Source organism: Lichenostomus cassidix, chromosome 3 (genome assembly GCF_008360975.1).
Source record: "Lichenostomus cassidix isolate B80296 chromosome 3, HeHo_3.0, whole genome shotgun sequence".
Taxonomy (NCBI): Eukaryota; Metazoa; Chordata; class Aves; order Passeriformes; family Meliphagidae; genus Lichenostomus; species Lichenostomus cassidix.
The window spans coordinates 112,378,070-112,439,806 of record NC_139483.1 but is presented as its reverse complement, the minus strand read 5'-3'; the positions used below and the strand labels follow the sequence as shown (position 1 = coordinate 112,439,806).

At 53.8% G+C, this 61,737-nt stretch overlaps 2 protein-coding genes across 4 annotated transcripts; both read right to left on the bottom strand.

The window, feature by feature from the left end:
* Positions 1-1,326: 1,326 nt before the first annotated feature.
* On the bottom strand, positions 1,327-28,364 carry SELENOI (selenoprotein I). Of its 2 annotated transcripts, XM_085057256.1 has the most exons (10): positions 28,153-28,364; positions 13,273-13,341; positions 12,867-12,975; positions 10,836-10,910; positions 9,807-10,069; positions 7,822-7,930; positions 6,370-6,418; positions 5,815-5,995; positions 4,801-4,983; positions 1,327-3,056 (listed from the first exon to the last, which is right to left on the bottom strand). In XM_085057256.1, the coding sequence occupies exons 1-10, from the start codon at positions 28,198-28,200 to the stop codon at positions 2,940-2,942; spliced, it is 1,203 nt and encodes a 400-aa protein (XP_084913382.1). In that variant the 5' UTR covers positions 28,201-28,364; the 3' UTR covers positions 1,327-2,939. The 2 variants fall into 2 exon arrangements, with proteins under 2 accessions (XP_084913382.1, XP_084913383.1); XM_085057257.1 differs by lacking the exons at positions 12,867-12,975; positions 28,153-28,364 and adding an exon at positions 14,115-14,174.
* Positions 28,365-31,679: 3,315 nt separating this feature from the next.
* On the bottom strand, positions 31,680-40,851 carry LOC146440543 (interferon-induced very large GTPase 1-like). Of its 2 annotated transcripts, none has more exons than XM_085057254.1 (2): positions 40,687-40,851; positions 31,680-39,186 (listed from the first exon to the last, which is right to left on the bottom strand). In XM_085057254.1, the coding sequence occupies exon 2, from the start codon at positions 39,182-39,184 to the stop codon at positions 31,907-31,909; it is 7,278 nt and encodes a 2,425-aa protein (XP_084913380.1). In that variant the 5' UTR covers positions 39,185-39,186; positions 40,687-40,851; the 3' UTR covers positions 31,680-31,906. The 2 variants fall into 2 exon arrangements, with proteins under 2 accessions (XP_084913380.1, XP_084913379.1); XM_085057253.1 differs by having other exon boundaries at positions 40,548-40,850.
* Positions 40,852-61,737: the final 20,886 nt, after the last annotated feature.

Below are 61,737 nucleotides of genomic sequence, written 5' to 3'. Positions count from 1 at the left end.
GTCCTCAATGAGCCAGGTGGTGACACCAGGCCAGCTTTTTCAAAAGAGCTTAAAGATGTTCCCAGAGCCTTGGGAACTCCCACTTCCAGCATGCTGCTCCTGGCTCTGGCAAAGCCTTGGGAAAGGTGGATGATGGTTATGAGGAGAGGCAGCTGCCAAACCCCATTGTGACCAACCAGGGGCTCTAGGAGAGCTGGAGAAGGTCTGGAGGGACAGGACACAGGGAATGGTTTCCCATTGCCAGAGGGCAGGAATAGATGGGATATTGGGAAGGAACTGATCCCTGGGAGGGTGAGGAGGCCCTGTCACAGGGATGCCCAGAGAAGCTGTGGCTGTCACTGGATCCCTGGAAGTATCCCAGGCTTGGAGTAACCTAACACTATCCCTGGAAGAAGAGACAACACAGATCAGCTCTCAGGCACCAGGCAGGAGCTGAGGAGCCAGGACCTGCCCTCTCCATCCCCCAGAGCACATCCCATAGGAGGGACAGAGCCCAGGCAGTGACCACCAGCACAGAACATCCCCCTCAGGGGCTGTTACCCAATAACACTTTAATTTTTAAAACCTAAACCCATGGTGGGTAATAGAGGGGTTGGTTCTCAGCCATCACACAGGGTTTGGTCTGGTTTTTTCCATTCCCCTCTCAGAATCCAGGAGCAGAAATCACTGGATTTGTAAAAGCCTAAGGAGAACTCCCCATCCCCAGCAGTCACCTGGCCACTGGGATGGGCTCTGCTCCCTCCCTGTCCCCACCAGGGACAAGCCAGCCCAAATCCCAGCACTGATTTAAGGTTTTATCTACTTTCAAGGTGCAATAAATTAAGGCACCAAAGAGCCAGAACTCCCCCAAGATAAAGCCTGTGCAGAGAAAGCAATTCCAGTTTTGGAGAGGGACGTTTTTCCTACACACCAAGACTTAAGCTCAGACAACTCCTCCCAGGCTTCGAAGCATCCCAGTCCTCAGGGGCCAGTGATCCCCATGGGAAGAGACAGGACAAAGCAAGTGCCAGGTTTGGGAACCCAGAGTTCAGCTGGAAGCCTGAGGGACAGCTCAGTTCTTCCCTGGTTGGGTAAACACAGAAGTAGACAGAAAATCATCCAACATCCACATTTTTCAGTGTTGCCAGCCCAGCTCTGCTACCTGAACATGTCCCATGGAAAGCTGTGTCCCAGTTGAAGACTCCCTCTAATTCCTGTGTGAGCGGAGCTTAAAATTATCTCCATAATTCTATTTCATGATATAGCAGGAGTCAAAAATTCAAGTGCAGCCCAAGTTATTTGTCCATGGAGGGGTTTTTCTCTGCTGTACAACATCAGCAAAATGGATTGGAGGAAGCTACTTTATTAAATAAACTCCAAAAACCATCCGCCCCCTCTCCCAGCCCTGCTGCAGCCATACGGACACGTGAGCACATGGAGATCCGGAGCTTCCCACGATGGATGGCAGCCCTGGGAAGGGCCCAGTTTGTCTTTACAGGCCAGGGACTGCATGATCAGGGACTTGCCATGACCAGGGACTGACCAGGGACTGACCAAGCAACCCACGAACTCAGGAGCTCAACCTCAGGGTTTCCAGTCTCATCGTTGGCATGACAGTGATTCCAATTTCCAGAAAGAAAAGCATTAAATAGCAGTTACACATTGAAGGTTTCCAGAGCAGAAGGCTTCCTCTGCAGTAGGAAATTGCTCTGACCAAGCTGTGATGCTCCACGTTGCACAACAATCAGCATCTGAAGGACTTTGTTCCCATGGTAGTTCCACCTGCATGATCAGCTGTGCTTGTTCGCTTCCGGATGCAGCCTTTCCAGAGCCTGGCTTTAAGCTACACTCTTCATTCAAGCACAAGTCTTCATTGAATCAAGCCAACAGGAAAGAAAATCAGCATTCAGTCTTCACCACCCCATTCAAACTCAATTATAAAAACAAATTAAAAAATAAAATCAATGCAAACATGTCTTTGATAAATGGACAGTAAACAAAGAGATGCCTGGATGAGACACGCAGCCGCTGGGGACAAAGAGAGGGAGATCTGGAAAGGTTCCCACCACACACCCTCTGGGAGGTTCCTGAAGGTGCACACACGACCAACATGGGGCTTCAGGTGTTTCTCCCAGCGGTGGAATCGCAGTTGGGAAGGGCCAGGCTGGTTCCTGGCTGTGGAAAAGGGGCTCAGGCAGCAGGAAAGAACCCACAGAGCAAATCCACACTGGTAGGAATGGGGAGAGCTTGGCTCTGTGGTCTCAGCCACCTTCCATAGCCCAGACCCCACTCCCAGACTGGGAACACACATGGACACACAGAAACGTGTTGAGATGTGGTCTCAGGTACCACACAATGTGCAGAAGCCACATTCCCACTCCTACAGGAAACTCAGCCCTGATTTTCCAAGCCCCCCAATTACAAGTTTTGAGTGTCTTGTCCTCCTTCCCCCCTGAAAAAAAACAAAGGTGCAAGTATTTGCCCAAATGCAGAAAGGCAGGACAGGATGTGGGAGAACTGTCACCATCTGCTCCCGAAGTACCAGCCCAGCACAGGGACTGTCCAGCAGGACTGGGGACAGCCAGGAACTCCCCCGACCACCAGGATGTCCCCCTGCCCTCGGAGGAATCAGCTGTGTTGGTTTTGGTGGCAGGCCAAGGTGCTTTGCTCAGGTAAAGCATTTGCATCCCCAAGCAGCTTTCCCTGAGCAAGGGCTGGAGTCGGAGGCTTCTCTGGGAACATTCAGCTGGTCTAAGGTACAATAAGAGCGACCTGAAAGGCTCCTCCTCCTCCAGGTCCACCCAAAACCCGAAGCTTGCAGGGACGGAAGAGCAGCGGGAGCCGCCCCGGCCCAGCCCCGCCCTGGCTGCAGCGGATCCCGCGTGTCCTTGGCTCTGTCCAGAGGATAGTTTGGATCTGTGGTGATGGCTGAAGTATTTACAGGTATTTGCAGCAGGTATTTACAGTCCTTCTGCAGCCCGCAGGCCGATTTTCTCCTCCTCTGCTCCCAGTCAGTCCGGAGTGGGCTTCCGTAGGGAGAAGGGCCGGATGTTGAAGTGCCTGCTCAGCTGGCTCACCTGGGGACAGACATGGGATTGGGTTATCCCGGCTCCTGGGGGTTATCCCAACTCCCAGGCATGAGCAGGGAAGTAGGCAGAGCCCAGACCTGCCCCCTGTTCCCACCAAGCCCTTGCCATCCACTTCGCCTACCCTATCCCTCCCACCCCTGCCCCAGAGCCCATGTCCTGCCCAGCCCTGTCCCTGTCCCCAGGCACTGGCTCCACAGGCAGCAGCCCTGCTCCCTTCCCACACCTTTCCAAGTGACAGCCTGGTCTCCCTGGGAGCAGGCTCACCTCTGTTCCTGCCCACCTCAGGGGCAGGAGTTGGGAATGCTGAGCCCAGGCCTGCAGGATTTTACCCTGCTTCTTAATTATTTTGTTTAAATCAATTTGATCATCTCACATATCTATATAAAATAGTCCTGAATCCATTCAAAGTGGGAGCTGGATCATTTACTTCCTGCAAAAGGAGGCTGAGCTGGGCACAGTCAGGGCAGAGGCTTTATTCCTAATGATTCTTCCTAAATTCAGAGCAGTTGGGGATTATGCCCCAATCCCAAAGCCTTTAAAGGCTCTTCAGCTCTAAGTGACTATTCTGGAAGAGGAGCCAGCACAGATGGGCCCTTGGAAAGCCAGAGGGAGGGAAGGAGGGAACAGAGAGGAGCAGAGCACCGGGAATCTCCTGGGAGGGGATGGGAAGGAGGATTACACCATCCGCTCAGCCCCATCTCCAGCTGTGATTCCAAGACCAAATTTATTTAAGCTTCTTAGTAATTCAAATCCTTCTTGCACAGAAGCCTCATTACACTAATTGGAAAGACAAGGCAACCTGGCTATTACTCCTTGGCTGTAATTACAGCTGGGACTCGACTCTGGAGGCTCCAGGGCAGAGCTGGGGCTCCCAGGGGAAGTGGCTTCCCAAGGAGGGTGTCCCCAGCTCAGCTGGGACATGTGGCCCCTTGTCCTCCTTCCTCAGCAGCTTCCTGGTGCATTTCCAATGGGATTCTGGGCTTCTCCAAGTTTATTCTCTCTTAATCAAAGCTCAGGAAGCCAGGCAGAGCAAGAGGAAGAAACCAACCCCTGGATCTGTGCACAGACCTCGCAGCAGGGGAGGCCCTGGAGCTGCTGTGTTCCCACTCTCCCTAGCAGGACATCCCCACTCCATCCTGGCTCTCCCAGCACCTTGGAGACCTCACTGGGAGACTTCAGAGCCCCTTTCAGTGCCTAAAGGGGCTCCAGGAGAGCTGGAGAGGGACTTGGAACAGGGGATGGAGGGACAGGACGCAAGGATAAATGGGATATTGGGGAGAGATTGTTCCCTGTGAGGGAGGGGAGGCCCTGGCACAGGTTACCCAGAGAAGCTGTGGCTGCCCCTGCATCCCTGGAAGTATCCAAGGCCAGGCTGGATGTGGCTTGGAGCAACCTGGGACAGTGAAAAGTGTTCCTACCCATGGCAGGGGGTGGCACTAGATGAGCTTTCAGGTCCCTCCCAACCCAAACCATCCCAGGATTTTGTGCTTGGTTTCCAACTCGGCTGACACACCTCAGGGGAAGGACAGCCCCTGTCACATCCTGTGCAGCTCCTTGCAAACCCATTCAGCCTTCCCAAGCCTCTCACTAGGAATCCAGCCCAAATCCCATGGGCTCACAGGCAGCACCACAGAGCCATTCCCAGTGACACTCCCGGTTTTATGCAGAGCATTCCCTGCCCCAACCAGCAACACTCCCAGTGGCAGCCCAGCCCAGGAGCTGAGTCACCTACCACGACCACTCCGTAGTGGATGTGTGCCAGGGTGAGGAAGGCAGTCAGCAGGTACAGCAGGAGCGTTTCGCTGCCTGGAGCCAACCCGGACACCACCAGGAGCAGCACGGCCGCGATGGGGAGCAGCATCCAGTTGAGGGGCTGGCATCTTGTGCTGCTCATCTGGCACACGATCAGCTGGCACTGGGGGGACAGGGACAGAGCCTGAGCCTGGTGTGGGCTCTGGGAGCCACAGCTGTTTGTCCCCAGGGCACAGGGGATGGTGACTGATGTGAGCTGTTACACTGTCCCCTGTGCTGGCACTGCTGGGGCACCTCCAGTGCTGGGAGTAGCTCTGGGCTCCTCCTGACAAGAGAGACCTGGAAGGGCTGGAGAATGTCCAGGGAAGGGAATGGAGCTGGGAAGGGGCTGGAGAGTGTCCAGGGAAGGGAACAGAGCTGGGAAGGGGCTGGAGCTCCAGGAGTGGCTGAGGGAGCTGGGAAAGGAGCTCAGCCTGGAGAAAAGGAGGCTCAGGGGGACCTTGTGGCTCTGCACAACTTCTGACAGGAGGGACAGCTGGGGGGTCAGGCTCTGCTCCCAGGGAACAGGGACAGGATAAGAGGGAACAGCTTCAAGCTGTGCCAGGGTAAGGTTGAACATCAGGAGGAATTTCTTCCTGGAAAGCGTTGTTAAAAACTGGAACAGGCTCAGGGAGGTGCTGGAGTTGACACTGTATTTAATCCCCTAAGGTATTTAAAAGCCCTCTGGATGTGGCACTTGGGGACATGGGGCAGTGTTGGGACAGTTGGATTTCATGGTCTCCAAAGGATTTTCCAACCTTAACAATTCCATGATTCTATGAATATGCAGTTAAATTGAATTTTGACCAAAAATTTAGTCCCTCCCATTTTAAGTTTATCCCCAAAAAGAGGCAAGAACTCCTTGCCCATCAGCACTTTGCTGCTCACAGCACATGTGAAAACACGCAATTCAACCAATTCTCCAGTTCCTCAAGCATAAAGCAGAAGTTCTTACAGAGATGTTGGCGAAGGCTGTTCCAACCATGAAATAGAAGAGCCTGGGCTGGACCTCCAGGATGTCAGTGGGGGACAGGAAGATCCAGGTGGTGCAGAGCAGGAACAGCAACACCGGGGACACGAGGGGCAGCAGGATTTCATACACAGAGTGGTGCTTCAAGGTGTTATTTTTATAGGCCCTGCAACACAAGCAAAAAAATGCCAATACATGGAATCACTGAGAAATCCCTGGTCCTGCCTGCAGTAAAGTACCTGAACGGGCTCCAAGAGAGCTGGGGAGGGACTGGAGAGACAGGGCAAGGGCAAATGGGTTTCCATGGACAAAGGGAATGAATAGATGGAATACTGGGAGGGAATTCTTCCCGTGAGGTTGGAGACTCCCCAGCACAGTTTCCCAGAAAAGCTGTGGCTGCCCCTGGACCCCTGGAAGTGTCCAAGGCCGGGTCAGACGGGACTTGAAAAACCTTGGGATAGTGGAAGGTGTCAGGATAGGGACTGGATGAGCTTTAAGGTCCCTTCCCACCCGAACCCTCCTGGGATTTTACAAACTTACTTGTAGAAGTTGTACAGGCTCATAGGCAGGGTCACAGTGAGGGCACAGGCTGGAAGAGAAAAGTGCCACATTAGTGCCCCAGGGCAGAGTGGACGCCCTGTGCACCCCGAACAGCCGGCTCTGGCTGGGCTCTGCTTTAAGTTCCCTGCACCAAAAATAGCTCCGAGGGTGCCCCAGGAATAGCTCAGCACGTTTGGAAGTAGCTGCTCCCAAGTCTGGCCCAAGAGCTGTAATTAAAAGTTAAGGTCTGCTGTAAATTGAAGACATTTCCATTTGAAAGAGCTGCATTAAGGAGCTCGGTTTTGTGCTTTAAACAGTGAAAAAGTTTGATTATAATACAACTCTAATGAGACATGAGGTGAGTGCACACTTCTCAAGTGACATGGGCAATTTGCTGTTTCTCTGGCTCTGTGTAAAGATTTTCAGTGCCAACAGTACCAAAAAGTTGTCATTTAACTGGATAAATTATACAAAGCACCCAAATAATTGAAAAATCCTGACCTCAATCAGAATCATCAACACTATCCATCATTCCAGCACAACTCCTTCCCTGTTTATCCAGCAGAAGGTGTGTGAATAGAGCTGGAAATATTCCTGCTTTAATAACCCAGCTCCTCTCCCCTGTGTGGGAATTGGGCTCAATTTCTCATATAGGAAAAGCACATTCATTATTCATGTTAAGTCACACAGCTGTCAAAGGAAAGCTGGGAACATCCACCTGATAAAAGTGCAAGAAGTAGATCTAACACACCAATTAACTCGAAATTAAGCAATTATGAAGAACACCTGAAGGGACACAGAAAATAAACTGAGCAGAACTTGTGAATTAGGAAACTGGCATTAAACAACGTCAGCTCAGCTCTACCTTTTCCAGTGGCTTATTTTGACTGACCACAGGAGAGCAAGGCTGGGACTTTATTTCAATTTTATTATTATTATGATGATGCAATGTTTAGGTGGGTGGATGGAGGGCAGGATCCCCAAACAGCACAGCTCCCACCCACCTCCATGGCTGCAACTTCCCTCCCACACAATGTTTGGGCTCTGGGGTGAGCCCCAGAGCAGCAAAACAAGTGTCCTGACCACTCCAAACCAGCCCAAGGCCCCACTGGGAGCCAGGTCCCACCCCCCCTGCTGCACATTGGGCTTTATCCCCTGAAATCTCTGCGTTTATCACACTGGTTTTATCCCCAGGCTCTCACTGAAAACAAACTGAGCTTCCCTGGAGTGAAGCCAGCCCAGGCAGAGCAGGAGTTAAGTTCTCCAAAATAACTCTGCAGGAGACAACCCTGTTTTGAAATCCTGGGAAAGGGTAGGCTGTGAGAACACCCTCAATTAGTCACTTCAACAACAGCCCGGGGCAGCAAACAGAGCAGTGTTAGCAGGTCATTAGCAGGGGGTTTGGGAAAAAGGTGCAGTTTAAAAGACAGGCTTCAACATGGAGTTTCTTACCAATAATCATTGCAGTGAATAGGTCTCTATATAAGAAATTAAACAGGAAAGGTGCATACCAGGCCTCAACTCCCACAAAGGCTGTCACTATGTAGACAATTGAAATGGTCTGAAAGAAAGCACAGGACAAAGCAGTGGTGAGAAACGTGATGGGCAAGGCTGGCAGGACCTGGCTGGAAACACCTGGGCTGGCAGCACCACGTGTGTGCCAGGCAGCTCCAGAGACAGGCAGCTCTAAGCTATGACATGTTCAGTCCTACCCACCAGCAGGAAGGAGAAAAATAAAACAAATCCACAAATATCCCATGTTACCAGGTGTAGGAAGTGTGAGCTGCTGCGCAGGGACTGGATTGGGAAGTGCTCAACCCCTGTGCTGGGGCAAGTTGGGCAAGTGCCCAGCTGCTGGGGCACCTCCAGTGCTGGGGCAGCTCTAGGCTCCTCCTGACAAGAGAGACCTGGAGGGGCTGGAGAGTGTCCAGGGAAGGGAATGGAGCTGGAGAAGGGGCTGGAGCTCCAGGAGTGGCTGAGGGAGCTGGGAAAGGAGCTCAGCCTGCAGAAAAGGGGGACCTTGTGGCTCTGCACAGCTCCTGACAGGAGGGGCAGCCAGGGGGGTCAGGCTCTGCTCCCAGGGGACAAGGACAGGACAAGGGAAATGGCCTCAGGCTGTGCCAGGGCAGGGTAAGATTGGACACCAAGAGGAATTTCTCCATGGAAAGGGTGGTCAAGCCTTGGCAGGAGCTGCCCAGGGAGGTGGTGGAGTCACATCCTGGGAGGAATATAAAAACCATGTGGATGTGGCACGTGGGGACAAGGATCATTGGTGGCCTTGGCAGTGCTGAGGGCATGGCCTGACTCAATGGTCTCAGAGGGCTTTTCCAACCTCAATGATTCCACGAGAAGGATATGACCAGGAGCTGCAGGAGAGACACCCTGGCACAGCTTGAACTCTCGAGGTGACCAAAGCACAGGTTTTACACAAGCAGTGACCCTGGAGGGGTCATTCAGGGACTCTTCCTTATCCATCTGCTGCTGGATTACAGGGGGAAGCTCACCAGGGCTATTTCAGCTTTAATAGTCCCCTGAAGCTGGGTGGAACACGCTGCAGGGGAGCTCTGCCCTCCACCCCTGCCTTTCTCCAGCAGGCAGCTCAAAGACCTGCGTTAAGCAACATTTTGGGAGAAAGGATCAGAGTACAGTCAGGGACCAGCTCTGGTCTCCTTTTAGTAGGAGAGATGATTATTTCAATTAATGCAGCTGCATTAATTGAACTCTCCTTCCAACTTGCTGCATTTCCCACCCAGCATCTGACAAGCCAGAAGAGAAATAAATTGACATAAGATAATGAGTTATAAGGAAGAAGCTTTTTTACGATGAGGGTGGTTGCCCAGAGTAGCTGTGGCTGCCCCATCCCTGGAAGTGTCCAAGGCCAGGCTGGACAAAGCTTGGAGCAACCTGGGCTGGAGGAAGGCACTGCCAGCAATCCAGGTGAGCTGCCTCATCCCCAGGTCCCAGTTCTCTTCAGGAAGAGCTTCCTGCAGAGAATTCCTTAAGGAGGGATGGACACACCAACACCCCAAGCTGTTGTCCATCACCATCAGTCTCAACACACACTGCCCAGGGACCATGGTCCAGAGGTTCCTCCTTAGGAATCTTTGCTCCAGGAACAGCAATTAACAAGTCAATTAACTCTGCTGAGTTTTTGGCCCAGATTCTGGTGGTGCCAAAAATCACCCCAAACTTCCAGGCTTCAATTTACCCACACTGGTATCATGCAGAGAGCTACCTAAAGCAACAATTCCGGTGGGTAAAGCATGCAGGAACCAGGGAGAGGAGAGCCAAAGCAATGCCCACCCTTCAATCCTAGTTTTTCTTGGACAGTCCATTTCCATGGACTGATTCCATGATTTCCAAGGCTTAGGATCTGCAGTGGAACACCTCTCAGTGGGCAGCACTGCACCCAGCAGGGTCTCAGGGTGTGCACTTACCACCTGGCTGATGTCATATCCCCAGGGCAGGAAGAGAATCCCTGTGTTATACTTCTCCCAGTGGGAGAGGATGAAGGAAAACAAGACCACCCACAGCAGGAGGTAGAGGACGAAGACGCTGACGCCGGTGGAGCCCCGGCCGAAGGTGGAGTACACGGTGACCACGAAGTACACGCAGGCCCAGCTGTCCAGGCCGTGGTCAAAGAGCTCTCCCAGGGGGGTGCTGGAGTTGGTCCGGCGTGCCTGCTTCCCATCAACGCCATCTGGGAAGAGGAGAAGAAATAGGGAGCTTTCCTGGACACTCCACACAATGCAATGGGCCAGGGAACAGCAGCTTTCCCCAGCTCCATCCTCAAACAAGGAGTGGGCTTCCCACTCCCTGCTCCTTGGGAGGCTGAAAAATGCAACAGTCTGATGATATTACATTTATTTCCTTGTATCTCCTTTATATTCCTTAAAGCAGCCTCTTCCTGTGCCTAAGGGAGGTCCAAGAGAGCTGGAGAGGGACTTTGGACAAGGGCCTGGAGGGACAGGACAAGGGGGAATGGCTTCAAAGTGGAAAAGAAATTTGGGTGGGATATTGGGAAGGAATTCTTGGCTGTGAGGGTGGGGAGGCCCTGGCACAGGCTGCCCAGAGAAGCTGTGACTGCCCCTGGATCCCTGGAAGTGTCCAAGGCCAGGCTGGGCAGGGCTTGGAGTGACCTGGGACAGTGGGAGGTGTCCCTGCCCACAGCAGGGGGTGGAACTAGAGGATTTTGCAGATGCCTTCCCACCCAAACCATTCTGGGATTCTCTGATTATTTAAAGCAGACCCAAGACAGAGTTTCACAGTTCAACTCAAAGTCAGTTCCAGTGTCCTCCTTTCCCATCACCTGCTCTGGGACAACTTCCTTCTCTCCACTTTGCAAAGCAGCTCCCAGAAACTGCTCCTGGCAGGAGCACAGTATCAAACATTTCCCAGAGGCTTGGAGAGGGGACAGCGCAGCCACAGCACAAGGGGTGACCTCAGTCCCCCAGGGAAACTCTTACCTAACGTGTAGGCCATGAAGTTGAGGAGCCCCACCACGATCCACACTCCATTTGGAACATGCTGGTGATCAGGAGCTGCAGGGATCAGACAGACCTGAGTCAGGACAGCTCAGGATGTGCTTTGAGATGGTTTATTTTGGCCTAAGAGGCACAGCCACGAGGACTCAAACAGTGAATCTAGGTTGTGAACTTTGCAGGATGTGATGGCAGAGCTGCCCCACAACAGCTCATGAAACCAGGTCAGTGAGGACTTTGCCTTCCAGGATATATTTGTCCCTTGTCCCCAGCTCTCCAAAATCATGGGACCTGAGAACTGGGGCCAGTTCTGCAGTGCCACTGTGGGCTGTATGCAGAGGACACTCCTCAATCATTCGATCACAGAGCATCAAGTGGAGCCTCTTTGATGTGGCAACTCCCTGCCCCCGCAGGAACACGCCAGGATTCCCCGCCCAGTCTCCAGTCCCATCCTGCCAATGGAAATTGAGCTCTTCCTTAATAGCACCTCCACCTCCTCCTGCACGGCTCCGGCAGCGAGCCAGCAGAGCTGGCTGCAATCAGGGAGCCCAAAGGGGCACTGGAAAAGGGCAGGAAGAGGCATGGATCCTTGGCAGCAGGAGGGCACAGGGAGGTCTCCTGGGAGAACAATGATCCTGTGAAATGCTGCCTCCTGTTTCCTCTGGGTAGCAGGATGGTGCCTTTCCAGCAGCAGAGGGAGGGAAGGAGGGAGGGAGAGCATCATGTCTGCAAAGCCATCCAAGGAGGAGGGAAGGCACAAAATTCTGGAAGCCTCACCAGCACCAGGAAAAGTTCTATTTCCAAGCATAACATGCAAAATGTGTATGTGAAAGGGTCCTGAGCTATGAGCTTCTCCATCCTTCCAAAGCCAATTTTTGAGAGCCAGGGAGAGCTGAGGATGTCGAGCCTGCAGAAGAAAAGGCTCCAAGGGAGACCCGAGAGCCCCTTCCAGAGCCTAAAAGGGCTCCAGAAGAGCTGGACAGGGACTTGGGACAGGGGATGGAGTGACAGGACACAGCGAATAGCTTCCCACTGCCAGAGGGCAGGCTTAGATGGGACTCTGGGAAGGGATTGCTCCCTGGGAGGGTGGGCAGGCCCTGGCATAGGGTTCCCAGAGAAGCTGTGGCTGTCCCTGCATCCCTGGAAGTGTCCAAGGCCAGGTTGGATGGGGCTTGGAGCAGCCTGGGATAGTCGGAGGTGTCCCTGCCCATGGCAGGAGGTGGAATGGGATGAGCTTTAAGGTCCCTTCAACCCAAACCATTCTGGGATTTCATGATTCTGGGTGCCTTCAACAGCCTGGACTTGTCTACCAACAAAGGCAATCCCAAGAAACCAAGATTTTTCCCACGTAACTGTGTTGATGATGGGTCCAGGTTAGAACTACACAAACTCTGAGCAACCTAAACCAGACCTGGCAGGGTCTAAGGAAGAGAAAAATACACAGAATAAGCTCCTGAGAATGATCACACTGCATTAATCCTTTTCCTGGGATTCCTCCATGAGCAAAGGGACACAAGTGAGCCATTGGATTCCCAGGCAGATTAACATGGTGACTTGTTAGAAAGTTTAAAGCTGTGAATGGTGAAGCTCAGAAAGAGGATTTGGCCTTGTTAGTCTGATGTGGTGGTGGTTTTGCCAAGAGGGGAATGAGCTGGCATGTGAAGAACAAGGCTCTTCCTGCTGATTTCAGGGAAGCACCATTTCCTAACATTCTCCTGTTAGATTTTCAAACAAGGGCACTGGGTTGTTTGCTCTGCAGGCAGAGCCAATTCCAACCCAAGATTCTGGCTGTTTCCTCCTCCCTCTCCCACCTGCTACCAGCCAGGAGCACATTCCCTTGGCAGCCAGAGGGAAGTGTAACATACAGACAAGTCCTTGTCACAAAACACAGTGAGTTCAATCCCCTCCTCTGTCCCAGTCACTTTGGGAAGGCCCAGACCCAGAGGCCTCACCAACGAGCACCGGGATTCCCAGCAGAGGAGGTTTTCCCATCTGACCAGGAACATGCAGCCTTACCAGAAGCATAAAAGTCAGGGTCGAAGTATGCCATGAGGAAGAAGTTGAAGACAAGCAGCAGGAAGCCAGAAAACGTTATCAAATTTGGGGCCAGCCAGGTAGGGAAGATCTATGGGAAAGCAGCAAAAGAACAGATGAACTCATTAAAACATGGACTGAAGAGCAGGTGCTGCTCCAGCTGCGGTTGCACTGTCTGGGTGTTAGACAACACTGCCAGGAGCACCCGGAGCATCCCGAGGCAGCAGGAAGCGTTGGGCTGGGATGCAGGGATTCAGGGATTCAGGGATTCAGGGCAGGCTGCAGGCAGCCCCTTGCTCATTAGTGGCACCACAAAGGAAGCAGCTGATGGTGTTACAGATGTGACCTGGGCTGTGCTGTCCTGCTCAAGGGTGGGACAGGGACTCACCTTCACGATGGCATTCCAGAAGGGATGCATGACGTACAGGGACAGGGGGTTGCTGTCCACGGCGCTGTACTGGGAAAGGGAAACAAAACCCAACAGTTAGGGCTCCAGCAACTCTTGGAAAAAGCCAGAGATCTGGAACCTTCTGAGCTCCATCCTGTGTGGAACCCCCACGGGACTCCTGATGTACCCTACAATCCTCCACCCTCTGGAAATGCCAACTCCAGCCCTCCAAGTGGACACAGGCAAGGAGCAAGATGGTGATCCTTCCAACTGCTTCCAGCTGCTCTGCCTGACCTGGATAAGGAGAAATGCTGTGGTTCCCATCTCCCAACAGTGCCATCTGTCACCGGCTCCACTGTGATCCCTTTGTTCCCTTGCTGGTCCCAATCTCCATCCCCACATCCAGCAGTGGGACTGGGAGCCCCTTGAGCAGGATGGGGCTCAGAGGGCTCCTCTCCACTGAGGAGCTGAGATTTTACCAGAGGAAGCTTAGGGAATGGGGAAGGAGAGCTCTTACCCCTCATCCCACCATTTTTACAACATTTGAGGTGCTGAGGGTGTGTTTGTGGTGGGGGAAATAAAAATAGTAATAAAAATCAAAGATCTAGACAAGGCATGAAACGACTTCCAGCTAGGAAGTTAAAATTTGACATAATTTGGCTCTCGAGAGCAGCACAAGCTGTTATCTGCTCTCACAGCCCCTTCCAAGCACAGATTACCCTGGCTAAAGTCCTCTTCCCGCAGGAACACTGATAAGAATCTCAAGAATAATTCCCTAGGCTACAGAAGTCCGGGGCTCATGCGCTCAGCACTGGGCTGGGCACAACCTGCTGTCCACCCACCTGCTTGGGACAACACCCCAGCTCCCAGCACAGGCATCTGCCCGAGTCCAATCCCAACCACAGAATCCCAGAGTGGTTTGGGTGGGAAGGGACCTTCCAGAAACTCCAGTCCCACCTCCTGCCATGGGCAGGGACACCTCCCACTATCCCAGGTTGCGCCAAGCCCCATCCAGCCTGGCCTGGAACACTTCCAGGGATCCAGGGGCAGCCACAGCTTCTCTGGGCAACCCATGCCAGGGCCTCCTAACCCTCACAGGGAAGAATTTCTTCCCAATATCAAACCCAAATCTCCCCTTTTCCATTTGAAGCCATTACCCCATATCCTGTCCCTCTATCCCTTGTCCCAAGTCCCTCTCCAGCTCTTCTGGACCCCTTTAGTCTCTGGAAGGGGCTGTGAGGTGTCCCCAGAGCCTTCTCTTCTCCAGGTGAACACCGCCAGCTCTCCCAGGCTGGCTGCAGAGCAGAGGTGTTCCAGCCCTTGGAGCAGGTCTGGGGCCTCCTCTGGACTCACTCCAACAGGTCCCAAATTTGGTTTCGTTGTTAAAAGGAAACCTCTCAGCAAAGAGCAGCTCCAGGTCCCCCCCTACCCCATGGCCTCAAACCAACCCCTGTCACTGCACCCATGCATTGCTCCAACCTGCTCCTCTCATTATCTGCATACCCCATTTTTCCCTGGAAGCACAGAAGTGGTGGGAAAGGGAAAGAACACCTCCCAAGACAAGCACCAGGACCAAGTGGTGCTGGGGTGGACATCTCGCTGGGGACCCATCTTACATCATTTGTTCCCATCTGGGTGAATCCCATCCTCGGCAAGGATTTCTGTACCCCCTCCTAGCCCTTCTCTGCCCTCCCTGTGCAGGGTCACTTCATCTCCCTGGGATTCAGCCCCAGAGGTTGCATCCCCACACCAGCAAAACCACAGGAGCTGCAGAGCAAGCAGCAACAAACCCCAAAGCAGTATGGAGGCGACATCTAAGCCGCAAGGAATTTCCATCCCAGCTTAATGCAATTTTGGGGGGCAGAATTCCAAATGCTTTACAAGATAATAGGATTTGAAGCACCAGTTAGGGGAGGAGGAGAGACTGATTTAATCTCATTATCCCCAAAACAGCCTGGAACAAGAAAACAGATTCAAGGCTTGGAGCGAGGCAGGGGAAGCACTCCAGAGCCTCTGTGCCCATGGCTGGAAGGGATCTCAGGGTAAGTTTCACCAGGCTCATGGCTCGGGAAGATTTCATGTCTCCCTTCAAAGACTGGGATAATAGTTAATAAACAGCTTTTCCCCATGGCCGCTCATGTCCCCACTTTGCTTGCAGAACTCAAAGACGTGAAAAGTGTCATTTCTCAGGAGAAAGCACAGCTGCTTTGCAGAGGTTTACTGATACAACCATGGAATCATGGAATATCCTGGTTTGGAGGGGATTCACAAGGATCATCCAATCCAACTCCTGCCCCTGCAAAGACCCCAACAATCCCGCCCTGTCCATCCCTGAAAGCATTGTCCAAACACTCCTGGAGCTCTGGTGGCCTTGAGGCTGTGCCCATTCCCTGGAGCCTGTTCAGCCTGACCACCCTCTGGGGGAAAAACCTTTTCTGATACCCATCCCAAATGCCCCTGACTCAGCTCCAGCTGTTCCCTTGGGTCCTGTCCCTGTCACAGAGAGCAGGGATCAGAGCTGCCCCTCAGGAGGAAGTTGTTGACATCCATGAGGTCTCCCCTCAGTCTCTTCTCCAGCTGAACAAGCCAAGAGCCCTCAGTCACTCCTTGTGTGGTCCCTCCAGACCCTTCCCCATGTCTGTGGCCCTTTGGATGCTCTTTAACAGCTTTAGATCCTTCCTAGGCCCCCCAGCTCCTGCCAGGCTCCAGCCAGGACACTTCTTTGTGTGCTGAGCAAGGCCAGCCATGCTGTGCCCACTCTGGGGACACCCCGGGGCACAGGGACAGAACCAGGGCTGGCTCTGGTGCCAGGCTGGCTGCCACCCTTGGGGACAGCGCTCTGGACAGCCAGGACACGGCTTCCTGCCCAGGACAGCTGCTCCCAGAATACCAATGAGCTGCCAGGCATCTTCAGGGACAAATCCCAAGAGCATCTGCCATGCCCAGCCTCCTCAGGCTGCTTTTCCTTGTTAGGATCCTCCCTACAAACATTATTTAAGTTGCCCCTTCCACCTCTTCATCTGTAAGGCCCCAAACCCAGCAGTGTTTGAGCTTGGCATTGGCTCCATCATTCCCTCACCTCATTCTCAATGGAAATTAGTGTAACCTGCATTTTGGATCTGAACACACACTGGCCTAGTAACTCACATCCTTCTACAAGTCATTCTTCTATCACGATCAATGATTCCCACCAGCCTGGACTCTGGATTTCCACCCTTTTTTTGGGGAAAGAAGCTCAAAGGAAAAAGACAAATGTTCAGAAGGAATTTCATATGCCCCAGACTCTCCTTCCCAAAGGAGCCAGGCATTTGTAAAGTGCCCTGCTGTAAAACAGCTCTGTGTTCAGAGACACAGCTTCTCCTCATGGCTGCAGGAAGGAGCCAATCCAGCCCAGACAGCTCCCTTGGGATTGGGGTCAGAACTCATCATGGAAAGAGCAAAACCAGCAGCAACAAACTCATCACTGGCACCTCACAGGAGCCTCCTGTCCATGCCAGGATAGCTCCAGGGAGCCACAGGCACCCCAAGAGTTAGGGATGTGCCCAGTGGCTGCAGTGCCATTGCAGACGAGCTGGCTGGCATCGTTATGGGATTTACAGACACAAATGGCTTGTATGGCTTTGACCCAACATTAATCGTACAACCAGGATGCCTCTGGGAGATCCAATTATGTGTCTGAAGAGGAAAAAAATACAGATTTATAGCCGAGATTCTACTAATAGCCTTCCTGCTCCGGAAAAAACAATTCCATGTTGAAGTAATCTGGTTATCCGGAGCCGGCAGACCAAGCACTGCCACAGAATCCTGGAATATCCTGAGTTGGGAGGGACCCATCAAGTCCAGCTCCTGGACGTGCTGAGGACATGCCAAGAATCCCACCATGAGCCTGGTGTGATTCACAACATCCCCACTGTTTGTTGTCACCTGGGGTGTGACACATCCAGGTGGGCTGGGACAACACAGCACTGGTGGCACAGGCACCTGTGCTGGGGACAGCAAACAAAGATGGATTTGCACATCCCATCTTGCTCACAGGTGATCCAGGCAAGACCAGGGCACTCAGCAGAGCAGCTCCAGCAAGTCTGTAAGGCTGTTCCCTATATATATATATCCTTAAATATGAAGAGGGCACAAGGCTGAGAACCTTCTCCCCTCAGGCTCAAGATAAGCCAGGAGGCAGAAAACTCAACCAATCCCAGCAAATGGAAGTGAGCAGAGCTGTGCCAGGAAAAACAAGGCACGTTTGCCCTATGCCCACCCTTGGCTGATGTGTGAGGAGTCACCTAGCCCTTTAATGGTACTGATTAACTTGAGCCCTGTTTGTCTTTTCCAAGGTCACATCTAAGCTGGCACCAGAATGGAACATGTTGGCAGTGAAGAGCTGCACCCACCACATTAGCCCATGGGTTTGGCTTCCACCAGTAAGCTGCAGAAAGGATGTGGATGTCCTGGCTGTGTGTCCCAGCTGCAGCTTCAGTGTGTCCCTCCTCCTGCCTGGGTTTCACTGTGTGGTATGCAGACATCCAGCAATGAAAGATGCTTCAAAACACAGCATAAAATCACAGAATCACTGAGATTGGAAAAGTCCTCTCAGAACATCAGGTCCAACCACCCTCCAACACAGCAAAGGCCACCACTGACCCCTGTCCCCAGCTGCCACATCCCCAAGGCTTTTAAACCCCACTAGGGATGGAGACTCCACCACCTCCCTGGGCAGCCTGTGCCAGGGCTGGGCAGTCCTTTCCAGGAAGGAATTGTTCCAAATATCCAACCTGAACCTCACAGTGTGAGGCCATTTCCTCTCATCATGTCCCTGTTCCCTAGGAGCACAGCCTGACTCCCCTGGCTGTCCCCTCCTGTCAGGAGTTGTGCAGAGCCAGAAGGTCCCCCTGAGCCTCCTCTTCTCCAGGCTGAGCTCCTTTCCCAGCTCCCTCAGCCACTCCTGGGGCTCCAGCCCCTTCCCAGCTCCATTCCCTTCCCTGGACACTCTCCAGCCCCTTCCCAGCTCCATTCCCTTCCCTGGACACTCTCCAGCCCCTCCAGGTCTCTCTTGTCAGGAGGAGCCCAGCACTGGAGGCATCTGCAGGGTCCCAGCAAGGCCAGATCCACCCTCCTAGACAAGGAACTGCCCCACTGAGCAGAAGCCTCCCTCCTGCTCCCCAACCCCCACGTGCTAATCAATTGGGGAAACCACATTCCTGCCTTGCCAACACTCTCTGACATTCACAGCCCTGGTTCTCAGAGACACCATCTGGGAGATTCATGGAATCCCAGATTGCTTTGGACTGAATGGACTTTAAAGCTCATCCAGTGCCACACCCTGCCATAGGCAGGGACACCTACCACTATCCTAGGTTGCTCCAAGGCCTTTCTAACCTGGCCTTGGACACTGACAGGGACAGAACAGCCACAGCTTCTCTGGACAACCTGTGCCAGGGCCTCCTCACCCTCACAGGGAAGAATCCAGTGTAGTCTCTCTCTCCAGCACAGCAGCTCCAGATGGAACATGAAGCAGGCTGCAGCTCTGTCCCAGCACCACAATCACTGTGTGGTGGCATGGAGGTGGGAGTTAGCCCCACTACCGTGCTGCTGAGTCCTGACCCCATCCCATTGTTATGTTGCTGCAGGGGAAGTAATTTCCCCATGGATACATAATGTGGAGCAATACTTGATGTGGATGGCAAGCTTTGGCGGAGCAGCCTGCCAATTCCAGCTGCATCCAGGAGCTCTCTCTGTTTGGGAGCATCAAATATCCATGAATATGGGTCACCATCGCTTCTGCTGCAGTGAGAGGTGATCAGCTGCACAGGGGTGCACAGATGGTGAGCTCAGGGCTGGGAATGATGAACCTTCAGGGATGCAGTTAGGAGAGGATCAGTCAGCAATGAACCTCTGGAGTGGCAATCAAGAGATAAGAGCGGTGACTCCAGAGAGGAAGACTGAGGGAGGGGGGAGAAAAGGCAGAATCAAAAATGCAGAACAGGGAACTTGTTATAATGCTGGAACAGGCAGAAGAAATTCCTATGTTGCCAGAGCTGGTTTGGGCTTCAAAAAATAGGGGGAACATAGTTGAGAGGGGGATCAGATCAGCTCTGTGTGCCCAAGGAGAACAGGAGGGACCAGGAGAGCATGGCAGTGACAGCAGAGAAGGCAGCAGTCTCTCACCACCCCCACACTTCCACATCCCTGTGCTCTCCCCATATCCCAAAAACTGCTTCCTGCAGGGGCAGTGAGCTGCTCTGACACTTCCAGGTTGGGATGCCCCTCATGGAGGCCATGAGCTTCCAGGGGAGATCAAACACTGGCAAGACCTCAGCCCCTCTGGAGAACTGGGTTTGATCCCAACCTGCCAACCAGGAGAACAGGAGAGGGGGAATGGCCTTAAGCTGAAGGAGGGTGGTATAGATTAGATCCTTGGAAGGATTTGTTCCCTGTGAGGGTGGGGAGGCCCTGGCACAGGTTGCCAGAGAAGCTGTGGCTGCCCCTGGATCCCTGGAAGTGTCCAAGGCCAGGTTGGACAGGGCTCAGAGCAAACTGGGATAGTGGAAAGTGTCCCTGCTACTGGCAGGGGGTTGGAATTAAATGACCTTTAAGTCACTTCCCATCCAAACCACTCTGGGATTATGTGATAATGCACAAGTCAGTGCAAGAAGAGGGAATTTCTTACAATCTCTAGAAAAAGAAATCAAGTTGAACTTTTCCATTCAAGGAAGCCACAAGCCCACAAACATCAGGAAATTATTCCAGGTAAAGCAAGGCACTGCAGGGAAGGAGGGGCAACCCCCTTGGGCTACCCCCAAGTTTCGAGACAGCCTTTGTGAAGGACACAAATCAAACCCTTTTTTTTTCCAAAGCACATTTGTGCCTCTCTCTCATCCCGCCTCTCCACAAAAAGGAAACTCACAATTGACAGGAAAAAACCCACACTGACATCCAGCTTTGTGCAAGATGTGAAGCAGAGCGAGTCAGGTCACTGATACAAACCCTTGTAACTTGGCCACTTTTGGGGCCAGCCACAGGAAGTGATACTTGAATTTCCACAATGCACTCCCAGTTCTCTTCCAAACCCTCCTGACAGCCAAAGACTTGCTGATAATTAGCAGAGAATAACTTTTCTGATGGAATTCTTTGTCAACAGACACCAATAAACATTGCAGCAAACTTTCAGTGCAATTAAAGAGCCCCAAGATGGGCTGACAAGCAGCCCACGCTCCATTTAAGTGATGGCTCTGCACATCTTGCAACACTCAAGGCATGAGCTGGGACCTAGCTCTGCTTTGCATGCCAAGGAGGGAAGCTTTTCCAGCACATGGAAAAGGCTCTCACAGCCAGCAGGCTTAGCACTGTCACCACCTCAACTCCTTCCTCTCCACAGGCCTGTGGCTGCTCATCGTGGCACCTCTGTGCCCACACTGACACCTGGGAGTATTGGGAATGCAGCTTCCTGCTGCTCCACTGTGCTCACATCCATGAGAAAGGCACCTGCTCTTAGCAGATGTCCTCAGCCACCAGCTGGGAACAGTAGCCTCCTGCTTCAGGTGGGCCTGAGGATGCAGGATGTGTGCAGCAGGCAGATGGGCAGAGCAGGAGTTGTGTCCTTCACCTGCACTTCAAGGGAAGAGCCCAGAGAGCTCCTGCTGTGGGCCAGCACAAGGAATCCAGGAAGATGGACAGGACCTGGCTGTGTGTCCTGGCAGCTGGAAAACCCCCAGTCCTGGGCTGATCCCCTAGCATGGGCAGCAGGAAAGGGGGGATTCTGCCCCTCTGCCCCTATGCTCAGGTGAGACCCCACCTGCAGAGCTGCCTCCAGCCCTGAGGCCAACAGCAGAAGGACCTGGAGCTGCTGGAGAGAGTACAGAGGGGGCCACGGAGATGCTCCAGGGCTGGAGCACCTCTGCTCTGGAGCCAGGCTGGGAGAGCTGGGGTGTTCACCTGGAGAAGAGAAGGATCCAGGGAGACCTGAGAGCCCCTTCCAGAGCCTAAAAGGGCTCCAGAAGAGCTGGAGAGGGACTTGGGACAAGGGATGGAAGGACAGGACACAGGGAATGGCTTCCCACTGCCAGAGGGCAGGGTGGGATGGGATATTGGGAAGGAATTGTTCCCTGGGAGAGGAGGTCCTCTCAGGGTGCCCAGAGAAGCTGTGGCTGTTCCATCCCTGGAAGCGTCCAGCAGACATGTGGCAGCCAATACAGCCACAAGCTGCCTGTCCCTGGGCAAGTCATTGTCTCATACAAAAATCCACAGAGGTTTGAAGTTCCTCCTGGAAACCCTGCAGGACCCACTGGGTGCTGGAGCTGCAGCAGGTCCTGACCACAACGAGCTTCATCACCACCACTGTGTGAAACAAGTGAGTTTGGGAATTCCCCACCAAAACATGGTTCAGTATCTTTGACACCCTGTAGAGCAAAGGCCACTGCTCAGAAATCAGCAGCACTTCAGCAGCAATTTCAGGGTTGTTCAGGACGAAGAGATGTAAGCACAGCCAGAGCAGGTCCCGGGAGTGGCACCAGCTCATTGCTCATCAAAACCCACGTCAGAAGTGTCTCTAGAAAGCAGCATAAATCCCTTCCCCTCATCTCATTGCTTAGCACAGGGGAAAAGCTCAGCCAAGGCTCGTGAGCTGGGTCGCTCCCAGTTAATCCATAAGCACTGCTGCTGTCTCCTCCAACCACAGCATTTTTCAGACCACGAGAGCTGCAAAGGACACACTAAGCTGGGCAGTGGTTCAAACCCCAGACTTTAACCACAGAAAAGGAGAAGAAAGAAGAAAAACACCTCTAACTTGGAAATCACAGAGTCTAGGAGGTGCTCAGCAGGTGCCAGGCAGCACCTTGGGAAACTGCATGTGTTTAAAGGCAGACACACACACTGCTGTCTCAGAGCAATTAAAAGAGCCCTTTGGGAAAGAGTTAAGTGATTCCAAAACTGTGCTGAAAGGCTTCCCCTCCTTCTCACCCTTCTTGCTAAGGAGAAGCCGACCTGGCAGGCTGGGGGGGAGGCAGTGGCCTTTAATCACCATGGCCTTGAGCCTCACAGCCACAGCCCAGCAGCAAAACACTTCCCTTCCTGCTTCCCTTGCTCCCAGTGGTGTTGTTCCACTGGTCTGAGCTGCTATCAGTGTCTCTGAACACCCTGCAGAGATCTCTTCAGGGCTCCTGTTACCAGAGTAGCCTAGAGAATCCTGCCAAGAACAGCTTCCAGCCATCTGCTTCCCACGGCGCAGCATCTGCAGCCCTGCTCCCCGTGGCACTCCACGCCTGGAAGCAGTGGGATTTCTGGTTGAAGGGAAGAGCACCCTCTTCTTCAGGGCACAGATGGGACCAGCAGCTGGGTTCCCACCTGGAAGAAGGGTGCAGAAAAGGGAGGAGAGCATCCAGAAGGAAAATGCTTTCCACGATAAATGAAAATCTGACACCTGACCCTTGGGTGCATTTAGTGCCCCAGGACTCTGAGCTCTCCTGTGAATGTCCTTTCCATCTAACACTGGAAATGAGGAATGGAGTTATTTTCCTGTAAGAAAACCATTTAAGAACTTGGATAATCACATGTGGGAAGGATTTTCTACAGATGGGGCCTGCCAATCACATGGCAGAGGCCTGTTTGCTGCTCCACCACCTGGGATTCCCACCATCCAAAGGGATGTAGTATCCATACTATTCCCTCCTTAGACTGTCAGCTCTAATAAACAGCATTTCAAAGGGTACCTTTAGGTCCCTTAAGGACACCACCAGCTCCTGCTCAGACACAAGGACACAGAATGTAAGGGTTTGAGGGTTTTTTGAGCAGCAGTTTTGCTATAAAAGGTCCTTCCCAAGCCTCATTTGAGTTTTCTCTTGCTGAACTCACACTCACTCCGGAAGCTTCTGGGGTGAGCCACCAGGCTGGCCCACCTTTGGACTCAAATATGACACATCATCACCTTCCCTCTCCATTCCTCCCATGCCTCAGGTAAGGAGTAGCATTCCCATCTCCTCCTTCACTGTCATTTTTCCCAGACCAAGATCCCTGAGGATAACATGTACCACCCAGGAATGCCTGAGGCCCACATGGCATCATGACAGAGCCCTGTACCTGTACTTCCATCCAGCTTACACAGGGAGAGAACCAGGGCAGCACACACTCACACACAGCCAGAGCCTCCTGCACAACACTTGTCACTCAAGCACCTTCCCTGCTCCTATGGGACCTGGATCAGAGCCACAGAGGGATCACAGCCCTGGGAATAGTCATCAGTGGCTCCATTGCACCAGAGACAGTGGTACAGCACAGGATCCCTCTGAGTAGAGCTGGAGAGCATGGAATCACAAGCAGGTCAGACAAGGCTGGATGGGGAAAGGCTCCAGAGAAGGCAGGGCACGTGACTGGAATATGGAAAGACAGGGACAAACCATCAGAGCTGGCAACCACCAGGACATGAGAAGCTGCAGACCTGTGCCCTCACTTAGAATCATCGAATCCCAGAATGGTTTGGGTGGGAATGGACCTTAAAGCTCATCCATTGCCACCCCCTGTCATGGGCAGGGACACCTTCCACTATTCCAGGGTGCTCCAAGGCCCAGTGGTCTTGGATACTGCCAGGGATGGTGCAGCCACAGCTTCCCAGGGCCTCCCCACCCTCCCAGGGAAGAATTCCATCCCAATATCCCATCTAACCCTGCCCTCTGGCACTGGGAAGCCATTTCCCCTAGTCCTGTCCCTCCAGACCCATCTCCAAAACCCCTCTCCAGCACAGGAAGCAGAGCAGGAATAGACACCTTTGTGAACACTCCCAAGGGTCCCACTTCCCCCCCTCCCATACATTTGCAGAAGAATGCTGCCCAGAAGCTGGCCACATGGCCATCTGCAGACAGTTGTTAAGAACCTGACCTCTGGCATCCAACTGCAAGTTTCCACTCACAAATAGCAGTGCCTGGCTGCAGCTTTCTGGGCAGGGGACATCCAACACCTGACAGTAACAGTGGTGGGGTTTGGCACAGGACATTCAACACCTGACCAGAGCAGGGTGTCTGGATTGCTTTCCCTTGGGACATGGACACACAAATCCTACTCCACAGCCTCAAAACAAGCACTGGAGTTTGGATATTGAGACCTCCAGCCTGCCAGGCCCAGCCATCACATACCCCAGGGTAACAAGTCACCAGTGCTGGAACACCTAGGATTTGTCCAGCCTTGGGGGAAACCTCAGCATCTGCCAGGCAGGGCTGGGACACATCACACACAGAGCATGGATTTGGTCCCTCCCTTCCCAGGAGGGAAGCTTAGCCTGTCTCCAGAGGGATATTTCCTACACCCAAAGAATTCCCTGCTGCAGAAGTATTACAGGTACAGAATACCAAGATCACTGAAGTTGGAAAAGACCTTCTAGACCATTGAGTCCAACCTGTGCCTGATCCCCACCTTGTCCCCAGCCCAGAGTACTGAGTGGCACGTCCAGTCTTTCCTTGGACATCTGTGGGGATGAGACTCCATCACCTCCCTGGGCAGCTCTTGCCAAGGCCCGACCACCCTTTCCAGAAAGAAACTGAAATATCCAACCTAACACTGCCCTGGCACAGCCTGAGGCCATTTCCCCTTGTCCTGTCCCTGTTCCCTGAGAGTACAGCCTGACACCCCCTGGCTGTCCCCTCCTGTCAGGAGTTGGGCAGAGCCAGAAGGTCCCCCAGAGCCTTCTCTTCTCCAGGCTGAGCCCTTTCCCAGCTCCCTCAGCTGCTCCTGGGGCTCCAGCCCCTTCCCAGCTCCATTCCCTTCCCTGGACACTCTCCAGCCCCTCCAGGTCCCTCTTGTCAGGAGGAGCCCAGAGCTGCCCCCAGCACTGGAGGTGCCCCAGCAGTGCCAGCACAGGGGACAGGCACTGCCCTGGCCCTGCTGCCACCCCAGAGCTGGCACAGTCCAGGGGCCATTGGCCTCTTGCCCACCTGGGAACACCTGGGCTCATGTCCAGCTGCTGGCACCAGCACCCCCAGGAAAATCTCTCCGGGACCATTAAACCATGAAACCCTCTGTGCCAGCGCTGCACCTTGTGCTGCTTGGCTTCCTCAGACTCAGGAGCTCCTCAGTATCCCTTCAAGAGCAGCCAGAGGATGGTTCCCTCTCCACCCCTGCCAGCCTGGGACAGCAGGAACACACTCCTGCCTCACCCCCAGCCAGCAGGAACGTGCACACTGCAAACTGAAACCATGCAGACTCCTGACTCCATGGCAGGAGTGACCTAGCCCAGACTGGAGAAAGCTGTGGATCATCCTGCATGAAGCTCCTGTCCTGCTCTATCAGCTCCAGGGACCCCACCTCCTCTCCAAGGATGGGCTCCTTCCCTGGGAAACACTTCCTCCCCTACATCCCACCAAATCCACTTGCTCTCCTCCAAATCGATGGTGTGTGGCTGGAGACCTTCTGCCAGGCACAGCTCAAAGGCTGAGGCACAGCCAGGCCCTGACACAGGCTGCCCAGAGAAGCTGCCCCTGGATCCCTGGCAATCTTCCAGACCAGCCTGGACAGGGCTTGGACCAAGCTGGGATAGTGCAAGGTGTTCCTGCCCATGGTACAGGGTGGCACTGGATGAGCTTCTAGGTCCCTTCCAACCCCATCTGTGAGTCTGACAAGGTAACCCAGCTTTGGAAGCTGCAAAGGGCAGAGCACGCTAAGCCTCAATGCCAAATTCAAGGCTGGAATACATGACCCAGTACCAGAGATTTGTGCTGGATCAGCCACTTTCCCAAGGCTAAAATAGCCAAGAACAAAGCTCCCCAAGGAAACAAGACACGGTGGAAGCAGGGAAGGCAGCAGGGCAGAGACATGAGTGGGGCAGAGATGCTGCTCTTGGAGCACTAAGTGAGCCCACCCACTCCTGTCAAAGTATTGACTCAGTAAAACCACAGGCTCTGGGCCAAAGCTCCTCCTGTCCTCGGGACACAGCTCCAGCAAAGCCCTGCTCCCACATTCCAGCCCTGTGCCACCCAAACCAAGGCCAGGGAACATCCCACCAGTGCCTAATTATGGACAGAGAGCAGCCAATGCTTTCTGTGCTGCGTGGGACTTTCCTCCTCACCCCGGGCACCTTTCAGGGCTCTGCTCCCAGATTTAACAGCAGCTGTATTTCTGTCAGAGGTGACTTCAGGAAATAACCTGGAAGCAGCTTTAGTCTCTGCCACATGCTCCAGAATGGTACTGAAGTTGGAGACTTCTCCCTTCTCCCCACATAGGTGCTGAGGATTGCAGCAACCCCACCAATCCCTCCAGCACAACAGGAAACAAGTTCAACACCCAACAGTCTACCTCTTGGAGCAAAAGAATTAACTTTGCAGGATCCAAACCAGTCACTTTGGGAGGCCTGGCTCACAGCTGAGTGTTTTGATTACCTTTCTCCAGCACCCACTCAAACCCACGGTCCTTCGCTGCCTTTCTAAACACATGGAAATTTTCCTGATGAATCCCCACACAACCAGCCTTCCACAGGGAATCTTGTGCACCCTGACACATTGCTCCAAGTCGCTCTCCCAGGGCCATTTCTCTCCACCTCACCAACGTGCAAGAGGAGTGTGAGCAAGCCCTGCTCACTCCAGCCCCCAAGGATGGCTCCAGGAAGAGCTTTGCTCCCTGACGGCCTCAGACTTGTCCTGATTGTCTCACACTCTTAAATGACACCCCAGGAGCCACCTGGAAAGGATGACTGGAACATGGGCCCACATTATGGCCCCCACAATAAAAGCAAAGCAAAGGTGAGGTGAAGCCTTTTTACTTCGCTGCTGGTTTGGAAGAAATAAATATGGAAGACACCCTCCTCTCCATATAAACACAGCATTCTCCTGTCAAGGATGTCACCTCTTTTGGCCCAAAATCAGCCCCCAGGGATTTAAATGCCACGGCAGAGCCTGCTGGCACTTCCTTCCGAGGTTTCCACGGTTTTGAACGAGACACAGTTTGGCACAAGGAGATGGGAAGAACGTGGGTTCCATGGGTGTGACTGCATGGAGCAGCCACAGGGCAGGAGCACTGTGGTCCTGAGCTCAATGGGGGCAGTTCCTGGGCTGCCCCTGCCCCAGGGCACCCAGTGCCCCCTCCACAGTCCCTTCATGGGGGAACAGCCCTAGAGCTCACTGTGTGCAGGGACAGGTCACCACTGCCTCCCTGAACCCCAGCCCAGGAGGACGAGAAGCTCCCAGTCACACCCTGACCACTCCACTAAGGGGGAGTCCCGTGTCGCATCCACAGCCCCCAAATCCCAGGTCTCACTGCAATCCCTCTGCCACAAAGCCCCGGATCTCACTGCAGCCCCCAAACCTCGGGTCTCACTGTAGCCATCCCCCCAAACCCGGGTCTCACTGCAGAGCTCCCCCCCACTCTGAAACCCCAATGCCTCACTGGAGCCTCACCCCAAAGCCCAGGTTTCCCTGCAACCTCCCCTCCCCAAACTCCACGTTTCTCTGCAGCAGCAACCCTCCCGTCCCCAAACCCCCGTGTGTCACTGCAAACCCACCAAACCCTGGGGCTCACTGCACCTCCCAGCCCCTCCAAACGCGGGTTTCAGGTCCCACTGCAGCCCCCTCAAAACCCCGGACATCGCTTCCCCAAAACCCCAGGTCTCCCTGCAGACCCTCCCAAAAGCCAGGTCCCCTACAGTTCCCCCTCGCTCCCTTCAACTCTCGGGTTTCACTGCGGTCTCTCCCTCAGCCCCAAACCCCGGGACTCCCTGCAGCTCCCCTCCCCACACCGCGGGTCTCCCTGCAGCCCCTCCCAAGATCCCACCCCGGCCCCCAGGCCCCACTGGAGCTCCCTCTCCTCCAAGCACCCTAAGCTCCCCCAGCCGCCCCTCCCAGCCCGGCGGCCCCTCAGCGCTCCCCTCACGGCGCCAGGCCCCGAGCCCGGCCCGGTCAGCGCCGCTACCTTGTACTTGCTGAAGCCGGCCAGCTGCTCCGGGCTCACGTACTCCATGGTGCCGCTCCCGCTGTTCCCGGTGCCGCCGTTCCCAGGGCTACCGGCGCTCCCGGTGCCGCTCCCCCTGTCGCTCCCGCTGCCGTTCCCGGTGCTCCCGGTGCCGCTCCCGGTGCCGCTCCCGCTGCCGCCGCCGCATCGGCCCACCCGGCGTGGCCGTGACGTCACCGCACCCCGCCCCGCCGCCATGGCGCCGCCTGGCGGCCGGGAGGGCCCCGCGCATGAGGGGAGCGGGAAAGCCGGGAGAAGAGATCCCGAAAAATACATCGAGCTCCGCCCTGGGTCAGCGTGGAGCGATTCCCCGTGTCCCGGCACTCCAGCCGTGCTGCGAAGTCTCTCTCCGTCTCTCTTGGATCTCCTTTAAGTACCAGAAAGGGCTCAAAGGTATCCCCGTACCATTCTCATCTCCCGGTATCCTCACGGATTTCGTGTGTGAAGAGACCCTAAAGACCATCCAGCTGCATCCCCTGCCAGGGTCAGGGACACCTCCGAGCCCCATCCAACCTGGCCTGGAACACTGCCAGGGATCCAGGGCAGCTACAGCTTCTCTGGGCACCCTGTGCCAGGGCCTGCTTACCCTCCCAGGGAACAATTCCTTCCCAATATCCCATCTCTCCCTGCCCTCTGGCAGTGGGAAACCATTGCCCTGTGTCCTGTCCCTCCATCCCTTGTCCCCAGTCCCTCTCCAGCTCTCCTGGAGTCCCTTTAGGCCCTGGCAGGGGCTCTGATGTCTCCCTGGCTCATTCTCTTTTCCAGGTGAATATTCCCAGCTCTCCCAGCCTGGCTCCAGAGCAGATGGAGGGAGAAGGAGAAGAGAAGGAAGAAGAGAGCGAAGGGGGAAGGGAAAGTAAGAGCAAAGTTGATGCTCTCAGACCCCCCCAGCTGCCCTTCCAGCCCCATCCTGGCTCCTCCCAGCCTGGCACCCCAGCCCTGTCCCCCTCCTTCCCCAGCCCGTCTTTCCCAGTGTGTGCAGCAGACAGACCCAATGGACAGTTCCTGCTCCGCTTTACAGTCACACCCCAGCTGTCCTCAGGAGGCAGGCAGGGTGTCAGAGATCAACTGGAAAAGGTTGATCTCTGGAGACATTTTGGGATGCAGGTGTGTGGGGCAGGTGGGGCAGCTCGGGCCTTGCTTTGGCCAGGCAGTGCCCTGCTGCTCCCACCACACCCCCCAGCCCAGCCCCAGAACGTCCCAGCCTGGCAGAGCTGTCCATCACTGGCACAACGGGGGCTGCCCCAGCCTTCCCTAACCCAGCCCCTGAGTCACCCAGTGACTGGAATTCCTTCATGGGGGGAATGTCCACAGAGGCCCTGGAGTTTAAAATGCTAACCATGAGGTGACCACGTGTCTGACCCTGATTACTTGTTGAGTCTATGTTGGAATCCAGCAGCTGGTAGCTATATGTATGTTTTTATATATATTTTCTGTCTTTCTTCTCCTTCTAATTCTCCTGTCATGGAACATTTTGGGTACAGTAGCATTGGACGGCTTTAAAGGTTGCTAGGTCAAATGGGCTAAGTTAATGCTATGATAAGTGTTTTATGTTGAATTGGATGTTTAATTCAATCCTTTGCCAAAGTTTCTTGATTTTCTATCTTTTGCCACCGAAGTTCTGTGTAATTTTGATCTCCTGAGATTATCTGGTCTGTATTTCTCCTGTGTGCCAACCCAGGGCTCAGTTTAGAGCCTTACATGTAAATGTTCTGTGATGTTACACAGAGTCACTGCACCTCTAGTCCCAGCTGGTGCAGAATGGGAGAGCTGCTGCATCCTGGTGTCCCTGGGAGGCTCCACATCCAAGAATTCTTGAGGCTGAAACAGGCCTTTAAGCTGTTTGAGCTCCTCCCCACAGCAAGGCCTGCAAAGGAAGGAGGTGCCAGATGATCCCACTGAGGGGGACTTTGGCCAAGGAGTTCTGGCAGATACAGAGAGGTGCAGAGAATAATCTGGCTGTACTGGAGAAGGAGCTGGGACAGCTGGCACAGGTGAGGGTACCATGTAAGGGATCCTGATAGCCCAGCCTAGGCCTGAGGCCACCCTCCCTTGCTGCACTGGGTCCTCTCCATTGTGCCAGCTGTGGCACTGAGTCCCCTCCACTCACTCCAGGAGCTGCACTGGGACATTCCCCATTCAGCGCAGGAGGTGACACCATGGCCAGGGGCACCTCAACTCCCAGTCTGGCTCCAGGAGCCAGCCCAAATCCCCTGCCAGCCCAGGTGTCCCCAGGCCCTGGCACTCAGCCCTTGCAGCACACACTCACATGGCCCAGCTCTGGCTCCTCTCACTGGCTCCAGGTCTGCTTGGCCAGGGCTGGGCTTGGCAGAGTTTGGGCCTGTTCCCCTTTTGTCCCACAGGTTACCAGCTGAGCAGCTCCAGAGCAAAGAACCTTGCTGGGATCAGCCTTCTCAGCTCTCTGTGCATGTGACAGGCCAGGCTTGGTTCCCACTACTGCCTCCCTTGGCACCTGCCACTCACATGGGTTTCCCTGGATGTTGTGGTTTGGGGCGTCCTGCCCTCTCTGCTGTCTCTGCAGATGGTGAAGCTGCTCCTGGAGCAGAGACCCTGAATGGAGCACAGCCTCTGTTGCCACACCCCCTCCCCAGTGCCACCCCCATGTCCCCTGCCTGTCTGTACCGCACAGAGCTCGAGTCACCCCCAGCTGTGGCTCCCCTGAACATAAAGGAGACACAGAGCAGCGCAGTCCAAATCAACTCCTTTATTAGCAGAGCGTGCAGGGGATGAGGCTGAAGCAGCCCTCCAGCCAGCTCTCCAGGAGGCCTTGGCCCTCGCATGGCCAGCGGGGTTGCAGCACCTGCACAGCAAAACCTCCCACACCTCCCTGGGGCAGTGCCAGCTGCTGCCACCTTCTCCAGAGCACAGCTCCGCTGCCACCAGCCTGCCTGGACAGCACCAGCACTGCCCCGAGAGCTGCTGCAGAAGGTGCTGGGAGATGGGATTCTCCACATGGGCCATTCCAAAGGCTGTTGCTCAACAGCCAGGCCAAGGGCAGGAGCAGCTCCTGCCCGGGCTGAGGGCTACAGGGAAGGGCAGCAGCCCCAGGCAGCTGAGCAGGAGTGGCTGCCCTGGACACATGCAGAGCACCTCTGAGACAGGCAGTGAAAGCACTGCCTGAGCCCTGGGGCTGTCATGTCACTGCTTTCCTGAGCCCAGAGACACAACAGCTCCTGCTGGGAGAACAGCCTCAGGTGATCCAGGAGGCTGCAGTGAGGGAGGGAAGGATGATGCCCAAAAGCCAAGCAGCCCAGCTTGCAGCCAGCAGGGAGCTGCCCTCAGGCCCCGCAGCTCTTTCTCTGAGCTGCTGCAGGAAAACTGCCTTTGGGGCACTGTCCCTTCTTGTCTCACAGCACCTGATCCACGGGGTGCTTAGAGTGCTGGCCCTCGGGCTCAGACTTGGCCACGTGGCCAATCGCCCCAGGGAAGGGGTTTGGTTTTGCTCTAGGACAAAGCAGAAGGAAATGTTTATGGCAAGAAGGCAAGAGCATCCTGGCTTTATCATGAAGCGAGGGAGTTGTTGAGCGATGGCCGTAGTAACGCGCCTTATTTCACCAAATTTGGGAGCAATTTGATACCATTGTCTACATGTGGCTTGTTGTGTCATCGTTGAAACTGCATTTTGTGGAGAGCATGCTACAAAGTTCTTCTAAACTGCAAAGCTCTTGTGGTTCTTCCTTGCCATGGACATGGCCTAATGCTTGTCCAGCTCGGACAGTGCTTGCTCCTTGGTAACTCTCTGCCATGCCTCAGGGATTTTTCCTTTGCCCTGAAATTTCCCCTCAAACAAATCTTCCAGCTCTGTCCTGAAATGAGACACAAACCATTTCCAGTAGGATGGATCCATGGATGGATCAGGAAGAATTTTCCAGGTGCAAAAAGGATGTCCTGCATCACGGTATCTCTTGCAGGGGATATATTTGCCATCACCAACTCTGAATAAGCAATCACTTGCAACAAGGCTGGAACAAATATCAACGACCAGGTTGTCTGTTCCCTTCCATGTCAATCCCTTCAAAGCTTCTGGGCGATGGAAGACCACCTGATGGTCTCCATCATGTTTCTGCATGGTGTTTGTGCAGACAGCCCCACAAAAGGGACACTGCTCCCAGCACCCCGAAAACTGTTCTGCCAGGATCGTGTGAGGCTGCCTTGAAAATGACCTCATATCAGCATCAGCAAATTCCTTCCTGAGCCTGTTCCTCATGTCATCCAGAGCTTCTGCCATGGCACTGCTCAGGAACTCGATGTCTGTAACCTCCTGGTGCTCAATGCCCTTCAGGTCATTTCGAGGCAAGTTGATCACCTCTGTCAGTGTACTGCAAAACTCGTCCAGCCACAGAGAGATTTTGTCCTCTCTGTCTTTTCTGTCTTTGACAATTTGGGTTGATAAAGAAACAGCTGAAATGATTTTTCCATAGAGAAGATCAAAGGAGATATTTAAATACTTCTCCAGCCTCCTGCTCCTATCTAAACAGTAATCCTGAACTCGTAGCTCAATGTAACTCTGAAAAAACTCTTCTGGGGACATAATGTAATCCTTGAAATATCCAAAATGTTCTTGTTCTGCCAAATATCTCAGGATGGAAACTTCCAGATTGGCTCTGTTACCCCTGAAATCTGGGAATTTGCCCTGCATGTCCTCAGCAATGGCTTTAGCTGTTCTATCATAGACTGCCCTGCAAAGAGCTGGGGCAATCTTGTCACAAAGGAAAAGAGCAAAAGTTGTAATTGAAGTGGCTCCTTGGCAGGAAATCTGGAAGGATTTGAAGAAAAATTCTCTCTTGCTGCTCAGGTACACGACTGGGTCATTTGCCTTTCGGAATGCTTCATGCATGGCTTTGAACCTTTCTGCTGCCATTTTGCAAAGATACAGAGACAAATCTTTGCTGTAATCTTTGGTGAAGGTCCAGCCTGCACTGATGGGGACAGAGTACACATGTTCCTGTACTTCATTGAGTATTTCATGAATAAAATTTTGACTGTAATCCTGTTTCTCCTGTTCCTTCTTTTTAATGTTTGCCCTGACACTTGCTATGATCTTGTCTGTGATGTGCTGAAAGTAATTAACAGATCTGAAAAGGCTTCTGGGATCTGGCACAATGCCCAAAAGCATTTTCCTTAATACATGTTTCTTGAGGTCCAAAGAAAATCCTCTGCCTTTGGGAAATGATGTGATCTCTGCATGAAAACCTGGCTCTTTAAAGTGCTCCAGAAGGACATCTTCAATTTCTGCATCGATATCCACCCATTTCAGAGGAGGAGCAGCACAGGAGACTTCAGCAATCCAATTGTTCCAGACAGAAGTAAAGTTGTCCCTAAGTTCTCTCTCACTGAGGCTCTTCCCTTTCAGAGTCACAGCCAACTCCCTACTCTTTCTCAGGAGCTCATCTTCATATTCCAACTTCCTTGCATCCAGTTTCCTCTGCTCCTTCTGTAGCCCAATAAGATTCTCACATTTGTTTTTCATTTCAAGAAGCAGAGTCTCTTTTAGTTCTTTCAGCTTCAGCTCTGTGCCTGATTTCCACTGGACCAGTGTCTCAAAGTCTTTGTCTTCCTCAAAGAACTTTTCCACTTCTTCCTCAATGGCATCACTTATCTCTTGCACCTGCCCTTCAAGGTGTTCTCTGGTGACATTCTGCAAGTGCCCATTCTGAATTTTGTTGTCCAGTCTCATTTGCACATCTAAGATGTGACTTCTCAGCCTCCAGGTCCACTGACTAAAGGCAGTTTCCAGTCTCCTGTATGCAGCAATCTCCAGGGAATTCTTGAAGCTGAAAACAAAGTTTTCATTGACCAAAGCATTCCAGAGGTCACCAATACGAACTTTCAGGCTCGAGAGCCTCAAAATTCTGCGCTGTGACTCCTTCTGGGCAGCCTGGAGGATTTTGCTCTTTAGTTGCTGGACCTGCCGGCAGTAGCTGGGGTTGGGTGGTGCCATTGGGGGATTTCCTTCCCACAGGTGAGCAAAGTAGTGAATGTGGGTGTTCACATCAAAGCTGATGACGTCGCTGAAGGAGGAGATGTCACAGAATTCCTGCTGGGCAGCTACCACAGTCATTTCATCCAGCTTTTCCTGCAAACGCCTTTGTCCTTCCATATTCTGCTCCTTGGCAGTTGCTTCTCCCACGTTTTGGTGGACAAAGATGCAGCCTGGGGAAAGATTGACTTTCTTCATCCTCAGGAAAGCCTGCACAGCAATCGTGAAAACATCTTGCACTTCTGATGGACTTTCTCCAAAGACATTGATCACAGTCATGTTGCCAATGCCAATGACAAAGGTGGCCAGCTCATTGTCATGGTTCAGGGATTGTTTATTGGCCATCTCGATGGAATGAAGTCCCTCTGTGTCAACCACCAGCACAAAATCAAAGCCCACCTCTTGCTGCAGCTCCTCGCCCACTGGGATGAGCTGCATAAAGGCTCCGCGGGTGCATCTCCCCGCGCTGACGTTGAACTGCAGACCAAACATGGCATTCAGCAGGGTTGACTTGCCTGTGCTCTGGATGCCGAGCACGGAGAGCACAAACACTCGTTTGTCCCCCAGCCTCTCAATTAAGCTGTCCAAGATTGCTCCCACCCAGCGCAAGGGCACGTAAGAAGCATCCCCATCCATCAGCTCCATAGGATAACCCAAAACCATCAGATCTGCTGCAGTTTTCGGCAGTCTGGCAAAATACTCACTCCTGGAGTTCAGTTCTTTCCCAGCTTCATAAATCTGCCCTACCTCTCGCATAAGGTGTTCCAGACCGATGGAGGAATTGTTGATTTCAACATCCAACTGACTCCGAAACTCAGCATTCACATTGGTTTTCTCACTGCTTTTCTTTCTTTCTCGCAATTCAGACCATCGCTTGTGATAGTCTTTCCTCAGTTCTTCAAGGGGACCAGAGGACAGGTCATCCATAAACACCTTCATCCAGTGCAGGAAGTATTTCTTGGTATCTGCTGGTTGTGCCTGGAGAAAGCCAAGGAATGATTTCATCAGTGGGTTGAGAGGGAAAGCTTGATCAAGTTGTTTTCTCCTTATTGCTTTCTTCTCATTTTCAAGTTGGCTGCGATGATGTTCAATGCTCTTTTTCCCCTTCTCCTGCAAGCGAGAAAGTTCTTTGTCCTTTTTGCACCACTGGTACCACAGTTTTCCTTGAAGAGGCAGTAGTCGGGATTTGATCTTGGACAGTTTCTCTTTCTTCAGAAGGTCCACTAGCTCCTTTGCCCTTGCTTTGGCTGTCAAACATGTGGGTTGGTCTGCATCCACTAGGAATCCATGCTGGCGAGCTTTGTCCAGGCAGGTGTCCAAACTGAAACGTCGAATAGAGTTTTCCAGGACGTCCCTGATTATTTTTGTCAACTGGTCCACCAGTTCTGCTTCATTTCTGTTCTTGATCCCTATTTTTATGTTTTTGCTGGATCCTCCAGCTGCATTGTTCTCTTTTTCTGTGAGAAGACAAACCAAAGGTGTTTGTGACTGCAACAGGCACTGCAGAAGCTTTTTCCCCCTGTTGTCCATGTGCTCCAACTCAGATACAAGAGCCACATTGACAGCAGATATCTCCTGCAGGAACTGAAGCTGTGCTCCATGATCCCTGGCATCTCCATGCAGGTTACAGAAAGCCACGCAGCACTCAAAGGTGTCATCAGGGCTTCCTCGGGGGCAGTACCAGGCGACCTCCACCACCCCTTCCATCAGCAAACACTCTCTGGTGCTGCCTCTGCAGTGGCGGTGGAAGAAAGTGTCATGTTTGTGTTTGTTCAGCAGAGCATTCAGGAGCTGAGACTTGGAAGAGGAGGCTGAGCTGCCAATGCGGATGAAGGACACAATGGGTGTCTGTGGCTGAGACATGAGTTTGTTATTGTAACTGTTGATTCCAGCCTGTTTTCCTGACTTCTCCACCTCTTTCCAGCTCCTTTGGATTTGGCTGAGGGCAAAGAGTGGGAACTCGATGTATGAAGTGCACGGGTTGGGCACCAGCAGAGGCAGCGCCAGTTGGCAGAACGCCAGCTTGGTTGCAAGGCTCTGTCTCAGGAAGTCATCAGCACAATGGAAAATGGCCATCTGCAGGTCCATGGGGTGCACATGGCTGTTCCTGCTTGCAGGTTCAGGGGCTGCTTTCTCCACATCATCGAAAAACTGTTCAAAGGAGTCCTCTCGCTCCGCGGTTTGTGGTAGGGATGTGAGACCTAGGTTGCTCTGGTCCCAGCAAGTCAGGTACCTCACCTGGTAATCCACGGTTAACAGCTTTTGCAAGAAGTGAAATGGCAGTTCCTTGTCCTGGCTGGGCTGGCTGTCCTGCAGAGATGTCTTGCTGATGGTATAGAAATATCCCATACCCATTTTTCTTGGATAGTGACTTTCGAGTCCAAGGCGCTGGAGCAACTGGAAGAACTCCTGGTTTGCAGTGGTTTCATTTGCTTGGGATTCACTGCCATCTGACTTGGATTGGGACTGACTGCAGGGCTCAGGTGTTGGAAAAGTGTCTGCCAGGTCTCTGAGAATATTCTGCATCCTCCGTTCATCCAATTTCTCGTCCAAGCACCCACTGACCAAGGAATGCAAGTCCTGTTCCAGCCTCTCCCAGTCTGTGCCTGCACTGTGCTTTTGGAGGAGATTCTTGATCCGTGTGGACCACAAGCCTTTCATGTGATCTTCCATGAAAACTAAACGCTCCCTCTTCTGCTCAGGGGACAGCTCTTGACTTTTGGGTGTCACAGTCAGACCCAGCAGCAGAAGGGAGGCCTCAGCTCTGTTGGCATCTTGCTCCTTCAGGTTCACATACTCCTCATGTGCCGCTTCCATTTCCTTGGCCATGTACTGAATTTCTGGGTGTCCAAGGAGGTATGGAAAAGTGCTGCTTTCCACCTGGTACCCCATGCTGGTCACAATCAAGAGCACCAGGAGTTCCATGTCCTTCTGAGCCCTTTCCTGGAGAGACTGGAGTAAGGAAGAAATGGCGAGGCTGGTGGTCAGGGTGGCTTCTATCTTTGCTTCATGAATGGCAGAAGCAGAGCTTTCTGGGGCATAGGTGACAGCATGGATGTGTTCCATCATTTGCTGCAGTGTTTTGATGAGCTCTTCAAGCTCAGAGACATTAGGAGATTTGGGAAGCGTGTGCTCAGTCTGGAAGATCCACTTCATAATGAAGGAAGCCTCAGGGAAGTCCTTGACAGAGTAGATATGAGGATCCAGGAGGTTCCTCATGATTACCTTGATAGAGGGGGTGTTTTGTGGAGGTGACTCCTGGCAACTCCGCACAGTGTTGACCAGGTAGTCCTGCAGGGCTTTGTTTGACAGGCACTCATTGATCCACACACTCTTGGGTTTTGCATTCAGATACTCTTTTAGCTCCATCAGCATGAGCAGCTTCCTTTCATCCACCGTCACCTCCCAGGTCTTCACAATCTCCATGAAATCTTTGGCCTCTTGCACTGCAATTTCCAGTTCCTCTCCAAAAGTGATGTCGATGCTCTGAGTTGTCAGCGCTTTGTACGCAGCTCTGAGGGCTCTGCTCATCTGACCAACAGAATGAAAATCCCTGCTGTGATTGCACAGGATCACCTCCCACACTGGGATCAGCTGAAAGCCACGGTCGATAACACACCACGTTGTGTTATCAGACATGAGCCCCTTTTTCCACTGAGGAAGAGAAGTTGTATCTGATGGGCCCCCTGTGTTGGCCACGCAGAGCTGAATTGCTGTGTGGGAACTCTCTCCAGCTCTTCCCAGGACAGAAGCCTGTGAGCTGGATATGGAAGCATCCAGGGCCCATGCAACACTTGCCCAGGAGTAGCCATAGCTGGCCCTGACAAAACTGTTCAGTGCTTCAGAGGTTTGTCGTTTCATCTCTTCCTGCTGCTCAGCTCTGAATCCTTCTGTCGATGCCTTCCACCAGAATATCCCCCCAAAGTGGATGGGACCCTGGTTTATGTGGGACCCAAACCTGCTGAAGAACCTTTCACATCTCCTATTCAGCAGGTGGGCCTTTTCTTCCCCAGTGTAGCTCAAAAGCTGCTCCATGTCTTGCAGTTCCCGCAGAGCTGCATCCGAGAGGTGAAGCTGATGCCTTGGGAAGTAGCAGGAGGCCAGAGGGATGTACTGGTACTTGGTGGTGCAAAAGTAGCTCTGCTCAGAGCAGGACTGGTGGGTGTCCTGTGACTGTGAGGAGCTGCTGTGATCTACACCCGCTCCCAGAATAATTCCCCAGAACACAGCTTTGGCTGAAACACTGATGCTGAAGCCCAGCTTCTCCATGGATTTGGTAAAAGTGGATTCTGCCACAGAAGAGGAGAACTCCTTCTTCTCAAGCAGTGATCCTTGCTCTGGACCAGCCAGCTGGAATCCCTCAGGAACCCTGAGGAGCTGCTCTCGCTTTGCCAGCACATCTTCAGTTCTGCTGGTTCTGTAGATGCCCTGCAGGGCCAGTCCCCCCGACGCCTGCCTCAGCAGCTCTGTGTCAGAGATGTTCTCCCTGCTGCCTGCTGACAACTCCTGCTGCTCCAGCTGCTTCTGGATGCTCTCTAGCATATCTGCCAAGGGTTGCTTTGGCTGTGGCCAGAACTCTTTGGGAATCTCCATGGCTTGCCACAGAGTCTCTGCCTTCTCCCTCAGAGAATCCTGGCTGTGGCTGTGGCTCTTAAGCATTTCTGTCAGATCATTCAGTGCTTGTTTGGCCACTTCTTGTCTCTCCTTTGTCTTCTCCAAGCACTGCTTTTTCAACTCCTCACGTGTTTTTTTGTCATCTGGTATTTTCAGGAGTTTCTGGAGTGCCTTTTTCTCCCAGGGGTGCTGTACTTCACACTCCAGCATGAGGTAGTCTTTGTATTCCAGATGTTGCAGGGCTTCTCTGCACTTGACTCCTAGGATCTCTGACATTTTGGGCAGCCAGTATTCAGCATCCAGTCCTTCCTTCTGAAATGCCTCTGCCAGGAGCTGTGTCTTTGCATCCCCCTCTTGTGTGTCCTCCTGCGAAGCCATGGCTGTGGAGGAAGAAAAGAGACTTTCCCAAAGCTGACTGTGTATCCCAGAGACAACACATACAGACAGACACGCACACAGACACAGACACAGACACAGACACAGACACACACACAGACACAGACACAGACACAGACACACAGACACAGACACAGACACACAGACACAGACACACCCTGCCCTGGACAAGGTGCTGCCTTCACCATCTCCCACGCCCTCCCCATAGGACTCCTCAATCCCCAACTGCAGTCAGCTGAGGGCATTCCTGGCTCTCTCCAGCACTGGCACAGCCCCTCTGCCCATCCAACAGCCCTGCCTGCATCCTGCACCCTCTGCCCAGCCCCATGGCTGCCCTGCTCGCTGGCTGGCCCAGCCTGCCGCTTCCAGCACCAACAGGCAGTGCTCACACACTCCCCCCACGGGCACCCTACACTCCCCAGACACTCTCCCCCCACATCCAGCATGGCCACACAGGCTCTGACCTGTGCTGCTGCTCCACCTCCCAGCACACAGCCCCTCTCTCTCCCCACTCATGCCTGTTCCCAGGAGCTGCTTCCTGGCACACTCAGGGGGCCCACCCCAGTGCAGAGGCAAAATCCACCTTGTCCCTGCCCACAGCTGTGCCTGGGACATCCCCTTAGCCCATCAAGAGCAACTGGAGATGCTGTTTGCTGACTGGGAGAGGTGTCCTCTGTGACCTGCTGCTCGTTACCACTGAGGGTGTCATCAGGCAAGTGTTCATTGTTGGCCAGCTTGGCCACAGTCACCACGGAGCCACCGAGTTTAAAATCTCTGGTGACAGGAGGCAAAGTGCCAGCAAACCTTCATCCCTGGCTATGAGCAGAGCAGACTTCAGGCTGCTCATGGAGAAAGTTAGGGAGGGACCCTGGGAAAAGGCTCTGGAGGGTGCTGGGGCCCGTCAGTGCTGGTCACTTTGGATTGAAAATCCCCTGAAGGACAAGGCTGTCATGGGTCACAGCCAGCATTGGCCTCAGGAAGGGAAAGTCCTTCTCATCACACTGAATTTGAACCTTTTATGACACATTAACCAACAGAGCTGATCAAGGAAATCCTGTTAATCTGAGCTTTTTGGATTTCATTAATGCTTTTGAACCTTTCTCTCCTAGGATCCTTGTGCATCCCTTCCAACTCAGGCCATTTCACGATTCCATGGTTCTCACCCTAATGGATCTGGTTCTCTCACTGTACACATGCCTTTATACCTCTGGGGTTTTTGACAGTGTCACACTACCCTGAGAATTTTCCTAGCCTCAAATTAGTTTGATACTGAAGAGATTTATTCCATGCATAAAACCTTCCCATGCCTTTCACTTCTATCACACCAAGGCTCGAAAACTCTTACCAGCACAAGTATTGATCCGAGGGGCTTGGACTGGGCTCCTCCACCCTTCCAGAGCCTTCAGGGGCAGCTTTCCCTTGGGAATCTGTGCAGATCTGGGCAATCTGTGCAAGGGCTGTTGGTTCTGATTCCCCTCACTCACCTCACAGCAGATGGTCCTGTTGCTCCCAGCCTTGGCTTCCCAGTGGACACAGGCAGCTGAGGGCCCCAGATCAGGGGACACAGCACAGCAGCAGTGGCTGGTCTGGGGCAAACGGTGGGGTGTGGAGAAGAAGAACTCAAGAACTCACCTCGAGAACTCAGGAGAAAGAGTACTGGGAAGGAAAGGCCCAAAATCCTAAAAGCAAAGAGCAGACAGTCAGCAGAAGGCAACACTAGAGCACAGAGGATACATTCCAGGGAGCACTAGAGGCCGAACCTTCTCCTCCACTCCTGACTGCCCAGGCAGCAAAGACTCCTCAAGGCCATTCTGGGGTGGTGACCAGAGCAGGGCTTCACCTTGCACCTAAAGCCATGTACCCCCTGCCACCAGGAGGAAGCTGGACATGCTGGAGAGGTGGGACAGAGCTAAGCTCATTGTGTTGGTTTTGCATGGCCTGGCATTTGGTAGTGGTGGGGCCACAGAGGTGGATTCTGTGAGAGCAGTTAGAAACTTCCACCATGTCCAGCAGAGGCAACCCCTGGTGGCTCCAAAGATGGATGTGCTGCTGGCGAAGGCTGCGCCAATTAGAAATGGTTGTAATGTCTCTGGGATAACAGATTTAAGAAGAAAACCAAAAGTGGGGATGCAGTTTTAATTCCAGCCAGAGAAGAGCAGGGTGAGAGCATGTGAGGGAAACAACTGTGCAGATGCCAAGGTAAGTGGAGAAGGAGGGGAAGGAAGTGGTTCAGGCACTCTGTTGTGGTACAAACTCTTTCCCCACCCCTTTTCTCCATTATATTTCTACCTTTCTCATATTGTGCTCCCTTTCCCACCCCTGGCCTTGGCTACTCCCTCAGGTTTTCCCTATTGGTTCCTGTACCCCAGCTCCACCCATGTACTGCCCCTGTGCCCAGAGACCCCTGGGCCAATGTGCTGTCCCCGCCCCGCTGTCTCTCTAGAAAACTCCTGACCTTCCACCATGATGATGTCTGTCCATGTGGTGTCTTTGCACGTGAGGTCTTCACCCACGAGGTATCTCTGCCTCTGGGAGGTCTTAGGCCTCTGCTGCACCATGCAAATAAACAACTCCCATGGACATCATGCACAGACTCTTCTCACCTCCTTTACCACTGCTGCGTTGTGGAAGAGCAGATGAAACCAGAGCTAGCCTTTCAGCTCCCCGGCTGGGTAAAGCACAGTGACCAGCCCTCAGGGGGAGGGTTGGTGCACTAAGGTGCTGACCTGGGCTGGGCAGAGATGCTCTCCGGTAAGGTCTGCTATACCACCCCTTAAGCTGCAACAGCACTAGAGGCAGGATTCGTCTGCAGCCCTTGGTGCAGATGTACCGCTGCAGACCATGGGGTCTACAGGGGATGCAGAGATCCACCCACAGCCCATGAAGGAGCCCACACCGGAGCAGGTGGATGCCTGGAGAAGGTTGTGATCCCATGGGAAACCCAGTGGAGAGGGTGTCCTGCTTCTAGGTTGGAGCAGCCTCTCCTTGGAGGATTGCAACCTGTGAACAAGTGACCCGACCCGCAGCAATTTGAGGGGTGCTGTTTTGCAGGGGATGGACTCAGGATGCAGCAGTTCACAGAGAGCTGTTGCCCATGGGATGGAGCCATGTCAGAGAAGTTCCTGGAGAACTGTCTCCTATGGGAGGGACCCCACTGAGCAGCAGGGGAACAACTCCTCTCCCTGAGTAGAGAGAGAAAGCCATAGGTGATGAACAGACCAAAAATACCCATTCCCTGTCTCCCTGTGCTGCTGAGGGAGGAGGTAGAGCTGGGAAGGAGGGAGGGATGAAAAGAAGGTGTTTTAAAGAGCTTGTTTTACTTCTCATCATCCTGCTCTGATTTTGTTAGCAATGAATTCCCTTCATGTCTCTAAGTCGAGCCTGTTTTGCCCTTGATGGTATTTAGTGAGAGATCTCTCCTGGCCCTTACCTCAACTCATGACCTCTTTGTTAAGTTTTCTCTCCTCTGTCCAGCTGCAGCAGAGGAGTGAGTCACTGGCCTTTCATGGGTGTCGGGTATCTGGCCAGCATCAACCCATGACACCCATGAAGGTCAACAAGGCCAAATGCAGCTGCTGCCCCTGGGTCAGGGCAATCCACAAACAAAAGACAGGGAGAAAATGGATTGAGAGCATCCCTGAGGAGAAGGATTTGGAGATCCTGATAGGTAAGAGGCTCATTTTGCCCTGGCCACTTGTGCTGGCAGCTGGAAACTCCCAGTCCTGGGCTGATCCCACCATTTAGGCAGCAGGAAAGGGGGGACTCTGCCCCTCTGCCCTCTCAGGTCAGACCCTGCCTGCAGAGCTGCCTCTAGCCCTGGCACCAATAGTAGAAGGACCTGGAGCTGCTGAAGAGGTTCTTGGAAAGGCCAAGGAAATGAGCTGAAGGTGTTCAGCCTGGGGAACATAGAATCCCTCCTCCAGTGCCCAGCTACCTGCCGACCTCTCAAACCCAGCCTCCTGCCACTACAGAGCAGCCACAGCAACAAAGGTGCAGGTCTCACACTTGCTATCCTGAGGAGAGAAGAGATGTGAGGATGGAGAGCAGGGTAAAGGGTAGGGAGGAGGTTGGTGTGGCAGAGCAAAGCCCAGAGAGCTGTGGAACAGCTCCAGCTCCACAAACACAGCCTGTCCAGGGAACATCTGTGCTCTCGGGACAGGAGACAAGGTATGGAGGGGGCAGAGCCCAGGGAACAGCCCTGACAATGGGGCAGCACAGGCCCTGTCCCACCACTGCCCACAGCACACAGCTGCTGCTGGGGGGAAGCTCAGGCCCCCGAAGAGGGGGAGAAGCAGCACTGGGCTTGGATCCCAGCAGGCACTGAGCCCCAGCAGCAGCAGCTTGTGAGCTCCTGGCAGCAGGATGGGGACAGGAGGGGCAAAGCAGAAGCAGGAAAAGGCACAGGCTCGAGCAAAGGGCAGTGCAGCAGCAGAGGAAAGCTGGGCCTGCTGGCAGAGCACAGGAGGGACTTTGGGCACCAAGAAACCTCGGCTGGCACATGTGCATAGATATCCTCCTGAACCCATAACAATCCCACCCTCTCTGCATGGAGAGGAAAGGGAAGAGCTTGGGAATGGGGAAGGATGTCTTGTGCTGATAGCGGAATGATTTCTGCCTTTTCTGTTTTATATATTTGTAACCTTCCCATTACTTTTCCCTATCCTGTTCCCCAGCTAGAAAGACGAAACACATTCTAGAGCTCCAAGGCCCCGGGGGGAACAAGGCCCCTCTCCTATCTTGGCTCTTCCTGGGAACCAAGGTTTTTGAGACACATTTTGAGACACATAAACAAGTACAGCTAGTACCAAGGGGTGGGGGGGTGTTCCAGAAAAATGGCTTGACCTGGGGGGAATTACATCACCACTCGTCTGCCTAACTGGTGCTTTTTATCACTTATGCTAATTTTCTAAAATCTGTAGAAAACGGTATTCACCCCTGCGGGTTGGGCTTTTGTGGATATCCTTCCAGAACTGCCCCTGAAGCTCCAATAAAGATCCACTTCTATAATACCTCCTATATTAAAAATATCTTGGATTTCAATCCTAGGTTGAAAAAAGGAACAGTGCCTGCCCCACATCACCATGGAGCTGCTCCTGAAGGAGCATCGAGGGGGTTAGGAACGCCCCTAAAATCGGCCCCAGGCCAGCCCCTGCCCCCATTGCTCCTGCCTTCAGGGCAGCACAGCCATCAAGCTCCACTGCAGAGCTGGGGGTGCCCGGGCAAGGCAGGGTCAGCCCTGCCTGCAGGGAGCATTTCTGGGCTGGGCATGGGCTGGTGGCAGGGAAGGAGCTCCACAAGGGATCTGTGCCTGCCCAGCCCTGCTGGCAGCTCTCATGCCAGGCTTTGCACCTCTGCAGACTTCACTCTGCCCCTCCATCCCCCCACATCCCTCCTCCTTCCCGTGCCACTCCCACCCCTCTGCCCCTGTTCCTCCCTCCCAGCTCAGCCCCCACAGCACACACAGCTCCCCTGAGCTCCCACAAAGCAGCTGCCAGCAAAGGTGGCTTCCTGCAGCCCACGTTCAGAGCAGACACCACCTGCCCGCTGCCCTCACACCCCTCTTCTCCTGCCCTGCCATCTGCCCAGCTATGGCAAAACAGCTGGAACAGCAAGCAGGAGCCCATCAAGATCCCTCTCCCTGCTGCTCCTCCAAGCTCCTACTTGGAGTCCCAGAGTCGGGACTGCCCAGCCCTGCCTCGCTTCTTATCCAGCTCCCAGCTCTCCGGTGGGAATTGCTTTTCCTCTTAGATGTGGCAAGACTGGGTGCTTAATTCCTGGAAATCAGGCTGTTTACTGCAGAAAAAAGTGGAATGGAAACTGGGAGCTGCTGCCTGGTTTGGTGTGAAAGGCAGCAGGGGCTAGTAGTAACGGGGACTCCTGGCTGAAAAATCTCCTGACTTGCTCCTCTTACCCTGCATTATTGAATCCCAGTTTGATTTGGTCAGGAAGACACTTAAATTCTCATCTCATTCCACCTCCTGCCATGGGCAGGGACATCTTCCACTATCCCAGGGTGCTCCGAACCCCATCCAACCTGGCCTTAGACACTTTCAGGGATAGAGAGGGAGCCACAGCCTCTCTGGGTAACATGTGCCACAGCCTCTCCACCCTCATAGAGAACAATTCCTGCCCAATATCCCATCTATCCCTGCCTTCTGGCAATGGGAAGCTATTTCTCCACGTCCTGTCCCTCCATCCCTTGTTCCAAGTCCCTCTCTAGCTCTCCTGCAGCCCCTTTAGGCCCTGGAAGAGGCTGTGATGTCTCCCTGGATCTTTCTCTTCTCCAGGTGAGCACCCCCAGCTCTCCCAGCCTGGCTCCATAGCATAGGGACTGCAGCCCTCAGAGCATCTGCTTGGCATCCTCTGGACTCTCTCTAGCAGTTTCATGTCCCTCTTCATGCCAGGAAATGCAGAGGTGGACTCAGTGCTCCTCCTGCCTCCACAGGAAGGGCTGATAGCAGCCAGACCTTTAGCTCAGGAACAGGGATGGAGCTGAGGAGGACAGGGCTGGGGGGAGCTGCTCAGTGGTGTGATCACATCAGCTCCGTGTACTGAACAACCCAGGGACACCAGAGACAGCCTCCACACCCATCAGTCCCTGAGCTCCTGCAGGCTGGGGAAATTCCCTGGGCTGCAGCAAGGCCAAAAGAAGGAAGGTGGGAAACAGGGACCCCCAGCACAGCTCCTGCAGACAGAGCCATCCCAGCAAACCCACAGAGGATCCATTAGTAACACCTGGGGGACAATGAGGTCAAGTCCCTCTGCTCAGGGGCTGCCACCAGCAGCTCCCACTGTGTTTTCCAACATGGAAATAGGGCACAGATGGTGCCAGCACCCAGGATCTGAGTGCCAGGACACATGGCCAGGCTCTCCCAAAATGTCCCTCTGCTTTTGGTGGAGAAGAGGCTGATGCTCTGGGGGTGTGTAGGAGTTCCTCCTCCCTCAGCACCAGCACAAGGCTGTGGGACCCCCTGGAGCAGGAAGCCACAGGGCAGGAGAGAAATGCCTTGGGTTTGGGTGGGAGGGATGCGAGGAAGAGCAGCAGGACTGGGGTGTTCCCAGGTGTTGGAGCAGTCTGAGGACCCAGCACAGAGCCAGCAGTGGGGCAGGGCACACCCTCCTCTCTGCATACATACACACATGCACATGTGGAAGCACACACAGACACACACATGAACACCCTGTGCTCACACACGTGTGCACACCCATGCACAGGAACATTTCCCAGTGTTCCCTGGAATGCTGGCCGTGGCGTCCAGCCTCTCACTGTGTCTCTGAGCTGCTCTTGGTGACCTGTGGCTGTCACCTCCCTGTGCTGTCCCATGTCCCACTGTTTCCACGCCCATGCCCAGGACAGGGAAGGGGCCAGGAGAAGGGACTGGTTTCCATGGAATCATGCTCAGAGCCAAGTAATGAGCCTCAGCAAAACCACCTCTCCAGTCCCTTGGGCTCTGAATGTTCCTTGAATGCCCTGGGCACAGCTGGTGGCCCAGACTCTCTGGGGTCAACCACAACTTCCATATGTGGCAGAGCGGCAGCTCTGCTCTCCCTGGGATCAGACACCACAGTGGAGGCTCCTCCAAGCTCCACCCACCCCCACCTTTCCACAGCCATCAGCCCTGTCTGTCCCAGGGGCAGAGCGGCTGTCACCCTCCCGCCCAGCCCCACTGGCATCTCTTGTGCCAGGCTTTGCACCTCTGCAGACTTCACTCTGCCCCTCCATCCCCCTGCATCCCTCCTCCTTCCCCCGCTTTTCCCGCACCCACCCCTCTACCCCCGACCCTCCCTCCCAGCTCAGCCCCCACAGCACACACAGCTCCCCTGAGCTCCCCCAAAGATGCTGCCAGCAAAGGTGGCTTCCTGCAGCCCATGCTCGGAGAAGACACCACCCACCCGCTGCCCTCACACCCCTCTTCTCCTGCCCTGCCATCTCCCCAGCCATGGCAAAACACCTGGAACAGGAAGCAGGAGCCCAACAAGATCCCTCTCCCTGCTGCTCCCAGCCCCACAGCTCATCCCAATCTCCTACCGTCTCCCTCCGTGCTCTGCAGCTCCAAGGATGGAAGAGGCTCACCGCAACGCCTCTTTATATTGCCCTGGCTCTTATCTGGGTGCAGATTTTGCTACAGAGGCAGCAGGGCAATTCCGAGAAATCAGGCTTTTTACTGCAGCAGAGGGTGAAAGTGGAACCACAATTTTGGAGTCACATGATTTGAATTAGAGCCCAGTTTACACACCAGCTGTGGTTTGAGTTGTCCCACACTGAACTCTCAGCCGTTGCACAGACCTCTGTCCCTGAACTGCTGTGCTGGTACCTGGAGGGCAGCTGAGGCCCTCAGCCCTTCCTGGGGCTGCTGCTCCATCAGGAAAAGCAGCAGGGGAAGCACAGCATTATTATTATAGATATATTTCTGTATAAGTCATCTTGCATTTCATCTTTAGTGTTATATCATGTATAAATTTGCTTCAACAGTTTTGGTTTCCAGACAAAATCATAGCAATCGGTAAAATAATATGGATTTTATTGCTGCTATTGTTGATTGCTGGTATTAATTTTGAAAGCTATTGACTTCTACTGGAATTAATATAATAATGTAATTATTATTCTAATTGACTGTTGCTATTAATTTAATTTTTTATAATTAACTGCTAATAAATATTCGACTCCTGCAATAATAATTAGTATCACAAGAGTACTTGTGATACTAAGTAGTATCACAAGTTGGGATACAGCTGTTTGATGGTAATAATAAAATAAACTCTGGTAGTTGGATGTGTATGCAGGTAAAAAAAACTGTAGAGGGACTTTGGAAAAGGGCCTGGAGGGACAAGACAATGGGAAATGGCTTCCCACTGCCAAAGGGCACGGTTAGATGGGATATTGGGAAGGAATTCTTCCCTGGAAAGGTGTGGAGGGGGTGGGATGGAATTCCCAGAGAAGCTGTGGCTGTCCCTGGATCCCTGGCAGTGTCCAAGGCCAGGTTGGACAGGGCTTGGAGCACCCTGGGATAGTGGGAGGTGTCCCTGCCCATGGCAGGGGTGCAATGGGATGGGTTTTAAGGTCCTTTCCCACCAAAACCTTTCAGGGATCCTCTGGGTCACTTCAGTAATCCTGGGGACATTTTCTAAAACTGCATTTTGGGGTATTTCTGGCAGAGAGTAATAAAGGGGGCAGGAGCTGCATCAGGGCCTGTGACCCCCAGCTGCTGCTTCACGGGTGGGTTCTGCTGCCTGAGAGCTTTTCCTTGCAAACCCTGTTCCCTGGCTGCACTGCTCCAGCTCCTCTGGCTGCCCCACCTCCCCAAGGCCTCACCTGCCCCAGAGCATCCCAGGCTTGGCTCTAGGGAGCTGGGGGAACTCCCAGTCAGTCAGGAGAAGACAGGGACAAGGTGTGGGGTCTGTCCTGGCCCCTGCCACCCCTCCAGCCCTGCTGGGATTTCCTCCAAGAAGGGGAGGAAGCCTTGTGGAGATCAGGCTCTGGGTAACAGCTGTGAGAGGGAATGGCCTCTGCATGGGTACTCCTTTGAAGGTAAACCGGCAGGAGGCTTTACCTCCACAGAAATATCCTGTGAGAGATTCTAAGTCAGAACTACAGTTTAATAGGAACATTACAATACAGGCAATAGTAAAGGAACACTGGCTTAAACTGACAAAATCAGAATAGAACCTGACACCCTGTTGGTCGGGGTGCTGGTAGCAACCAGATTAAATGGTAATTGCAGTTCTGTTGGAGTGATGGATGTGGTCTTGTCATGGCTGTGATCCTGTAGAAAGGCACAGTCCTTCAGTGGAGGTCCAGTGGTGGTTCTTGAGCTCTTCTCTGGGAATGCAGTGGTGGTGTCCTGGTGTTCCAAGCCCCAGATTATATACAGGCAGGAATGTTTGGTACCTCCTCCAGGGCAGGGAAGTTCACAATGGGATGATGGAATTCTAGGAGTCATTCTGGGGAGTCCTTGATGGCCCATGAGCTGAGATGGCTCCCTCAGGGTGGCTGCTGCTTCCCCAGAGGGAGTTATCAAGGTTGAGTCATGGGGAAGATAAGGAAACACTGTTTCCCCCATTTTAACATCTCATCACAAGGTAATTGTTATGGGTTTGGTTTTTTTAGTGAATTTTTCTCCAATTTGCTACCTGGAAGCAGGAGAACGTGAGGGGAGGGCATGGCCTGAGAGACAAATGGGGCAATTAGGAAACAAAAGATGTAGCTGGGTATCACAACATTCCTGCTTTCCCCACCCCTGGTCTTGGCCACTCCCTCAGGTTTTCCCTATTGGTTCCTGTACCCCAGCTCCGCCCATGTACCGCCCCTGTGCCCTGAGACCACTGGCCGATGTGCTGTCCCCATCCCCCTGGTTTCTTTAGAAAACCCCAGACCCCACTCCATTATGAGTCTTAGCCCATGAGGTGTCTTTGCCTCTTGGAGGTCTTTGGCCTCTGTTGATCATGTGAATAAACATCTTCTGTGGTCACCATGCTGAGATCTTTCTCACCTCCTTTACAGCCACCATGTTGCGAAGAGCAGACAAAACCAGAGCTAGCCATTGGCACCTTGGCCAGTGGAAGTGCAGTGTCCAGCCTTCAGAGGGAAGGGCTGGGGCACTGAGGGGCTGACCCGGGCTGGGCAGAGATGCTCTCCAGTAAGGCCAGATACTGACAGGTGAAGGAGCAATGGGAGGAACCATCAATTCCACAGGAATTCCACTAATTGACACAGACTGTTACTCACCCAAGGCCGTGCTAAATTCCCAGACTTAGAGAAAAAAACAGAAAGAATGGTGGGGGGATTGCACATTATATATCATACAGGGGATCTGTATTAGGCCACTTGGGGAGTCTGTACCTCTCAAGTACTTCAACCAGTGGGGAAAGGGAGAGGGAAATGCAGCCAGGAAAAAGAGGCTGCATCCTCTAGCAACTTGAGACCCCATGGAAAATTGGGCCATGACCACTCCCTTGATTTGAATAAAACTATGGGACTCCTCTGTCTCCTTTTTGGACATAAATCTCTGGTGTTTGTGGATTAATTTTCCTGACAACTGGGACCAGTTCTTGCCAGACCCTCTGCCAATGGCTGTCATGATCCAATTATTAAGGTTCTTAGAAATACCTCTGCCCAAATTAATGTGCAAACGAGACCATATGCTAGTCAATAGTATGTGTTTTATTTGATAGTAAATATGGGAGAGAGAGAGAAAGAGAGAGAAGAGAAAGAAATAGGAAATGGGTGGGAGGGACAGAAAGAGTGACAGAGACAGAATAAGGAAAATATCACCCTTTGTGGATCCCAACAATGTTCCGTTGGTCCTCTCCAGCTTCTTGGTGGTGATGGTCCCCCCAGAAAGCATAGAATCCCATGGGTTAATATCGACTCAGGCCAGGTGGCAATGTCCAGGCATGTCCCCAGGGGAGGGGGTAGTCTCTAGCAGCAGATTCTGAATCTGTTGCATCAAGTGCAGTCCTGTGGTGCAAGGCCCAGCACTCTGGGGTGTCTTTGATGGATTAATCCCCTCAGCTGCCTCTCTCGTGAATGTCCTGTGGATATGACCTGTGGGGTTGGGTGTTCCACAGCTGGGCCAGTTTGTGTAAAGGAGGAGGGGTGTTCACTGCCTCTGACCAAAGGTCACACCCTGTTATGATCCAATTATTAAGGTTCTTTGGAAATACCTCTGCCCGAATTAAGGTACAAATGAGACCATATGCCAGTCAATAGTATGGGTTTTATTTAATAGAAAATATGAGAGAGAGAGGGAAGAAAAGAGAGAAAAAGAGAAGTAGGAAAAGAGATGGGGGGGACAGAAAGAGGGAAAAAGAAAATATCACCATCCATGGATCCCAACAATGTTGCGTTGATCCTCTCCAGCCGGTCTTCTTGGTGGTGGAGGTCCCCCCAAAAGCACAGGATGCCATGGGTTAATACACACTCAGGCCAGGGGCAATGTCCAGGCATGTCCCCTCTGGGGAGGGGCAGTCTCTAGCAGCAGACTCTGCTTGCATCGCCTGCAGTCCTGTGGTGCAAGGCCTAGCACTCTGGGGGGTCTGTGATGGATTGTGACTCCCCCCTCAGCTCCTCTCTAGTGAAAGTCCCATGGATGTGGCCTGTGGGGTTGGGGGTTCCACAGCTGGGCCAGTTTGTGTCAACCTGGCTTCTGTGAGCTGTGCTCTGCCCCCACCCCAAACTCAGCCAGGGATGATTCTCAGCACAGCTGGTGGCTTTGGCCTTTGTGGATGCATTCCTTTCCCTCAGCCTGAGATGACTGAACAATAGGTTTCCCTTTATCTAATCTCAGCAGTTTGACTCAGTCCAAGTCATTTGTTATAATGAGCAAAACTTTGTATCAGTGTTTGAGGCATGAACTATGTGATGAATTACATGAAGTATAGTTCCTGAATCGTTGGAGATAGCAGGGGGCTTTTTAACTTGGGATGGTTCTCCCTGAGGAAGTTCTTTTTTGGTTTGTTGGGATAGTTCTCTTTGCATGAAGCTAAGAGCACATCTAGCCTTTTCATAACTGTTATGCCTGCAAGCATATATCAAGCAACAAGTTTGCACAGCCCTCTACAGGGAAGGCGAAGACCTTTCGGCCCTGGCAATAAGGAGTCACCTAGCAACAGCACAACGCAGACTGCGCAGACCCGGACATCTCAATGGCCAATCACAAACAACCAAGAAATATAAACTGTATAAAAGCAGCCGTATGTATCCTTGGGGGTGCGGTGCCGTGGGTGCAGCAAGAGACTCACCCGGCTGCCCAGCGCTGTTTGGCTGGTACCTGCTTGCTTTTTAATTAATAAATTCTTTAATTAGATCCAAGACTCTGATTGGCATTTTGAGACCTAATTTATAAGAAACTATTTCAGTCTCTGACACACCCACAACCTCCTCCCCACAGCCCTCAGTTCAGGGGAGAGCCTGTGTAAACCTGGCTTCTGTGGGCTGTGGACTCCCCCACCCCAAATCTAGCCAGGGAAGAATCTCTGCTGTGTTTGGCTCTTTTCTGTATGCATTCCTTTCCACAGCTTTGTTTGTTTCTCCCTAGGCCTGACTGAACAATAGGTCTCCCTTTATCTAATCTTAGTAATCCAATCTAATAGCATATTTTCCATTCCAGTAAGGTTCCCGCTGCCTTTGGCAGACACCTGTCTTTTAAACCAAGACAGTAATGTAGAAGGTGGCAGAATACACAATTCTTACACTGTGACCCAAGATAGCATGGGAGATCCTATGGGCGCCAGGAGCCGTGGCTCAAGAGGAAATCTGAGGGCTGACAGCAGCTCAGAGCTGCTCTGCTGGAATACCTGGACATTGCCTCAAGCTGCCTCAACCTGCTGGAAGCTCTTCAGGCATTGGCACAGCTGCCCAGGGGGAAATCCCCATCCCTGGGGGGTTAAAAGCCCTGTGGATGTGGCACCTGGGGACATAGGGCAATGGTGGCCTTGGCAGTACTGGGCAATTGTTGGACGCAATGGGCTCTGAGGGCTTTCCCAACCTCTGGGATTCCATGATTCCACGATTCAGTCCAAACTGAAGACACTGGTGTGGAAGAGCATCAGAGCCACACTGGGATGGCCGTGGAGTGCAGGGAGCTTGGCAACCCCAGCTGCTATGGACAGGGAGCAGCTGCTGCTGTTCCAGCTTTGCTGAGAGGTGGACACGCTCCTCCACACCCTGGGAGAGCTCCGGGCACAACAGAGCCCTGGGAACCCTTCTCACCTCCTCCCTCTCTGCAACAGACACTGGAGAGCCCTGACTGGGGTGTCGCTGCTCACTGGCCCATGGCACAGGAGCTGGGGAGCAGCAGCAGAAATTCCAAGAGGATGAGCCCAGGAAGCAGTGGGGCAGAGCAGAGGACAAAAGGAACCATATGTACGACGTGTACAGGATGCTGCAGGGGAAACAAACACGCATCATTAATCTGTCACCATGGAAAAGGGATTCATGGACCTTAAAGCTCATCTTGTTGCACTTCTGCCATGGGCAGGGACACCTTCCACTATCCCAAGGTGCTCCAAGCCCCATCCAGCCTGGCCTCGGACACTTCCTTGGACTCCTTCCCTGTGCCAGGGAGTCCCCACCTTCCCAGGAAAGAATTCCTTCCCAATATCCCATCTAACCCTGCCCTCTGGCACTGGGAAGCCATTTCCCCTAGTCCTGTCTCTCCAGACCCATCTCCAAAGCCCCTCTCCAGCACAGGAAGCAGAGCAGGAATAGACACCTATGTGAACACTCCCGAGGGTCCCACTTCCCCCCCTCCCATACATTTGCAGAAGAATGTTGCCCAGAAGCTGGCCACATGGCCATCTGCAGACAGTTGTTAAGAACCTGACCTTTGGCATCCAACTGCAAGTTTCCACTCACAAATAGCAGTGCCTGGCTGCAGCTTCGTTGGCAGGGGACATCCAACACCTGACAGTAACAGCGGTGGGGTTTGGCACAGGACATTCAACACCTGACCAGAGCAGGGTGCCTGGATTGCTTTCCCTTGCACACACAAATCCTACTCCACAGCCTCAAAACAAGCACTGGAGTTTGGATATTGAGACCTCCAGCCTGCCAGGCCCAGCCATCACCTGCCGCAGGCTAACAAGTCACCAGTGCTGGAAAACCTAGGATTTGTCCAGCCTCAGGGGAAGCCTCAGCATCTGCCAAGCAGGGCAGCTTAGCCTGTCTCCAGAAGGATATTTCCTACACCCAAAGAATTCCCTGCTGCAGAAGTGTTACAGGTACAGAATACCAAGATCACTGAAGTTGGAAAAGACCTTCTAGACCATTGAGTCCAAACTGTGCCTGATCCCCACCTTGTCCCCAGCCCCGAGTACTGAGTGCCACATCCAGACTTTCCTTGGACATCTCTGGGGATGAGACTTCACCACCTCCCTGGGCAGCCCCTGCCAAGGCCCGACCACATTTTCCAGAAAGAAACTAAAATATCCAACCTGACCCTGCCCTGGCACAGCTTGAGGCCATTTCCCCTTGTCCTGTCCCTGTTCCCTGGGAGCACAGCCTGACACCCCCTGGCTGTCCCCTCCTGTCAGGAGTTGTGCAGAGCCAGAAGGTCCCCCAGAGCCTTCTCTTCTCCAGGCTGAGCTCCTTTCCCAGCTCCCTCAGCCACTCCTGGGGCTCCATTCCCTTCCCTGGACACTCTCCAGCCCTTCCAAGTCTCTCTTGTCAGGAGGAGCCCAGAGCTGCCCCCAGCACTGGAGGTGCCCCAGCAGTGCCAGCACAGGGGACAGGCACTGCCCTGGCCCTGCTGCCACCCCAGAGCTGGCACAGCCAAGGGGCCATTGGCCTCTTACCCACCTGGGAACACCTGGGCTCATGTCCAGCTGCTGGCACCAGCACGCCCAGGAAAATCTCTCTGGGACCATTAAACCATGAAACCCTCTCTGCCAGCGCTGCACTTTGTGCTGCTCAGCTTCCTTAGACTCAGGAGCTCCTCAGTATCCCTTCAAGAGCAGCCAGAGGATGGTTCCCTCTCCACCCCTGCCAGCCTGGGACAGCAGGAACACATTCCTGCCTCACCCCCAGCCAGCAGGAACGTGTACACTGCAAACTGAAACCATGCACGCTCCTGACTCCATGGCAGGAGTGACCTAGCCCAGACTGGAGAAAGCTGTGGATCATCCTGCATGAAGCTCCTGTCCTGCTCTATCAGCTCCAGGGACCCCACCTCCTCTCCAAGGACAGGCTCCTTCCCTGGGAAACACTGCCTCCTCTACATCCCACCAAATCCACTTGCTCTCCTCCAAATCGATGGTGTGTGGCTGGAGACCTTCTGCCAGGCACAGCTCAAAGGCTGAGGCACAGCCAGGCCCTGACACAGGCTGCCCAGAGAAGCTGCCCCTGGATCCCTGGCAGTGTTCCAGACCAGCCTGGACAGGGCTTGGACCAAGCTGGGATAGTGCAAGGTGTTCCTGCCCATGGTACAGGGTGGCACTGGATGAGCTTCTAGGTCCCTTCCAACCCCATCTGTGAGTCTGACAAGGTAACCCAGCTTTGGAAGCTGCAAAGGGCAGAGCACGCTAAGCCTCAATGCCAAATTCAAGGCTGGAATACATGACCCAGTACCAGAGATTTGTGCTGGATCAGCCACTTTCCCAAGGCTAAAATAGCCAAGAACAAAGCTCCCCAAGGAAACAAGACACAGTGGAAGCAGGGAAGGCAGCAGGGCAGAGACATGACTGGGGCAGAGATGCTGCTCTTGGAGCACTAAGTGAGCCCACCCAATCCTGTCAAAGTATTGACTCAGTAAAACCACAGGCTCTGGGCCAAAGCTCCTCCTGTCCTTGGGACACAGCTCCATCAGAGCCCTGCTCCCACATTCCAGCCCTGTGCCACCCAAACCAAGGCCAGGGAACATCCCACCGGTGCCTAACTGGGGACAAGTGAGCAGCCGATGCTTTCTGTGCTGCGTGGGACTTTCCTCCTCACCCCGGGCGCCTTTCAGGGCTCTGCTCCCAGATTTAACTGCAGCAGCATTTCTGTCAGAGGTGTCTTCAGGAAATAACCTGGGAGCAGTTTTCGTCCCTGCCACATGCTCCAGAAGGGTACTGAAGTTGGAGACCCCTTCTCCCCGCACAGGTGCTGAGAGGGATGGCAGACACCCCACCAATTCCTCCAGCACAACAGGAAACAAGTTCAACATCCAACAGTCTATCTCTTGGAGCAAAAGAATTGTCTTTGCAGGATCCAAACCAGTCACTTTGGGAGGCCTGGCTCACAGCTGAGTGTTTTGATTACCTTTCTCCAGCACCCACTCAAACCCACGGTCCTTCGCTGCCTTTCTAAACACATGGAAATTTTCCTGATGAATCCCCACACAACCAGCCTTCCACAGGGAATCTCGTGCACCCTGACACATTGCTCCAAGTCGCTCTCCCAGGGCCATTTCTCTCCACCTCACCAACATGCAAGAGGAGTGTGAGCAAGCCCTGCTCACTCCAGCCCCCAAGGATGGCTCCAGGAAGAGCTTTGCTCCCTGACAGCCTCAGACTTGTCCTGATTGTCTCACACTCTTAAATGACACCCCAGGAGCCTCCTGGAAAGGATGACTGGAACGTGGGCCCACATTATGGCCCCCACAATAAAAGCAAAGCAAAGGTGAGGTGAAGCCTTTTTACTTCACTGCTGGTGTGGAAGAAATAAATATGGAAAACACCCTCCTCTCCACATAAACACAGCATTCTCCTGTCAAGGATGTCGCCTCCTTTGGCCCAAAATCAGCCCCCAGGGATTTAAATGCCACGGCCGAGCCTGCTGGCACTTCCTTCCAAGGTTTCCAGTGCTTTGAACGAGACACATCTTGGCACAAGGAGATGGGAAGAACGTGGGTTCCATGGGTGTGACTGCACGGAGCAGCCACAGGGCAGGAGCACTGTGGTCCTGAGCTCAATGGGGGCAGTTCCTGGGCTGCCCCTGCCCCAGGGCACCCAGAGCCCCCTCCACAGTCCCTTCATGGGGGAACAGCCCTAAAGCTCACTGTGTGCAGGGACAGGTCACCACTGCCTCCCTGGACCCCAGCCCAGGAAGACGAGAAGCTCCCAGTCACACCCTGACCACTCCACTAAGGGGGAGTCCCGTGTCGCATCCACAGCCCCCAAATCCCAGGTCTCACTGCAATCCCTCTGCCACAAAGCCCCGGATCTCACTGCAGCCCCCAAACCTCGGGTCTCACTGTAGCCATCCCCCCAAACCCGGGTCTCACTGCAGAGCTCCCCCCCACTCTGAAACCCCAATGCCTCACTGGAGCCTCACCCCAAAGCCCAGGTTTCCCTGCAACCTCCCCTCCCCAAACTCCACGTTTCTCTGCAGCCCCCACCCCAGGTTTCACTGCAGCAGCAACCCTCCCGTCCCCAAACCCCCGTGTGTCACTGCAAACCCACCAAACCCTGGGGCTCACTGCACCTCCCAGCCCCTCCAAACGCGGGTTTCAGGTCCCACTGCAGCCCCCTCAAAACCCCGGACATCGCTTCCCCAAAACCCCAGGTCTCCCTGCAGACCCTCCCAAAAGCCAGGTCCCCTACAGTTCCCCCTCGCTCCCTTCAGCTCTCGGGTTTCACTGCGGCCTCTCCCTCAGCCCCAAACCCCGGGACTCCCTGCAGCTCCCCTCCCCACACCGCGGGTCTCCCTACAGCTCCTCCTAAGATCCCACCCCGGCCCCCAGGCCCCACTGGAGCTCCCTCTCCTCCAAGCACCCTAAGCTCCCCCAGCCACCCCTCCCAGCCCGGCGGCCCCTCAGCGCTCCCCTCACGGCGCCAGGCCCCGAGCCCGGCCCGGTCAGCGCCGCTACCTTGTACTTGCTGAAGCCGGCCAGCTGCTCCGGGCTCACGTACTCCATGGTGCCGCTCCCGCTGTTCCCGGTGCCGCCGTTCCCAGGGCTACCGGCGCTCCCGGTGCCGCTCCCCCTGTCGCTCCCGGTGCCGCTCCCGGTGCTCCCGGTGCCGCTCCCGCTGCCGCCGCCGCATCGGCCCACCCGGCGTGGCCGTGACGTCACCGCACCCCGCCCCGCCGCCATGGCGCCGCCTGGCGGCCGGGAGGGCCCCGCGCATGAGGAGAGCGGGAAAGCCGGGAGAAGAGATCCCGAAAAATACATCGAGCTCCGCCCTGGGTCAGCGTGGAGCGATTCCCCGTGTCCCGGCACTCCAGCCGTGCTGCGAAGTCTCTCTCCGTCTCTCTTGGATCTCCTTTAAGTACCAGAAAGGGCTCAAAGGTATCCCCGTACCATTCTCATCTCCCGGTATCCTCACGGATTTCGTGTGTGAAGAGACCCTAAAGACCATCCAGCTGCATCCCCTGCCAGGGTCAGGGACACCTCCGAGCCCCGTCCAACCTGGCCTGGAACACTGCCAGGGATCCAGGGCAGCTACAGCTTCTCTGGGCACTCTGTGCCAGGGCCTGCTCACCCTCCCAGGGAACAATTCCTTCCCAATATCCCATCTCTCCCTGCCCTCTGGCAGTGGGAAACCATTGCTCCGTGTCCTGTCCCTCCATCCCTTGTCCCCAGTCCCTCTCCAGCTCTCCTGGAGCCCCTTTAGGCCCTGGCAGGGGCTCTGATGTCTCCCTGGCTCATTCTCTTTTCCAGGTGAACATTCCTAGCTCTCCCAGCCTGGCTCCAGAGCAGATGGAGGGAGAAGGAGAAGAGAAGGAAGAAGAGAGCGAAGGGGGAAGGGAAAGTAAGAGCAAAGTTGATGCTCTCAGACCCCCCCAGCTGCCCTTTCCAGCCCCATCCTGGCTCCTCCCAGCCTGGCACCCCAGCCCTGTCCCCCTCCTTCCCCAGCCCGTGTTTCCCAGTGTGTGCAGCAGACAGACCCAATGGACAGTTCCTGCTCCGCTTTACAGTCACACCCCAGCTGTCCTCAGGAGGCAGGCAGGGTGTCAGAGATCAACTGGAAAAGGTTGATCTCTGGAGACATTTTGGGATGCAGGTGTGTGGGGCAGGTGGGGCAGCTCGGGCCTTGCTTTGGCCAGGCAGTGCCCTGCTGCTCCCACCACACCCCCCAGCCCAGCCCCAGAACGTCCCAGCCTGGCAGAGCTGTCCATCACTGGCACAACGGGGGCTGCCCCAGTCTTCCCTAACCCAGCCCCTGAGTCACCCAGTGACCGGAATTCCTTCATGGGGGGAATGTCCACAGAGGCCCTGGAGTTTAAAATGCTAACCATGAGGTGACCACGTGTCTGACCCTGATTACTTGTTGAGTCTATGTTGGAATCCAGCAGCTGGTAGCTATATGTGTGTTTTTATATATATTTTCTGTCTTTCTTCTCCTTCTAATTCTCCTGTCATGGAACATTTTGGGTACAGTAGCATTGGACGGCTTTAAAGGTTGCTAGGTCAAATGGGCTAAGTTAATGCTATGATAAGTGTTTTATGTTGAATTGGATGTTTAATTCAATCCTTTGCCAAAGTTTCTTGATTTTCTATCTTTTGCCACTGAAGTTCTGTGTAATTTTGATCTCCTGAGATTATCTGGTCTGTATTTCTCCTGTGTGCCAACCGAGGGCTCAGTTTAGAGCCTTACATGTAAATGTTCTGTGATGTTACACAGAGTCACTGCACTTCTAGTCCCAGCTGGTGCAGAATGGGAGAGCTGCTGCATCCTGGTGTCCCTGGGAGGCTCCACATCCAAGAATTCTTGAGGCTGGAACAGGCCTTTAAGCTGTTTGAGCTCTTCCCCACAGCAAGGCCTGCAAAGGAAGGAGGTGCCAGATGATCCCACTGAGGGGGACTTTGGCCAAGGAGTTCTGGCAGATACAGAGAGGTGCAGAGAATAATCTGGCTGTACTGGAGAAGGAGCTGGGACAGCTGGCACAGGTGAGGGTACCATGTAAGGGATCCTGATAGCCCAGCCTAGGCCTGAGGCCACCCTCCCTTGCTGCACTGGGTCCTCTCCATTGTGCCAGCTGTGGCACTGAGTCCCCTCCACTCACTCCAGGAGCTGCACTGGGACATTCCCCATTCAGCCCAGGAGGTGACACCATGGCCAGGGGCACCTCAACTCCCAGTCTGGCTCCAGGAGCCAGCCCAAATCCCCTGCCAGCCCAGGTGTCCCCAGGCCCTGGCACTCAGCCCTTGCAGCACACACTCACATGGCCCAGCTCTGGCTCCTCTCACTGGCTCCAGGTCTGCTTGGCCAGGGCTGGGCTTGGCAGAGTTTGGGCCTGTTCTCCTTTTGTCCCACAGGTTACCAGCTGAGCAGCTCCAGAGCAAAGAACCTTGCTGGGATCAGCCTTCTCAGCTCTCTGTGCATGTGACAGGCCAGGCTTGGTTCCCACTACTGCCTCCCTTGGCACCTGCCACTCACATGGGTTTCCCTGGATGTTGTGGTTTGGGGCTTCCTGCCCTCTCTGCTGTCCCTGCAGATGGTGAAGCTGCTCCTGGAGCACAGACCCTGAATGGAGCACAGCCTCTGCTGCCACACCCCCTCCCCAGTGCCACCCCCATGTCCCCTGCCTGTCTGTACCGCACAGAGCTCGAGTCACCCCCAGCTGTGGTTCCCCTGAACATAAAGGAGACACAGAGCAGCGCAGTCCAAATCAACTCCTTTATTAGCAGAGCGTGCAGGGGATGAGGCTGAAGCAGCCCTCCAGCCAGCTCTCCAGGAGGCCTTGGCCCTCACATGGCCAGCGGCGTTGCAGCACCTGCACAGCAGAACCCCCCACACCTCCCTGGGGCAGTGCCAGCTGCTGCCACCTTCTCCAGAGCACAGCTCTGCTGCCACCAGCCTGCCTGGACAGCACCAGCACTGCCCCGAGAGGTGCTGCAGAAGGTGCTGGGAGATGGGATTCTCCACATGGGCTATTCCAAAGGCTGTTGCTCAGCAGCCAGGCCAAGGGCAGGAGCAGCTCCTGCCAGGGCTGAGGGCTGCAGGGAAGGGCAGCAGCCCCAGGCAGCTGAGCAGGAATGGCTGCCCTGGACACATGCAGAGCACCTCTGAGACAGGCAGTGAAAGCACTGCCTGAGCCCTGGGGCTGTAGTGTCACTGCTTTCCTGAGCCCAGAGACACAACAGCTCCTTCTGGGAGAACAGCCTCAGTTGATCCAGGAGGCTGCAGTGAGGGAGGGAAGGATGATGCCCAAAAGCCAAGCAGCCCAGCTTGCAGCCAGTGGGGAGCTGCTGTCAGGCCCTGCAGCCCTTTCTCTGAGCAGGACACCTCCTTGCTGCAGGAAAACTGCCTTTGGGGCACTGTCCCTTCTTGTCTCAGAGCAGCTGAACCAAGGGATGCTTAGAGTGCTGCCTTGGCTCTTCCCCTGGCCCTCAGGCTCAGGCTTGGCCACGAGGCCAGTCGCCCCACAGAGAGGGGTTTTGGTTTGGCTCTAGGACATGTTTAAGAAAGGTTTATGGCAAGAAGGCAGGAGGATTCTGGCTTTATCATGAAGCAACGGACTTACAGAGTGATGGCTGCAGTGATGTGCCTTATTTCACCAAATTTGGAACCAGTTAGATACCATTTTCTGCATGTTGTTGTAGCCGAAAAAGAAGCTTTCTGGGGGCGTAGCCCCTGAACTTGCAGGTCGCTAGCCCTGGCTCTCACCTAGCCTTAGCTCCATCTCCACCCTCCGGCCGGCTCCAGTCAGTCTCGGGGGTCGGTCTGCTGTAGCAGGGAAAATCCCCGAGGCAAAGGGCAGCAGCTAGTTGCGGGGAGACTAATCACTAGGCTCCAGCCCCCAGGTGAGCAAAGGAAGAGTCCAGAGTGAAGGCGTTCAAGGCCTCTTTATTAACAAGGTAGCAAAAGCAAAGGCATCGAATCACCCTCTGGCAACTTTCCAGCACGAGCAAGCACGTGTGGCAAGAAGCCAAGAGCAATGAGGGAACCGGGGTTTTAAGGAAGGGTGAGGGGTTTCCAGGGGCGGGATAGCAGGGGCGGAGCCAATGGGCTCCGGTACAGAGTTGAGCGGCACGCGAGGGAGCAAATCATATTGAACTGGGAAGGGGATACACATGAACCAATGAGGGGGCGGCAGCAACAAAGTTTCCAGGAGGAGGTAGCAACAGGGGAGGAGGAAAGGCAGGGGAGCATAACTTTAAACCAATAAACTC

What these genes read in the sequence shown, in the direction of transcription:
- LOC146440543 (XM_085057254.1), bottom strand. Translation starts at nt 39,184, where the DNA reads ATGGCTTCGCAGGAGGACACACAAGAGGGGGATGCAAAGACACAGCTC.